General features: G+C 43.8%; 1 protein-coding gene across 3 annotated transcripts; it reads right to left on the bottom strand.

Annotated features, from left to right (window-relative positions):
• Positions 1 to 16,605: 16,605 nt before the first annotated feature.
• Positions 16,606 to 50,856, bottom strand: LOC147894368 (uncharacterized). Of its 3 annotated transcripts, XM_087384738.1 has the most exons (10): positions 50,627 to 50,856; positions 50,220 to 50,282; positions 48,460 to 48,602; positions 26,287 to 27,440; positions 24,857 to 26,184; positions 24,677 to 24,762; positions 24,218 to 24,322; positions 24,034 to 24,110; positions 23,758 to 23,917; positions 16,606 to 17,876 (listed from the first exon to the last, which is right to left on the bottom strand). In XM_087384738.1, exons 1-10 carry the CDS (start codon positions 50,793 to 50,795, stop codon positions 17,793 to 17,795), a joined length of 3,369 nt encoding a protein of 1,122 aa, XP_087240864.1. In that variant the 5' UTR covers positions 50,796 to 50,856; the 3' UTR covers positions 16,606 to 17,792. The 3 variants fall into 3 exon arrangements, with proteins under 3 accessions (XP_087240864.1, XP_087240865.1, XP_087240866.1); XM_087384739.1 differs by lacking the exons at positions 50,220 to 50,282; positions 50,627 to 50,856 and adding an exon at positions 49,819 to 50,140; XM_087384740.1 differs by lacking the exons at positions 48,460 to 48,602; positions 50,220 to 50,282; positions 50,627 to 50,856 and having other exon boundaries at positions 26,287 to 27,060; positions 27,135 to 27,402.
• Positions 50,857 to 72,089: the final 21,233 nt, after the last annotated feature.

Raw genomic sequence — 72,089 nt, 5'->3', positions numbered from 1 at the left:
CATACTCCGGCCCATTTCGCAGATGACGCGCATCTTGCGTTTTGCTACTCCATTTTGCTGTGATGTATGTGGTGGGGTTTCTACCTCTTGATTCCATGACTTTTGCAATAACTTTCAAATTCAGTTGATGTGAACTCTCCACCTCTGTCTGATCTCAACTTCTTCACCTTCCTCCCCGTTTCTTTCTCGACCATTACATGCCATTCCTTGAACCTACTAAAAGCCTCGTCTTTAGTCTTCAGGAAGTATATCCATATCCTTCTATTGTAGTCATCGATCAGCGTCATGAAGTAGTAGGAACCACCCAAAGCTTCCATCTCCATCTTTCCATAGAGGTCCGTGTGAACGAGCTCTAGAGGAGTCTTTGCCCTGCTGGCCTCTTTAGGAAAGGGCTGCCGATGCTGCTTGCCCATCATGCAAGCTTCACATACATCGGGCAGATCTGAAATTTCTGGTAGGTCTGCAATCATTCCACTTTTATACATCTCCTTCAAAGAACTAAGGTTTAGATGACCAAACCTCTCATGCCACAACTTAGTGTTCTTCACATCGGCTCGAGCACTGAAAGCTGAGAGTTTGTAGATGTTGTTGCATCGTGTACCTTTACCAATGACCTTCCTTTGAAGATCCAGAATCTGTGCACCATTCTTATCGAATTGAACTTTGAGGTCTTGATCCGTGATCGCGAAAACGGACAACAAGTTCCTCTTGATATCTGGTACATAAAGAATATTGGACAACTGTTTTACAACTCCATCTGACTTGAGAGCAATCGTACCTTTTCCTTTTGCTTGACATTTTGAATCATTGCCAACTGCTACTAGGATGTCATTCCCTACCGGCTGTAGAGAGGTATACCAATCCTTCCGACTGGTCATGTGGCGTGATGCACCACTGTCAATGATCCACGGTTCATCTGCAGGTACATGAACTACCTCCATGCAAATCTCCTCAATTGCGACGAACAGCTCTACTGGTACTGCCTGTGCGCTATTGCTGGACTCTTTCTTTACTCCGTTCTTCTCATTTGCAATCTTCTTTCGGCACTCATTCTGCTTGTGCCCTGCCTTGTTGCAATAGAAGCACTTGATCTTCTTCTTTCTCTTTTTATCATCAGAAGAAGATGGGTTACCAGAGTCCTTACCCTTACCTTTCTTTGATCTGGTCCAGAAAGCCGAATCTTCTCCAGTCCTCATCTTTTGACGCATCTTCTCCTCCAGAAGCATCACGCTGAAATCCTCAAAGTTGAGGGACGGATTTCTATTCTGCGTTTCAGCACCGTAACAAGACCGTTGTACTTTGGTGGGAGAATCCATATGCACCTTCGTGCTAGATTCTCGTTGGTGATGGTGATGCCAATCGCAGTCATCTGATCACGCAGATTCTTCACCCTGGTGATGAACTTCTCTCCCGCTTCAGACTCAGACAACTTCTCGTTCGTGAGTTGAGTCTCCAGATTCTGAATCCGCGTCTGATTCATGGTCTCGTACTGATTTTTCAAGACCGTCCATGCCTCCTCCGCTGTGGTGACATGTTGAATTAATGCCATGATGGAATCACTAACACCGCAGATAATAGATTACAGCGCATCTGCATTAGTGCATCTGCATTTCTTCTTGTCCATGCGAGAATCTCATCCGTATTTGGTACTATCTGTTGTCCTGCATTAGCTGGATCCGGTCTCACAACCAGCCTCACGTCTACCCCAGTAGCAGTGTCCCAAAGCTCGTATGCGCTTAGGATGGTCTTCATCTTGAACTTCCAGAGTGGATAGCTAGAGCCGTCCAACTTTCCGCTTTCGCCGAACAGTGGGATTCCAGTCTTGCGGGCTAGGCCATCTCTCACAATTTGCTCGCAAACAGAAACACGCTACCAAATCTTCTTGCTAGAGTCTAGGCTCTGATACCATGTAAGAAAACAATACAACATCTGTGCTCAACAGATAACAGGATCTCATACACGAGAGAAAACCAGATAGTATGGAGAATCAAAAATTTGATTACTATAGAACTGACACAATAGATGGCACTGCCTCCCAACCGTGCACTCCTATGAGAGAAGCTTCGAAGAAACAGTAGAGGACGGAGGCTGGATGCTAAGGAATCAGGGTTGTTGTAGCCAGTGATGAAATGGGCTTCACGGGCTTGCTCTTATATAGCCACCAGTCATAGTCAGTTAGGCTCAATTGGGTGTCCGACCCAGTTCGCCCAAAATGGTCGACTGGGGGTCGGTCCCAAAATAGGCCACCGACCATACGATAGAACCGGTGCGCAAAACAGAGCAACTGACCTATGGTTGCCATTCGGCCCAGAGCCCCATCCGGGATCATCTGAGGCTCCAAATGGGCCCCACAACCCAAGAGTGGGCTGCCCCGGGAAATGCTCCATCTACCCTCAGTGTGGTCAGTCAACGGATGCCTTCTCGCACTTGCATGTAGCCTAGTTGGCGGTGTGCCACCTCAATCTGAAGCCGTCCAACCATTAGGCCACACATGGCCCCCATTTGGTGTCCAAACCAGGACCTACCAGATAACCGAGCTACTCAAATGCCTTCTCCTCATATGGGGGGCTTACAAGTAGAGTTAGCTGGTTCCCGCGTAGTTACACGAGAGTGGAGCATTGATATCTAACAAAGCTATCGCTCGGCCCATGAATAGGCCCAAAGATGATGCCTATGCTAGTAATGCCCATTATGATTGTTACTTTGAGGAAGGAAGCTATTCGACATCACAATGCTTCTTAATCTTAGAGCCAGGCCAGCACTCTATTGTGCCCATTGTGTTCGTCGGAGAAATCATGACACATCCCAATGTCATTATCCTAGGGTGATTCCTCAACCCATTTATCAACAAAGGCCACATCTACCATTGCTTGCACTACCCAATCCATCCAATCAGGCGTAATTGGCAATACAAGGAGCCACATCAGCAAGTCAAGGACAATTTAGGGCTCAAAATATTCCTTTGCCCCCGCAACTACTAGGACCTCAACCCACCACCACTACGAATTACTCCCCTGAATCAAGTATTGGTGGAAGAGCTACCTAGTGATTGGGGAGACCCCAAACCTACCTTCAATGGGAATAACTATTCTCAAAATGGTGACAATGCAAATTGGTCTACCATTATAAGTCACTACATTATACAAGATGACCAATATTTTGATGTACCAAACATCACAGACTCCTCAAAAAATGGGATATACAAATGTCCTGGACAAGACATCACCCATTCAGTGCCATACGTGTCAAGGGCCACACCCAGCCAATGAGTGTCCACTCAAGGGAGCAACAAATTAGCCAATCACATGTGCGCTAACATCTATTACACCACCACCATTATGCACACCCAGTGTTGTGGACCATCTTTTTAAGGACTGCTCGATGAGAAGGCCATCTAAGTCCACAAGCCTTAACTTGCATTGAGAGAGGCCAAGTATCATCAGTATCCTTGAATGTAATCATGAGGTTGCAAGCTAAAGACCTTAATAAAGAGCTTCACAAACAAGCCAAAAGGGATAAAGCTAGCACATTGAGGCCTAGAGAGGCAACTGAATCAGCACGAGTAAGCACCAAGGGTGCAACAAAGATTGGGAAGAGACAAAATAAGGTCATCATCCAAGATGGGTCACATGAAGACATGGCCTCCCTAGCAACATCCTCCTCCTCTGGTGGTACCTTTTCAAATGGAAGCATCAACAGGCACCCGCATGAGGCAAATGAGGCAACAATAATAGCTTCAACCCATGTCCAAGCCACAACACCTAAGGGTCACAATGAATATCCCAACCAATGGGTGGGGAAACAAGGTCTCAACGAGGTGCATAAATTGGTACGCAAGTGCCAAGAGGAATGTGACTAGAGGCTCAAGGTAAGCAAGGTGCTGATACAATTCATCCAAGACATAAGCATGAGAGAAACACTCGAGCCTCAAAAGCCTTGCAAATACTTGAAAGGGTAGATGAAGAAGGTGTGCCATGCCCTTCAACAGAGGGATCCACCCTAATGCAGCAGATGTTTGAAGAAGACCCCACCTTGCAACAACAACTAAAGGAGGATGACAATATGTCCTTATATGGCTAAGAAGAGTCGGAATCAATAGGCAGGGAACCTATCAATGGTCCTCGAGACATCGCAAGATTAGCCTCATTCTTGTCCACTGAGGTCAAGATGCCCATCGCGACACTATTATGGGGTAATCCTACTCTATGGAGAGACCTCTTGGATTGGATGAATGGCAAATAGTGACACCCCAATCCAATCCTAAAAATATTGAATCTCCCAATCAAGCTCAAGACCTTCCAAGGGTGCTGGTCAACAAACTGGGCCAATACTTTGAGAGTGATGACATGAATGTAGTGTTACCCATCTCCTTCCGTGATCAGAAAGCTATGGCAATCTTAGATGGAGGAGTAGGTGTTAGCATCATGACAAAATAATGCTCGGAAAAGTGGGGAAGTCTCGCCCGAGGTAGTTAAATTAGCTAATGGAGGCACGGCTCATCCCATAGTACTCAAGGATATTAAAATCAAAACCTTTGGTCTCACATATCGGGTGTGCCTTGTTGTAATGGATTTCCAAAACAACCCTGGGTATGAGGCTATACTAGGGATACCTTTCTTGCATATGGCAGGATTGATCCATGATTGGTGCTCTGACAACATTTATTTAAGGAAATATCAACAAGTCGTGGGGTTGATCTCCAAAAACGGAAGGCTCATGCTATGTCCGAAACTCTATTTGCAGTGGAATCGAATACCACCAATAGGTCTATGCCGGTAAAGCTGCTTAAAAAATACGAGAGAGGACAATTAGAAGAGTCTTGATGAACCTTGGTGTGCTCCTTTACCAAAACTAGAAGACTCACTTGATTGGATGCATACACTGGTAACAATAGATCTACCAACTACTGAGGGCACTCAGACAATGCACCTTGATGATGAGCAATTAACTCCATTACACCTTTTTACACCATAAGAGTGGTACTACCTAATCAAATTGAATTAGGAATTAATAATGCCATTGATCCTAACAAGATAGATATGACCCCATCTCAACTTTGGGTAGAGCTAACATCAACAAGTGCAACATGCTACATACAGGCCATGGCAGCTTGGAGAGCAAGCCACAACCTCATCTCCCGAGAGACATTAAAGCATCTTGTTGTCCAGGTATGCTTTCAAGTATGTGATTCTGAATTTCAGTCCATAGAGGATACCTCTATTAAGTTTATTGGTTCTTTAATGTTGAATGTTTCCTTGGACAATTACATTATGCCTTTCAAGTTTTTTGTAGCTCCTGCAGGTACCTTAATGGAAGCTGCCATTCTTGGTAAAAGCTAGATCCAAGACACTTACAGAGGATTATTTGGTGATGACTCAACCCCAACCAGATGTGCTAAGAACTACCAACCGGCCCAACATTCAAGCACCAACATCAACATCCACTTCCACTTCTCAACCTCAGCAAGCACCTCACCAACAAAGAAAACAAATAAGAAGAGAAACCAAGCAAATATGGGTCCGAAAGGATCTATTGAAGACTCAAGGATACCTTGAGGGTGAATCATATTTTTGTAGTCCAAAGAAACATACGAAGGCACCCCACCTCTAAACATCAAGCCTTACCATTGCGAGCCAACCCCTCATGTAAACAACAAACCTCAACCTCAAAGAAGAAGATAACATCATCCAACAAGGAAGGTGCGGGTTCCCATAAGACTACTCAAGGCCCAAGGATATTACCTTGGCAACTCTTATATATGGGTACCCAAGCCTCGCTAGAGCAATCAACAGCCCATCCATGCTTGCCCTAAGCCTAAATGTACACCATCTCCATCACAAAAGTAGGACCAGAGTCCCAAATCTATCAATACAAAAGCATCAATGAGTGCAGATGCACCAGTAGTAGTCACACAAGAACCTACTCTGCAAAGAGGCCAAGAACAGTGAGAACCTACTTGCAAGGATAAGGGAAAAGCACCAATGCAGGAGGATCATACGCAAAGGAATTCATCTACCTCCTCTCGAGTAGTTACACAAGAACCTATCTCGAAAAGGGAGATAGTAACACAAGACCCTGCTCGACAGCAAGTCTATCAAAAGGCATGTCAATTTATTGCATCATCTTCAAGGAAACTAGCAGTAACACAAGCACCACTTTATTATGATGAGTATCATGGAAGTGGTACATGTGGGAGATCATAATGTTCAATGGTACAACACTGACAACAAGAAACATGCCAACAGTAGATCCACAAGCACCTACTCTTAAAAATGGAGTAGCTCCACAAGAACCTACTGTTGTTGCAATCAAGGATCTCAAAGAACTTTAAGCAACGTTGCTACCAACGGGATGCTCACCAACAAACATCTCCAGTGATGTCTTAGTGACTCTCCTTCCAAGTTATTATCACACTTACATGAGGTTCTGAATAGCTATACAATTCATATTCCTTTAGTGGTCTACAAAATGATGTTCTTGCTAGGTCTGGGTCACAATTGGTTAATATCCCACTGCAGTCACCTTCTGATGTACTCATAGGTGCTAAGGCCATTTAGGTGAATAGGAACTTGATTCCAAGGTCTAGATATCCATAAACAGCAATAAAGTTATAACATGGGGAATTCCTACCTCTCTACTCACATGTGGAATTCCTAGGTGAAAATAGGTAGTCACTCCTCTTCCGGTCCTCAACACGGCACACTCAGAAAATCACAACTACATCATCCCAAGGGCTCCTTAATCGGGAAGATAAGCTACAAACACTATGGAAAGTCAATACACCAATCAGCATCAACAACAAATCTTATTAGCAGAGCCAAAATAGAACAGGGCATTGACTTATGCCTAAGTCATCGTCTTGAATTTGAGTTCACACATAGACCAACAAGTGGTTCTCCACCACAAGTAGCCCTTGAGGATGCACTCAACTCCAGGGTAAAGGTGATTACACCAATACGGGTTTGGATGAGATTCTTGTGACCTTCAAAGCTTTTTTCACATTCCTTTACTAACATCACCGTTAACTATCTAACTTCTACTCATCCTCTTTTCTTTATTTTTCTTTTCTTTTAGTTCTAGCTTACAAGCCTTTCCTAGAATCCCCCTTCTATAAACCTCTTTAGCCGTCATCCTCATTTTAGGGGTTTGTATGGTTGTATTATCAGACTCCTCTCGATTTGATGACTCAGACAAATAAAGCTCCAAATAGTGCCACAATGTTATTGGGCTCAAACACTTCCAAGCAAAGCCCTTAATGAAATATAATCCATAAAATGGATTTTAAAAGAACTTCAATGCAAAGAAGCAAGACAAAAATGTCATGCACAACTCCGAACCTTCAAACATGGCATGTCAAAGGCATAGTCTGATGAGAATCCATTAGAAGTCCCACTCAAATCAAATATGGGACTTAAGAGGAGCATGAGAATGCACTTTACTTACTTTGCTAACACTAATACCACTATTATCTTACATCAATCCCTACTAACACCTTCTTCCTAATAACTTAGCCTTTAGATTTTTCTTTTTCTTTTTCTTTTTCCTTCTTTGAATGGTCACAAAGTACTCAACTCGGCTCACTCAAACCCTAAGGTGCTAGTTCTAGAAGAATCGCTCACCCATACTTCCAGCAATCATTTCGTAACAAGGAGCCACTACATCTCTCTACAGCAATGGACCAAAAGAAGATTCAGCCTAGTGCACAAGATCTTTGCATGATCTTCGTTGACAACACTCCAACAACCATGAATGTTGCACAATCTAGAGGATTGGATTGAGATCAAGAAGGGGGGGCATGCTAACCGATTGGTTAACAATATGCCACTGCTAGTTAGTGATGTGATTTGATGGACAGTGGCAAGTCTGTAGAGCCACGATTGTGTCTTGAAGCTAGATGGGCCCAAGAGGATGGTAAAATAATGAGAAGAGAGAGTGGTATAAAGAGATTACGGTTGGCCCTCCCTTCAAAAGGTGACATGTATAAAAAGCCAAATGGTTGACTTTGGTCTTCATTGTTGTATGCACAAGTTTGGAATACAAGCTCCTTCTTCTCTTCCAAGAGTGTCTTTGCATGTTCTCTTGTTTACTTTGTAGTGCCTTTGTGTTTGCCACTCCATCCCCCTTCACTCTCCTCTTCTCTTCTCCCCTCTCTTATCCCTTCCCCTCTTTCTCTCTTGGAAACCCATTGCAACAATCTGGGAGCCGCGTGACACATGCAGATGGCTTGTGCACATGCACTCACATGCTTTCGCTTAGATACACAGTTGATTGCATGAATATTTGTGCCACACACTTTCATTCCACACTCTCAAAGCATGTGTTAAAATAAGATCTCTCACAATACACACACACACAAGTGTCATACCTGCATACTAACTAATCTAATTATCAATGGTACACCATATCAACATGGATGCAGGTTCAAAAACAATGCCACCACTAAAGAGGATGCAAAGAAAGAGCCCACTGTCTCAGCCAACCATGAGACCTCCAGATTTTGCAACCATCTACCTCCTCTCAACCAAGGCAACCACATGTGTTTGTAGTTCAGAGTGATAGATGAGGATTCTATGCATGACATGGAAACACAAGAAGTACAAAAGCCACCTCAATCACCACCGGCCTACACAACCATTGATGCGGCCCAGTCCTTGGAGCTTCTGTGGCCACCTACATCAACTTATGCTCTTTCCAATGCAGCAATATCTTTCTTAGAGAAAAGGGTCTTGTCAGTTTGTTTGAGCGCCTAAAATCCTTGGAGGACAGTCCTACAATGACCACATACATCAGGGACTTTCTCCATTCTTACCACTCCAGCGATGCACAGGTTGGCAAGTACGATGCCATCACTGTACATCAGAGCCAACTCAATATTATACTCGATAATATAGTAATTCATAGTGCCTTCTCGCTCCCAACTCAAGGTGCAAAATACCCCACAAGGCCTACTGCCATCGATGATAAATTTCTCAAAATATAGCCTCTCCTCGCCAAGGGCACCAAGTTCCATAGGGATGGGATATTACTTTGCACCATCATTAACCCTCGACTCAAGGAAGCAGCAACATTCCTATCCACAATCTTGGGGATTAAGTGTGGCAAGAATTGATCCCTTCACATTTTTTTTGCTAAGTAGGGAGCTAAAGCAAGACTAGATCCAACACTTAGTCATCTTCTTCACAAAGAAACTGGATGGTTCGGCTGGCCAAAAAAGCAAAATTCCACAATTATTGGCTGTAATCATTAGTAAGGAAATAAGAGAAAGAAATGACTCTGCCCTAGTCGACAAAAGCTTTTGAGGATTTGGACATCCCCTTATCACTAGCGTGGGAGCTGTCACCATCGGCAAATGTGGATACCTCGGAAGAAATGCCTATTCTAGAGGTAGGAAATGAGGAATCGCCCCACGAAATGCTGCAGCTCGGCGCACGGTTGCAACCATTACATCTACATCAATAATAATAGCTAGAGCTTGAGGCTACATCGACACTAGCACCACCCATCAACATCATGCCAGTCAATGAGCCACAAGGAGAGCTAATGCCAGATCGGCAATACAACTACTGTACCCAAGTGACTGACTTACCATTGGAACAAACCCCAACAAGTACTACAGAATCATCAAGTAGGCTACATGGGCACCAATTGTATCAATAGTATCGCCAATCCTCATCACCATCTGTCATTCTCCATCATCAAGCCAGCCAAATGCTTCAAATGTCAGAACTATTCACTAGCTTGGCCAAGGAGAAGCATGCCCAAGAATTGGAAAGACAGACTGTAACAGCCATCCAAGACCAATTCCATGACATCGCCATAGAGGTCAAGGCACTTCAGGTGCAAATAAATGAGAAAGAGGTTGAAGAAGTGTGCATGAAGCAAGCTCTCCAAGCTCAAGAGAAGGTAGTGTGGGATGTGACCTCTAACCTCCACCAGAGCCAAATACAATTGACAGCACAACAGTACAAGCTACGGCAATCCTACAGACCTCCTATGACTACTTGACCTCAGTACATGCTCAGCAGATGGAGGAACTGGCACAAGCTCGACTCACTCTAATTCAAAAAGAAGAAGAGCTCCAACATTGCCAAGAAAAGCTTGAAGACATGCAACAATCTTTGGCAACATGCACATTCAGCATTGAAGAGCTTACAAGGGACTAACAAATCTTAAAGGACCAACTTGCCACGGCTAGAGAGGCCAGCACTTCTCAAGCACAAGTCTTGGACCAATGGTCCAATACCCCACTGAAGTCATTTCTCAACAAGTGCAATTCACCTTACAAATGAAAAAGCTTAAGGAGGCATATACATCCATCTACCATAAGTATAAGGAAAAAATGGATGAGATGCAATCCCAAAAGATAGTCATCTCAAAGCTTGAACTCCAATTGCTAGTGCAAAACAATGAGGCAATGGAAGACACCACCAATGAAGTCCCACTACAATGCACAATGGTGGTGTACCAAGAGCTTGTGGCCGCTCTACAAGTGGAAGATCACCTAAAAGCCTAAGTGCTTATCCAATGGAAGCACCTCCAACTCAGAATTATATCCGCTCATCCAAACATCAAATGGGAGCATTCCATAGGGGCAAAAACTCTACGCAAAATTTGCCAAGACTTGTCCGAAGATGAAAAAATAACCTTCTGCCTCTACACATGTCGGGTTTACAGCACACAGGATGGATGCTTTCATCGCATATGTATGCCTCATGGGCAGTCCTCCCCTCATGGTTATTGCTAGTTTGTTATCATTGCTACAAAAGCCATCACTATTATCTACAGGGCATGACATAACCAACATCCCACCCTTGCAGCAATTGATGATCCCATCGCACCAACAAAAAGAAGTGTCGGAGGATGACATGGCCTATCTCACATCTAACTTCCCATATCTAATCACTCTCTATGCCAATCTCATAACCTCACTTACCCTTGCTGCTGCTACCACCCTCTTAGGCATGAGCAAAGAGACGATGAAGGAAGTAGATGTTAGGATGGTAAACCAATAGTGGCATACTTACCAGCCCCTCACACCTAACTTCTTTCCTTCCCTTGCTAATCCTACCCTCCAGGATTACCAAGCTTCTCAAACCATTTGCCCAATTCTTCCCTCCCTCACCTCTGATTCCCCTCCCACAACTAACACTCTTCCATATTTCTCCCCCATGTCCCCAGATTCTCTCCCTACCCCACCATCACCTCCGATACTACTTGTGGTGCCATCAACAAAAAATGACCCAATATTTGATTTTGAATATCAAGATCCAAATAATCTAATTCGCACTCCCATGCCAAATTCCAATGATGGGTATTATTTTGATCTCAGTAACCCCATCAAGGATTTCTAGAGCAAATATCCTGATACGAAAGCTCGAGGTGGATGGACCCTAGACAACTTCCCTACCAACCTTTGTCAGCACCAAATTAGTGAAGCTTGGGTCAGCAAGTTGGATTCCCAACCTGATTGGCCCCGCCCCAATCTCTTTGATGTAATCTTCTTGAAAGAGTACCTGTGCGCACCTCCATGTCTCAGAACCCATCCCAAGTTCTATGCAATTCCATGACGTCACAAATGGGAGGCCAACATACACACTTTGGGTGAGGATCGCACCATTAATTGGATAATAATCGAGCCATACTCTAGTGTAGAATGGAACATCCAAGGCACACTGATCCGAGCACTTCAACAGCATGAGAAAATAATGTGTGACAACATTGACTGCATCCTTCACCAAAGTGCTATCTTCTGCAAAACATTGGAATACATTCTAGAGGTCCTCATCCACATCGATCGCCATTTGCCTACACTCAGTTTCAATCCCAATGAACGGATCGATGCTCAGACTACAAGTAGACTCTATCAAAGAGTCATCTTCTTAGAAGCACACCACATATCTCTGTTCGAACAAATGGTAGATACAGGCTTCCTCGAAACAGAGCAAAAATTGTATGGTGCCAAGGCTTTACAGCAGGATTGCCTGGAACGCCACACGTTCCATAGCCACTGGGTTACGTGCATGGCATCCTAACTCCATAATCACAATAAGCCATAACCTGAGGATGGGTAATAAAATGGATCCGGGGGTATGTTGTCTTTGTGCCAACATGGAGTTAAGTAGCACAGAATGTGTGTGTAGAGTAGCGGCAAAGCTCCACTTGTACTTGCATAAGGCGAGCATAAGGCTAGGAATAATCTCTCTTAGGAATCCTCAACATGCATCTCCTAAATGCGTGTCCCACATGCAACTCCTACATGCAAGTTCTACATACGATTCCTACATGCATGTTCTACATGCAAGTTCTACATATGATTCCTACATGCAGTTTGTACATGCAACATGCAAACTCCTACATGCATGTTCTACATGCAAGTCCTACATGCAACTCCTACATGTAGCTTCTAACTCCTACATGCAACTTCTCGATGCAAGTTCTACATGTAGAAAGAGAATGTCTTACAATTCCTACATGCAGAGAGAGAAGCTCTCCAACTTGTATAAATACCCCATAATGGAATGAAACCCACACTCTTTGGGGCATTGTGTTGAGTTCTACTTTGGTATTCCAAGCAATTGTCTCCAAGTGTCTATGCTTCCTTGCACTCCATGTCCAAAAGCATGTCCTAACCTCACAACTCCTCCTCCCCTCTCCTCCAACCTTGCAATCCCTCCTCTCCCTCTCCTCCTCCCAACTCCTCCCTCCTCCTCCATCCTCTTCCCTTCTCTTCCCTCTCCTCCTCTCTCCTCCTCCTCCTTGCTCCTCCTCCCTTCTCCTCCCTCTCCTCCTCCCTCTCCTCCTCCCTCCTCCTCCTCCCTTCTCCTCTCTCTCCTTCCCCCTTATGCTCTTACATCTTCTTCCTCTCCCACTCCTATGCTCCCCCTAAACCCTTAGTCCCTCAACCCTTGACCTCCATGATCTACGAGGGAGATGAGTTCTCCGCCATTTACTCTACCTTGAACCTTGGATCCTCCTTATAATCCTTAAACCCCTTTTGAACCCTGGAACTCCTTCTGGACCCTGAAGCCTCCTTCTAAACCCTTCAACCCTCAATGAAGGCGAAAGCCTTCATTACCCCTATCATGATTATGCACGTTCCTTTTACACATACATGCACTATGTTTTCTTACCACACTTAAGCCTACATCTCTCATCGGAATACGACCTGAGGTCCTAAGCTACACGTATACTACAAACGACGACATCGATATATCTGTAGGTGACAAAAAGCCTTGGAACCTTGCATCCTAAGAATACCCTGCTCTTCCTACTGCGGAAGCTGTGGGAAAGAGTCGACAGAGGAATTTATCGAGATAATGAAATTTTTTTAGCATGAACAAGGGCCTTTGTAAATTATGGTTTCATGTGGATGTGCACATGTTCAAAAAGACTAGTTATTGCTTCCAACAGGTCTTGTTTGCTTTTGCTCTTTGTTCTTGCAAACTTTGAATTTTTGCTTATTCTGGTTGCACTATTTCCCTTGTTCTCAACAAATTTGATTGCACTTTCCCCCTACTAGGTAAAGTTCATTTGCTAATAACAAAGTGATTTCTATTGTTGAGAGGGAAGCATCAAGCGTGTCAGAGATAAGACCAATATCTAGTATTGAGAAGAAGCTTCTCAAGTATTAACCACTAGAGCAGCAAGTGCGGGAGCAAAATGCAATCATACACAGTGGCAAGTAGCAAGTCACAAAAGAGAAAGTCTTAAGTTGCAAGTTATAATGATAAAGGACATAATTTTGAACAAGAAGAGGGTCACATTTGAAGGATTAACTTTAAATCATTACAATACATATGACAAAGATAAAAACTCGTTGTACCCTAATATAAGAGCGAACTTAACTAACAAAGCTAGTCTCACAATAGTTACATTTCATATTGACAAGGACCTTATCAGCAAGTATGAGATAACTATGTAAGAATTAAAAACTTTTGGATTGCTACTAAGAAGGCTGAATGGAAAAATGGTGACTCATCGTTAACATTCAAAGTAACATGGAGTACAGCTATCACACTACTGCCAATGTGCAAGATCAAGCTAACATTCTTTGAGAATAAAATAGTAGCGAAATTGCTACAAAGCATAGATGCATACCCACCAGTTGGCACAATCACAATTGTGATCTTAGACAATGCTGGGACACACAAAAACAAGAATCCACAAGCTTATTACTTGAAGGAAGAGAGAGAAGAACTAATGCCCCTTTTTTTTGTTTCCCTATGTAGTTGACATTTTATAGTGATCATGAGCATGTCAAAAATGAAATGCTCAATGCATTGAATGATAGCCATCCTACGATATATGTGATAAAAAATGCAGTAACTAGAAAACATACTAGGCAGTAACAAAACAATTGCAATTTGCAAGCTTCTCAATAGCAACTCCAGCGACAACTAACCTAGTCGCCATGCAATAGCTCCAACAAAATTGACCCAGTCACCATGGAGTACCAAATGTGTAAGTAACAATACACTATAGTATTTTGTAGGCACGGATGGATAAATTATAGCTCTAGGAAGCGCTAACAAGTGCATGTTTGCCTACTGTGATGTTCCTTTTATAGGTATGTGGTGAAATGATTCTTGTGCAATCTCCTCGGCCATTTTTCATTACATGCTCAACTTGTAAAACACAAACTAGGTCAGAGAGAATAGGCAAGAATAATTACAACTGCATGCATTGCAAATGACATGTTGGGCATGAGAATGTGAACTATATGACTACAACGATCAAAGTGGCGAATGGTAATGAAGTTTGGGCAAATGTGAAGGGCCCCTTGATGTCTCCCTTGCTTGGGATAAGCACCCGAGTGGATGAATACTTCAAGAAGAATATCAAGGAATGAACATAAACCAGTTGTTGCTAAATGAGTAAACAGTGTTGACTTCGCCAAAGCCTCGTTTCAAAACTAGGTCACAATCCTTAGAGCAATCACAAATGCATCAAATAGAGTAGATATTGGGCAGGATGAATCAATTGACATCGTACTAGATAAACAACAATTTGTCGTGTAAGAAACTACAAATAGTCTCAGTTATCACTTGTTTGATACAATAAAATACTTAGTGGACATAAGCTGGACATCTGAGGAAATTCAATCTACAACCACCTAATAATTTCTCACTTACCTGCATAATAAAGATAAACAAGCGACAGATTTCTAAAAACATATTTGTGTCAAGATTTTTTACACAATTTGCATGATATGCAAACCTGTGACTAGTATCTAGCACGTATGAGCATCTCAAAAACGCGAGGTGGCCTATGAGGGGATCACTTTGCTATTCTATGGACATCATCATACTTGCAAAAGCCAATCTATGTATGGTTGTTGCTAAACAAGAGAATTTGTGTAAGTTATGGTGAAAGCCTAATGCAATGCCCTTGCAATCCTAAATGATGATTTCCCTTCACATGTGCCATGCTTTGAACCACTGTTCAAAATTAGCACAATGATTGAAGCGAGGGCTTTTACAAGAATGACTAATCTACCCAGCATTAAATCTTGAAGAAATGCAAAACAAAGCGCAAGAGACACAATTACATACATCGATTCTTCTAGAATAGAGTAGCTTGAATCAATTGATTCTCTTTTGCATTGACAAACATTTAAAGCATGTTAAGAATTATAGCTATATTCTTGGCAATTTCTTGTCTGACACTATAAAATACTTGGTGGGCTCAAAGTCAACGGCTAGAGCTGCACTATCAATTAAAATTCATAGTTTCCTTGCACAAGAATTGTAAAAAAGCAACAAATTGTCTAAAAACATACTTAGTGCCAGAGTTCCAAAGTAGCTTGAATGGAGTGCAAAACCATGAAGAGTACCTAATGCGTATGAGTCCTCCAATTTCGATCCAAAGATAATAATTCACAAAAGACACAAGAGCCACATGCTCACGTACACTCTTATTTCATTTGTTGCACAACAAAATGAAATCACCTGTTTCCTTTGAATTCCTTAAGAAATCTCTTGCCCCATGCACAATCCATATGAAAAAGAAAAAATCTTAATTTGAACCATTAATATGGATCTATGATTCTTATCCACTATACTTCATGAGAAGCTAAGATTGATGAGAAGCCCAATTTATGACACACTTGCATATACTTGCACCTATTAGGATTGTATCCCGATTTAACATGTATGGCATGTTGTTAAAGACACGAACACTACAATCACTTTCACACAAAGAATGCTCTATACATGTACGCCTTGTCAAAAAATACAAACAAAACCGGTCACCTTCACAAGAATATTCAGGGCTTATACTTAGGGAGACCCCAAATTTGGGACCAAGGAATTAATTGGGAGCATATAGTGAGTTAACCATCCAAACAATCCCACGTGAAAAATGGATTCTTTGACAGATTGTGTTTTTAATAGACTAATTTACACACGTGTTATTTTGAAGACTGGTTTGCCACTTTCCCTTCCAAAAGAATTGCTTTTCTAAGGTATAACTAATAGTATTTGTTTATCACAAATTTATAAATTTTGCCCAGCCCACAATCCACCTAAACCACCAGTGCTTGGTAGGCATAGAGTCAAATCATATGGAAAAAGAAAGATAAAAAGATATATAATTCTTATATGTACTACTAGAAGCCATCTTGCCACCAAGCTTCATGAGAGACCTCACTTTCATGTACACCTTGTCAAAAAGTACAAAGAAAACCAGTCACCTTCACAAGAATATTTGGAAGGCTTATACTTCAGAGATCCCAAATTTGGACCAAGGTTGAAAATCAATTGGGAGTATATAGTGAGTTAACCATCCAAATGATCACAAACATGGTTCTTTGACAGATTGTGTTTGTAAACCACTGGTTTACAAAGAAATTATTTCCAAAGCGACTGTTTGACGCTTTTCCAATAAGGATCTGAAAGGATGTCACTGAAAAATAACTCGTACTGTACTTCAACCAAAGAGGAGTCGGTTGTCCCATTAGAGGTCAATCATATAGCCCATCGACTAGAGATACAGGTGCTGGCATACAGCGTGAGTCGGTTCATACCAATTGTTCACTAAGCAATTTTTTTCTAAGCTGTTTGACCTAAAGAAATTGGCGCTTCCCATTTTAATGTGATGAGGGGATACAAAAAGAACTTAAAATTTCAGCAAAAGTTATACACGAAAAATCTCATCCACAGCTGAGCCTGTAAAGATGAAGACCTCAAATAACCGAATATGACAATATGCCGGCTGGGTCGCATAACATGCTGCTTGATCTTCACAATTGTTCAAATCAGCACAACCCCACTATATGCTCTCATGTGACATTTAGTGTCGTCTGCAAGTACTGTACACCATATTCCAATTTCCAAAAATGGATATAGAAGTGAAACTGCCATAAAAGAAGAGAAAGACTGATGACTCAGGCGGCATTAGCATCTCAACAGCTGACATATGAACCCTTCCTGAAGCCAGTACAAAAGATCAGGATAATGCTGCAGAGTGTCACAGCATCCCAACTGCTGCAGTCATACAACACCCACAGCACCTCAGAGAAGATCAGGACCATGCTGCATAGTATCACATACAATATCCATAACACCTCAGCGCCCTGGAAAAATAGCCCACTCTTATCCAATGTATTGATGAAGGCCCAGGACACATCCATAAAAAGATGTGTTGATGAAAGCCCAGGACGTGTCAATAAAAAGCTCCCATTAGCATACCATCATTAACATCAGCAAAATTGTGTGGGCTTCACTCAACAAAGTCCTCGGTTGTTGTACATTGAACTGCCACCATCAAAATTGACTCGAAAAAAATAATATTGCTTATGTCACAGGTCTGTCCCAGCTTGTTTGTTGAGTACTCAAGTTCCCATAATAAACTTCCCCTGATGTTTCATCCCAAAAGGCCTGTAAAAGCATTCATCAACAGCACAATCATTAACATCCTGCATGCATGGTTAGAAAGACCACACAATTGACTAAAATTGTACGTGAACGAGATGAGAATTTTGTTGTACAGGCAGCACAATCATTCCTAAGGATTTGATGTTAGAGCATGTATATAATGTGAGGTTGTATTCTTAAGAACCTCAGAGGTTAGACAGTGGTAATTACTAATTATTTAGTAGGATTAAAATGGCGCCTAGTTAGCACAGTTAGTAGAGTTGGTACTAACCTGGTGTCCCAAGCAAACTAAGAGTCCATGGTGGACTAGTATAAATTTGGTAAGAATTGGTAAGATGACCACTGGGCTTAGTGGTGGCAGTTGACACATCTGGAAAGCCCAGGCTTAAGTGTCTCAGCCTCGTGGTTTTGTGCAGAAAGGGTACGAAGCCAAAGTTTGCAAGCCCAAGAAAGCTCTGGATGGCCTACGTGGAGCATGGAATGAGAAAATCATTGCATTCTTGGTTGCATGTGAGTTTTGCAACAGTCCAACTTGTTGGATATCGAAGCGTATGTGTAAAGACCCCTTGTGCAAGTGGACCACTTGTCCAAGTAGACTAAGTCTTGACTCTTAGATTAGATTTGATATGGAGTGTGGAAGAGAAGGCTGCCCCAGCCTATAAATGAGGCCCCCCTTGTACTTGCTGATTATCAATCCATCACATCAATTTGTGCCTGAGTCAAGTGTCCCATCATGTGATTCTCCTTGGCGCGCTCTCTCCCACACCATGTTTTCTAACATGGTATCAGAGCTGGTGGATCCTCCCTAGCCTAGTTTCTTCTTGGAAATCTTGGGTTGGTCTTCCTCTTCCTGCTGCGGATCCCCTGGTTTGATTTCGGTGCCATCTTCTGCTTGTGCTGATTAGCTGGAGCTCCTCTTGAGAGCATCAAGCTGCTGCTGCAGCGTTGCTGCGTGTACTCATGCTCATTGCTACCTCTTGTTGGTCATGACTACTCCTGAAGATGTCACCTTCTGCTGCATGCACTCCTGCTCATTGCTACCTCTTGTTGTCACGACTACTCCTGAAGATGCCACCTTCTGCTCCGCTACTATTTGCTGCAGTTGCACGAACCCTTAGCCCTGAGCCATTCTACATCTACTCACCGTTCCTCTTTAGATTGGCCCTGCTGTTGTCTTCTCCCTCCGTCTTTCTAAATCAAGCACCCTTACCATGACCCGTCTGTCCGTTTTCAGTGATACTCACTGGGCTCCATGCTACTCTGTCTGTAGACTGATTGAGCTATTTGACAAGGACCTTGACAAACGGAAAGTTACAGGCAATGGGACTGATTGATGGGGTTTTTCCTTTCACCCAGCTGCTGTTCGCGAGCTGACTCATTTGCTTCTGCCTAGCCATTTCTCCCTAAGGGATTTACTCCAGCGATTGCTAATTGCTACTGAGCACCTTGATACAGCAGCGGCCTGCTCTTGCAACCATTCTGAACTTTGAAGGACGACATCTTGCAAGCACTCCATATCTACTTCTCTGCAAAAGTTTTGGAAACTTATTTTGGAAATCTGATCAACAGAGGCAAATGGCTGGAAGCAACGACTTTTGAGAAGTGCTCACAGAGTTTTTGCTTTAGCAATCTCTTGGGCCACCATTGTTGGTGAGTCTGCTCTTCAATTTCAGCCCCCAATGTCACCATTTCCAGTTGCTTCCTTTGACCTGGTCAGCCCTCGATATCTAGCTACAATGCCCACATTAACTACGCTAAATCTGTCTGCTAGACCTGCGCACTATTTGCTAGACGTTGCAACGATTCTGCTTTAAGGAGCAAGTTCTCGTGATAGTACCGACGTAGAAAGATTTGTCAACATCTTCCTTGACGGAACCTACACCAACATTCTGCGCTTCTCTGTAGTCCTTTTGCTGGATTATATTCCCTCTGTCCATAACAAGTCGTCTGTGTTTTGCCAGAGTTCCTTTTTGCTAAGGTTCTAAGCTCTCTCCCTTGGATGACACATGGCAGCTATATTTTGTCCCGTTCTCACATTCGAAGGTCTCCTTATCTTGCTAAGCTCCAAGACATGTGGCAGTTTTAATACTTGGTCCTTCAAGTCCTTTCTCAAAGGTTCTATAAAGTGAAGTTAGCTATTTAGTTGACTGGTTTGTTGGGCTCTTGATAATCTTGTTGCTATCTGCCCCGAGCTTCTAGATCAGCTGGAGAACCATTCTGTAAGTGATATTTACACCTGCTGCTGACTTCACTCCTCATCTATGATTGAAGTCGCATCCAATGCTGCCCATTCGGCTGCTGAACATGACACTTCAAGTTCACGGCCTTATTATCAGTCTCCACCAATGGAACCTCCCTCTGGTACACACTTAAATCATTGGCAAACAAAGGTACGCCTTGTCCTTATGTAGTACAGTGTGGAAAATCGTCAAGGGAATCAAGACCAAGCCTGAAGGAAATGCAGCTCCAATGATTGCATGGAATGACAAAAATCATCAAGCTCTTGCAATTATTGGTCTAGGTCTTGCAGACAATTATATTCATCATCTCAATCTTGACAGTACAGCTAAAGAGGTATGGGACAATCTGTTTGGAGAAGCTAAAGGGTGTTGGATATCGAAGCCTATGTGTGAAGAGTCCTTGTGCAAGTGGACCACTTGTCCAAGTAGACTAAGTCTTAGATTAGATTTGATATGGTCCTATGTGACCTCACCTATGCGGTGTCAGTGTGTCACTGTGTGGAAGAGAGGGCTGCCCCAGCCTATAAATGAGGCCCTTCATTGTACTTGCTGATTATCAATCCATCACATCAATTTGTGCCTCACTCAAGTGTCCCATCATGTGATCCTCCTTGGCTCTCTCTCTCCCACACCATATACAGAACTGAGAGTACCCTCTTATGGCAGAAAGACAAAAGATGATTATTGGTTATTGCATTGTACATTGATGGCAAGTGCTCATAGGACCACATGAGAAGAACATCTTAGAAGTTGCATGCATCCTTTGGGCCCATACTCAGGTATTCAGTTCACAATGGAGTGATGGCATTGTCATATTGCAGTCAAAGAATATACAAAAACAGCTGGAACACATTCCCTTTCAAGTTGCAAGCCTTATGCCATCCCGATGGAGACATGTGCGGGGCTCAGTCTTCACGATCTAGGGGAGCCTTTTGATCAGATATTGTATCAGCATCTTGTGGGATCCTTAATTTCTTATTCAATACACAGCCACACATTCAGTTGGGGATTTTACTGTTGAGCAAGTTCATGCACAGCCCCTGTAAGCTGTAAAGTGGACATTCCATTATTTACAAGGGACACAACATCTTGGATTGTTATATCCAAGGGGCCGGCATGCCTTTAGTAACTTCAATTGGGATATATGTTATGACACACGGGTGTCCACCACCGCTGGTACCATGGCTTTACAATTGAGCACGACCCACCATCTGCAGCGGTTCCCAGTGACGATTTGTTTCTCGGGGTTCCAAGAAGTACCACCCCATCCTGTCTTCCGTTGAAGGTGCTTCAGAAGTCCCTGCCCACATCAGCCTTGGTTCTCACAGATGATGGGGTTCCCCGACTCGAGTGATCACAGAGTACCCAGAGTCCCAGCCTGAGAAGATAACTTCCCGCGGCCCCGCCTGGGCCAGCAACGGGAGGGTTGATAGGACACACCCTATCAGTCAACTAGATAGCAACAAGAGTCCAGACCCCCTTGGTCGAGCCTTCTAAGGGGGGTGATACCAGAGTGGAGAAGAAAAAGGCAAGCAAAACGGCTGCGAAGAACCGTAGCACATTGCCGACAATAGGTGAGCAGGGTTCCCAACCAACCTCCCCTTCAAGGGGGTCCCCCACACCGGTTCCCCACTAGCTAGCCCCCCCTCACCCCCCCCCCCCACCCATCCACCTTCTAGGGGAATCAGGTGGCTTCCCAAGGGGACCGCTTCCTCTTCCTAGGCCACCCACTTCCACCTTTCACCCCACTCCATCCTGGTCGCTACCTAGATTCCCCCACCCACCAATCCTTCCCTCCCTCCCCTCCCCGCTGCCTCTTGATGCCACCACGACGCAACTGGTGATCACCCTCATCACTTACTCCCCCTCCACCCATAGTCTCTGGATTCCCCCCCCCTCGGCCCCCTCCTACCTTGCCCAGCCTCTTCAATTTTTCAACGCCCCGCTTGCCTAGGTCATCCAGTCAAAGCACAACCTTATTAGCATCACAATAGCCCCTACTCCCCCTGATTCAGGGCACGGCTTCACCGGTGTCTTTCCCATTTTCTCATTCAAAGCCCTGGGGTTATGGAGGCTAGGATCTTGGAACTATCTTTGATGTTCCGAACAACTACCCAATAGCGGATATGTTAGTCCTAATCATGGCGCCCCTCTCGTTCTTTTTAGCTTCAACTTCGCATCCATATGACCTCATGGTGTGGGACCAGATGTTCCATATGATGGAAAAGTGGCTCAAACCACAAGGCAAGGAGCTGTGGATCACCCATACTCACACCGTTTAGGGCCAAAGGAGCAGGTCACACAAATCACGCACTGGTTGTTGAATAAGTGTGCTAGCCGGCCAGGAGGAGAGACCTCGTTCTTGATGCAGTGGTCCTTGAAGGTGGGCATTGAGCAATCACATGCCGCTAACGTGCCATTGCACGGATACGGAAGAAAAAAAATCCATGCTTGTCACATAGGCTTCCACTCATATGTGCCACTCCCCTCCCAATGAGTTAGACTTTAATGAGTTGGAACGTGCACAGTCTACATTATCGGACACGTCAACCGTCGCAATAGTTGATTCTTTGTCATGAGTTAAAACAACGGCCCTAGTGGATCGATTTGTAGACAATCTTATGATTTAGGAGCACATGTTGGGTGGGTCGGAAATCAAGATCCTAAACATCTATGTGCCTTACTTGCCGATAGCCGCGCAGCCTTCTATTTGCACGCGACTCATGCCTATATATGGACTCATGGATTGTTGGCGGAGACTTAACAATCTAGAGTTCGAGGAGGACAAGCAGGGTTCTCAGCCATGCCCTCATCAGAGCATAGCATGTGGAGCAATGTACTTTCGCCCTTAGCAACCAGATCTATGGGGCAAGGCAGAGTTTACAATTTTAGACTCCCCAATAGCCTCTGTTATTCCTTCGATCAGCACCGGCATGATGACTCGCTAGAGACTTCACAAATTCAAGCGTAGAAAGATGATTTGCTAGAGGACCTTCCCTTGAGGCAGAACTAGCATAAGCTAGTAGAGGCTTAGGACTTCGACACCAAATGTTGGCAATAGGGATGAGAGGAGACCACATGTATTAAGAATGCAAGAGTTGTGTTACAAAGAAAGACCAAAATGAGGAATGTGTCCTTTACAAAGAAAGATAACCCTAATACTAACCCTAGCGGGACAAACCTCCTAACTAGAGGAAAGAGCGCCCCAAGGGTGTGTTCACACCACACTACTCATAATCTAACAGTCCCATGACTATTTCTTTTGTAAACAGTTTCATGATATCATACTATTTGCATTTGCATCAATGAATCTAGTTCTCTGATCTCCATTCCAGAAGTTAGTGATGAACGTGAAATAACTCTAAACATAAACATAGTCACAAAAGAGCAGAACCAAGCTCAAGGTGAGCACCATTTCTACATGTCATGAAGATATATCTATGAGCTTGAGGGATTTCTCCCTTTTGCGCAACTGTACTTGTAACAGATGTAAGCTGATAACTCTCACCACTTAAGCTTTTCTGCACATGGTAGAAAGTGAACCGTGGGTCCTTCTACCTCCCTGACCTTTCAATCCTTTTTCTGTTCTTCACTATTGTTAGTTCCACAAAAGAAAAGGGACGAAAACAAATCTGTTGCCATACCTGCCACCCAGTAGGAAGGTCTTTTGAAAGTTCTATCAAGTCAGGTTTTGTATGCTTGGGAGGCTCCTCCCTTTGAGGCTCTACCACTGACAGCGAAGACTCCATGTGTATCTCCCCTTCCTTCCCATCAGTCTTCTTGGCTCGTTTCACCCTCTCCCGCCTGTGAAAGAACAATGAAGCACAAATGTCATTTGTCCCTCTCTCAGAACATATTAGACTTTATAGGATTGAAACAGCTTTACAGGGGCTTATTTTTTCAAGAAGGTTGTGACTCACCAATCTAAAGTTCCCAAAGGCTGAAAATTAGCATTATCTAATGCATCCCCACTAGCAATTTGCTGCCGACGCCATTCCTGAATACAAGGGACAATGTCTATTTTCAGATGTTTAGACTCGAATAAAACTAAGCTTGCTTCAAAATCAAAAGAAGCATATGATTGGGTGGCAAAAAAAAACACACCTCAATCTCTTTTTGCTTCTTTCTTTCCAGAACCTCTATATCGTAAAGAGCCTTGTCATCCTCATCCTCATCACTACCGTGAAGCTCTTCCTTTGCTTGCTTCCACTGCACACAGCAATTGACAGACTATCAATACCAAACTCTGAGATGGCTTACACTGGATCTCCTTAGTTACTGTTACATTTCTGTTGCAAGAAGTAGCAATACCTCATCTAATCAATCTCAACAGCTATCAAAATTGCTTCAGATTCCCAGAGTTCTGATATGGTTCTTTTTCTTATGCATTTCAAGATAGGATTGTGGCATGGTGAATCGATGCCCATGTCAATCCAGAGGTGACAGAGAAGTAGTTGTTGTGCTTGGTTACAAGAGAAAGAACCCAAAAGCTGGCACATCTGCATCTTTGACAGTGATTTCCTACTTCCAAGTTTATGAATAAGGACAAATGGACCATCATACCTTACTGACCAAACTAGAGACTTTCTTGTTTGTCATGAGCATTGGGGCAACAGTAACTGAATGTGTCCGTTTCTTTCCTGTTTTAGCTGCAATAAACCCAATATTAGACCCCCAATAAATAATTCTGTCACATAATACCTGATTTCCAACAATCGTGAATGAAGCTAGCAGAAAACTAACCTTTTGCTAGCTTTTTTGCCTCCAAACTGGTAGCAGTTATACTTGTTTCAGTGGTTGAAGATGCTGCTGGCACAGAAGGTGCAGCTGATGCAGAGGGTACAGCCGGTGCCAGCGGTAAAGACTCTGAGTTTTGCACAGAGTGCCCAGCTGCTACTAATGGCACAGGTGGAGACTGTACAACTGGCAAACCTGGAGCAGGCCAGTCATTAAAAGCTAGACTGGAATCTTGGGGGATGCTGTAAGGTTCCAATCCAACTGTCTTCGTGGCCTGTGTGTTATTAGAATACGACGTCCCAGGAGCCTCCTCCACATATGTGCCATAGAAAGAAGTATCTACTACAGGCTGGTACTCTGGCACAGGCATGTAATCAGGTGCAGCAATATACTCTGAAACATACTCTGGAGCATAATACTCAGCAGGGTTTACTGGGGTAACTGATGGCATATTATAAGGAAGTAAAGAATGAGGCGATTGTGGGGGCAAAGGTGGTGGTTCTTCGGGTGGAGGCGGGGGAATTGTTTCTGCATCGATAGGAGGAGGTGGAGCCCATTCATCTTCTGGTGGTAGAGGAGGAGCCCAAACCTGAGATGTAAGAACAGGAAACAACTGTCCTGACTCTCCTGGAGGTAGCGGATCCAGAGGTGCCAATGTAACTGTACTAATCAAGGATGGAAGAAGATATGGATTTGTCACAGGTAAAGATGCTTCAAATGATGAATGTGACGTACTGGTAGATACGCCTGGCACAGCAGGCTCAGCTTCAGCTTCATCATCAACCTCCATATCTACCTCCATATCTACATCACCTCCACCACACCCACCATCATCATGTACTCCTAAGTTAGTGCTATCCCTTGCAAACTCCTCTTCAGCAACACCTTTTGGCAATCCTGCATAATTTACATGGAATGCATTACGAGAAGTACAAATTTCTCCTTCCTCCACATCGCTACCATTGCCAAAAGTTCCTGCAAGCTGATCTGGCTTCCACGATTCTGCTCCAATGTCCCTTTGTTCATGATATACAGCCCAGTTTGAAGACCAGTCTCTGACATTTTCAAGTTGGGCACCCCCACTAAAAGATGTTTCTTCAAAGGGAGCTGTAGTGTGTCTGTCAAACTGGAGATCTTTTGGATTCTCAAGATGCGCTGCTGCAGAGGATTCTTCAATAGTAAGGACAGATTCAAGTTGTTTCAACTGAGTCTGAATATGAGAAAAGTAGGGCTCTGGTATTATCCCCAGGGATAAAAAGACCTTCCAATCAGAAATTCGTGTTTCTGTTTCTATTGCTAACCGTGTGGATGCCGGAACCTTCCCAAGAGAATCCCTGTGAATATATAGGGAAATGATTAGCACAAACATCAAAATGACCTTTGACATTACTCACAAGGAACCAATAGGAAATTTCCGATATTTCTAAGAAACATACCCAGCCAATATGTTTAGGCGTTGCAGTAGGGCTCTTCCCTGCTCTATGAGGAAAATCCCTCGCTCCTCAACTGTGGGGCCAGTTCTACTCTCCGTTAGGTCCACTGTTTGTTCAGATGGCTTTGTCAACTCTTCAACACATAAGACATCCTTGTCAGTGAGCTCTGTCCCACTGCCTACAGGCCCAGAGGGGTATGGGAACCCATGTTCATGGTTTATTGAGATAACATCTTTACAAATACCACACACCTCACTTTTTATCTTTGCTGTTTTATCTACAAGGTCTTTTATAACATTTTCAGACACTTCCACCTTTTCAACTTTAACACAGCCATCATCCTTTCCTTTGGCAGCATCCTCAAATTCATCTTTGGCTTCCCTTTCAACTTCCTCATTCAAAATACCTTCCTTGGAAATTTCAAATTCGTACTTGACATCTTGCTGAAATGCACCTTCTAAACTTTGTCGGCATTCATCTTCTTTCTCTACAAGTTTCTCACTTGGTGACAATGTTTCTTCTTTACTTAAATGGGCCTGTTGAAGCATTACATCAATTGGCTCAGGCTCTGGATGAACTTTCAGATCATCTCGTTCAGGTTCTAAGGAGGTGCTTGGTCCTTGCTGCTCATCAGATGCAAAGCCTTCCACCACAGCCATGCCTTCATGCACCACCAGGCTTTCATCATTGACTGAACCTGATGGAACCACCTGGTTCTCTGAGAGTTGAGACTCATCATGAGGTTTTGGAATGTTACCTACATCGACATCAGACACCCTGTGAATGTCTTCATTAACAACCCCGGAACTCAGAACTGAAATAGCAGGATCTGTTTCCAATGCAGGCCTTACATCTCCAAAGCAGAGTAAGGTTTCTGAAACATTGATGCTTGCTGTATCCACCTCGCGCAAAACAGGTTTTTCCCAGGTTGTCTCCCCAGTTCTGGTATTCCAATAGTAGTATTCCCCACTATCTTCATGCAGAACAGCTTGCCATTCGTTTAAAGAAGAACCAACTTCCATCCCGATCCCAGAAGTAGAAACACTTTCAGGTCCATGTTCATCCTGACCATCAATGTTCTTGTTTTCTTCAATGATCGTATTGTAAATTTCAGTGGGAATTCCTGTGAGGTCTGAATCCTTTGGAGGACTACCCACCTTAACAACAAAGACAAGTCAGAATTAATACTATCCACAGTAAAAGTATCAATGTTATCAATCTTATCCACACCAGGACCGCTAAGCTCAATGCCCACTCATCAGAACGGGAAGGGGGAAAAGCTGGGGAATGGGAACAGGAGTACAATGCCATGTCATTATGACGTTACCATACACATATACACCATTACAAAGAGAAAGACTGAATTATGAAATTTCACATTTAGGATAGTAACAAATTGTAATTCGCATTTGTTCTACAGATTCAACACTGCAAAGTTTAAACTCCAAATTTTAAACATTTAAACATTCACAAATTGACGAAGCAATTATCATGCTCAAAAGGATAACAGTAAAAACAATCCAAAATTTTAGGATACTTAGAATCGTGATGATAGATAATTATAGATTGCTGAATGGACTATGGCATACCAAAGCCGAGGTAACAATCACAATGGGGTGGGGGTGCATGCTCAAAAGGATAACAGCAAAAACAATCCAAAAATTTATGATACTTAGAATCGTGATGATAGATAATTATAGATTGCTGAATGGACTATGGCATACCAAAGCCGAGGTAACAATCACAATGGGGTGGGGGTGCATGCTCACAAAGGCCAATGGTGGTGGGAGGCATTTTGTGTTACAAAGAATAGCCAAAATGAGGAGAAATGAAACTGAACCTAGCCCAAATATTAACACTAGGGCCGAAACCTTTGAGCTGGAAGTGTCCTAAGGGTGTGTTCACACACAATCTACTCAGCCATATACACAATCTACTGTTGCAGCCTGTAAGCAGCCTTGTGTTTGCCTCTCACTTAACCAAGACATGCATGACTTACCAAGAAAAAACTAATTCCCACAATAGTTCTGACATCTCAAATGCTTTCTGTAAATCAGCTTTATGACATACTTATTATTCCCAGTCAACAGCATGTCATCCACATACACCATAAGAACAAGTAGAACACCATGATCGTCTTTAACATAGAGGGTGCTCTCACTTGGACTGTTTGCTGGCTGTGTAGACATGCATCTTCTCATACCAAGCTCTAGAAACTTGTTTGAGACCATAAAGTGCTTTTCTTAGCTTACACACCTTGGTTTCTTGGCCAGACACAAAAAACCCAATTGGCTGATTCACACAGACTTCCTGCAAATCCTAAGGAGACCGTTTTTATATCCAACTAATGCACATTCCATCTGTAGACTGTGATGACATCCTAGAACTAGGAGCAAAAGTCTTTCAAAATCTATGCCCTTCTCTTGAGCTTAGTCTCTAGCCACGGCCCACAAGTGGCGCCTTGTACTCATCAATGGTACCATCAGACTTTCTATTGACTTTGTATACCAAAGCTGGCTCACCTGCATCATAAAGAGTGCTCATACAGGCCACATCTGCATGCTCCCTAGCATTTCTTGCATCCTATTAAGTAGAGGAGTTGAGCTGCAAAGTATCAATCAGCCAACATGGGACTGTTCTAGCTTGTTCCATGGCTCCTTTCTTTCTTTCCCTCCGGCTAGCCTATCCCGCTCAGCCTCTCCCTCCTGCTAGCCTCTCCCCGCTCAGCCTCTCCTCTCCCCCGCTCAGCCCCCCGCTCTCAGCCCTCGCTCAGCCCCTCAGCCCTCCCGCTCTCAGCCCCCCCGCTCTCAGCCCTCCCGCTCTCAGCCCGCTCTCAGCCCCCTGCTCAGCCCCTCAGCCCTGTCCCGCTCAGCCCCCCGCTCAGCCTCTCCCCGCTCAGCCCTCCCGCTCTCAGCCCCCCGCTCTCAGCCCTCGCTCAGCCCCTCAGCCCTCCCGCTCTCAGCCCCCCCGCTCTCAGCCCCCCGCTCAGCCCTCGCTCAGCCCCCCGCTCTCAGCCCCCCGCTCAGCCCTCCCGCTCTCAGCCCCCCGCTCTCAGCCCTCGCTCAGCCCCCCGCTCTCAGCCCCCCTGCTCTCAGCCCAGCCCTCCCGCTCTCAGCCCCCCCGCTCAGCCCTCGCTCAGCCCCCCCGCTCAGCCCTCCACTACCCTCCCCCCGCTCAGCCCCCCCCCCCCCGGTCTAGCTCTAGCCCCCCCCCGCGCTCTCAGCTAACCGCTCTGCTAACCGCTACCTCCACTACCCCCTCCACTACCCCCCCGCTCAGCCCTCCGCTACCCCCCCGGCTACCCCCCGCTTGGGCCCTGCTGCAGCTAACCGCACCCCCCCCCCTTTTGCTCCCCGCTACTTTTTTTTTTTTTGGGTGGTCTCTTTTCCGTAAGGGGCAACAAAAAAAAAAAAAACTAGCCTCTCCTCCTTCTCCACCTCTTGGCTGCCTCTCCACTTCAGGCTTCCGCACTACCTCTCCACCACCTCGCACTGGACGTGCCTCCCATTATGGGGGGGGGGAACTGCTGCTCCCGCTCCCGGTTGAACATTAACACTACGATCTGCACCTGCATCCCAAGAGAATGGGGGACAAAGCCAAGAAAGACGAAAATAACAACAACAACAAAAAAAAGCAAACGACACAACTGAATTTGGAGGATATGAACACACGTTACAACCGAAGTGGACTCGAGGTAAACAGCAAGGCAAAGTTAGGACCCGCCTCAGCTTCTTCAGCATCTATCTCTACCTCAACCTCAACCTCAACTCCCACTACAGTGTCAGTTTCGTTTTCAACTCCAACCTCAGCTCGCTCTATCTCTATCTCTACTTCGACTTCAGTCCCCGCTTCAGGCCCAGCTCTAGTTCCAATCTCAGCTCCATCTACATCTACGATCAATGACATACTCATGCCCATGGCGCCGGTTGTTGTTCCCTTTCCCTCTTCTCCTGTTACAGCTCTCACACAGATTTTGACACCTACTTCCGAGGTGTCATACACTGTGCCGCATTATGCTTCACTCTCCCCTCACCCTCTCAGTCAGCCCATCCTCCCACACCCCGTTGGGACTGCCTCACCCATTCCACTGTCATCTCCGTTCCTCACTCAGCCATCGTCTAGCTTTCGGACTCAGTCCCACTCTTTCATGCCACAGGCACCACAGTTTCAGCATGGACATGGGTGGACTAACACACTAGAGGCCCGTGAGACCCTACTCACAGAGATACATAATTTTCGTGAGCGTGAGATGGAGCTGGCTCGCTTCGCACGGGAGCAGGTCCGCTTCAACCAGGAGCAGAGCAGCATCATACAGGAGCAGGCTAGGGCCATTCGGGAGCAGGCGGATCTTATTCAGGGACTCAGACAGGATATCATGCAGCTCCGATAGGAGGTCACAGCCATACACACTGTCCCAGGGAGTACCCCAGTGGTCGAGGCACAGATTGCGAGCATGCAATCTTGCTATTGAGGAGACTTCCAGATGGGTTGACGTGGCCAAACGGGAACCCGCAAGGGTCACCGTTTCGGCTACCCTCATGGAGCAGCAGCAGAGAGCCAGTAAGGCTCTCAACATCAGAGTACGCCGGATCCCACGCACTAAGGCTACACCGATGGTAGATGCGACTGCGTTCGTGACCGCTACCCTGGGTGTGGCTGTCATGTGCACGGATTGGTATCTGACGTGTACTAGGTACACAGAACTAGCTCAGGTTAGCCTGGGGAGGCTTAGAGCTAGGCAGGCTTGATTCTCGGGTTGAGTGGCAAGGGTACGAACTATTTATAGGTCTTCGCTATTTTTGGCGCCGGGGCCCGAGTCTATAAAAGAGGCCCAGGGGGTTCAGTTCTCAGTGTGCAGTTGGGAGCAAGTCTCGTTTCCAGGTGCAAGGTCTGATCCTGGATTGTGTCGCGGACGCGCGCCTGCATCTTAGCGTAGCCCAAGGCCCAGTGGCAGATCCACGGCTTCACAGCGCCACCTGGTGGTATGGGACACCACGCTGGTTAGGATCTGATTGGGAGTTCGTGCCAGTAGCTCAGCTCGTGGCTCGGAGGGGACATCTTCTGATTCGGGATCACATCCCGTAGATGTCACGGTTGGGTGGTGAGCAGCCTGCTTAGTTCTAATGTTGTGTGTGGTTATTTTGCAGATCAGGGGTTTCAGGAGTGCTGGGATGTGTCAGTTGGTATCAGAGCCAACTCCTGAGGTAGGAACTTCTGATGCGAGAATTTTGACGGATTTCTCTTCCAGGTATGCCCTAAATTTCGAAATTCCTTGCTGCGTTTTTGCTGGCTACCTGGGATAGAAGGGGTGAAGAGATATCTGGAAAAGGAAGAAGAATAGGAGAGAGAGAAAATCGAGATCTCTGAAGGCCTCTGAGAGAAGTTTAGAGGGTGGAGAAATAGAGCAGAAAAGAAGGAGAGATGGGCAGGAAAAAGACAGCAAGGGAGGCGGGGATGCAGCGCTTAGGAAGGTACGGAGTAGACGGGGCAAGTAGAGGCTTGACAGCCTGCGCAACAGGCTGTCAACAGCCTGCGCAATAGGCTGAGTACAGCCTGCGCAAGAGGCTGAGTACAGCCTGCGCAACAGGCTGCGAACAGCCTGCGCATAGGGCTGCGTGCAGCCTGCGCAGGGGGGGGTTGCTTTTTCCGAAAAAGCACCCCTCCAAAGCTGGTGGGGCTTGGCCTTTTTTGGAAGCCCAGCTTCCAAATAAGGCTGCCCTGCACCCTATATAGGTGGGGGCAGGGTGCTAGCCTACCCACAAGCAGCCTCAAACTTCGAGCCTTCACCTCGAATTCTGTGCGTGCCAGCCAGCCAGCCTCGTCCGTACCCTGCCTGCGTCAGCATCGCCCTGCTTCGTGCAGACCCCTGCATCCGATCCCTGCTTGCGTCAGCCTGCGCAGCCTTCGAAGGCCCTGCAGCAGCCGTACAGCCTGTACGGACTGTTTTCGCCAGCCCCTGTACCTGCTGCTGCATCAATTCGCGACTGCGCCCTGTACCTGACGCACTGTACGGACGCCGTACAGTTACGTCAGCACTGTACGGCCTCCGTCGGCCTTTGTACGGCTTGCGTCAGCAGACCGTACAGTTACTCCAGCAGCACGTGCATCCGGGTTGCGGGTTCGGGGAGGCTCCAGGACTCGTGGTCTTCCGATTCGCCAGATTTCAGCATCTCCTTTCGTCAGCTTCATTCGGGACGGTTTTCTTCTGCTCCATCCTCTTCTGTGCTTCGTTTCAATCAGTTATTTCTCTCCGTTTGTAATCAAAACAGATTTCAGCCATGTCTGATGCTCAAAATCCCGAGTTCACCATGGGAGAGCAGGACTTAGATTACACTCCAGTGGGAGAGGATGATCAGGGTCTCTACGACGACCTGATAACTAAGAAAGCCTTCAGTGAGTTTACGACCGCTCTTGATGGTAAATTTGAGCAGGTCAATGCTAATCAATCGGGGTTGACACAGCAACTCCAGGGGATACAAGCAACTTTGACTCTTCTGGCTAGCACGGTTCAGGCACTCACGCATGTGGATGCCATGGCTTCCGTGCTAGGCCCGAATATCACTCCGGATCCTTTTCCAGGTGACCAAAAATCAAGAACAAAGGAGATAGTTGACACTTGGTTGCACAAGTAGCAAGTACACTTCCAATTCCACCCCTATCCAGATGAGAAAAAGATTCAGCTTGCAGCAGGGTTTATGTCAGGTAAAGCCTTGCTTTGGTGGAAAGAACTCCAGCCTAAGCCAGATACTTGGACAGATTTTGAGGGCATCTTCAGGAAGGAGTTCCTGAAGAAGGAAGATGACTACGATATCGTCGGCAAGCTCAAGGCCCTCGATATGTCAAAATTGAATTTAACTTTTGAAGTTTATCTTCAAAGATTTAGGAATCTGCAAACCAGGGCCACAAAAATGGATCCTGTAACCTTGTTAGGTTTTTTCGTGGATGGTTTGCCAGACTCCTATAAGTTACAGATTAAGAATAACAAGTGCACAACATTGCAGGAGGCCATGACATATGCGCGCATATATGATGATACCATGGCCGGTACCAAGGCAACCACAGTTACCGAAACGAGTGGAAAGAACAAACGCAAGTTCTTTCAGCATGCAACTGGTATTGGGGAGACGAAGTCTATGGACAACGCCTCCAGGAAAAGCTTAACTCCTGCGAAGAATGGTAAGGCCCGTTTCCTTCGCACTCTCAGGCTCAAGAAAGAAGGCCGATGTTTTTATTGCGAGGAGCGGGGCCATACAAAGAATGAGTGTCCTAAGCGGAAGAACCAAAAGTTGGTGCTAGGACCGAAGCTCCAGGCGGGTCCACGTACCGCAGCCAAGGGAGCCAACCAAGTCACGATGACAGGTATTTCAGTAAATGTCAATACCTGCCCCCTTTCATGTAATTGTACCTTTAATACTTCATTGTTTGATTCCCATGATCTTTTTCGAGTTTATGGAGAAGTTAGGGACCAACAGGTTCACATTCTCTTTGATCCGGGCAGCTCTCACAATTTTGTTAATTACAAATTTGTGCAGAAGATGGGGCTGTCCACAGTACCTAGCGACCACACCTATGAGGTGCAGCTTCCAACTGGGAAGCAGTTTTGGGATCGCAAGGTTGAAGCGCTTCCTATCCGGATTCAGGCCTACACGGGAGCTCTCACATGTTATGTTATGCATCTGGAGCATGTAGACTTGTTGATCGGGATAGAGTGGTTTAAAACCCACAATATTCAGATCGGATGGACGGAGCATATGCTTTCTTTTGTAGACAAGGACACCCAATTTTGTATTCAATGTGATAAGATTCCCCCTTCTCAGGGGCCTATTGTATCTGCGATGCAGCTTCGGAATATATTGAACACTTCTCATTATGATGTCTATCAGTGTTTCTTCATTTGTTGTTTCGGTAATTAACAAGAATGAATTAAGTGTGTTTGAACACCGAGAATTGAGAACGTTGTTAGATAATTTTAAGGACGTATTCCCAGCTCAACTGCCGGAAGGTTTACCTCCAGAACGGGCAGTAGATCATCGCATAGACTTAGTCCCAGGGGCTCAACCTATTAGTGTACCACCTTATAGGATGAGCCAGGTAGAGGAGGATGAGTTAGCTATCCAGCTTCAGGATTACCTGAATATGGGCTATATCCGCCCAAGTAAATCACCTTGGGGTGCACCTGTCCTCTTAAGAAAGAAGAAAGATTCTTCCTGGAGAATGTGTATAGATTATAAACGATTAAATAAAGTTACAATTAAGAACCGCTATCCTTTACCTCGTTCTGATGATTTGATAGACCGTTTGGCCGGAGCGAAGTATTTCACTAAGATTGATTTGCGTACGGGTTATCATCAAATCCGTATCTATGCTAAACACATAGATAGGACCGCATTCTGGACTAGGTATGGTCGTTACGAGTTCCTCGTATTACCTTTTGGTTTGACCAATGCTCCTGCTACTTTTCAGCAGATGATGAACGATTTGTTCAGGGATTTTCTGGGCAAATTTGTTGTAGTGTTCTTAGATGATATCTTGGTATATAGTAAAACACTTGAGGATCATATAGGACACCTTCGAGTTGTCTTACTTGTTCTAAGACAGCATAAGCTTTATGCCAAGATGAGTAAATGTGACTTCTTTATGAAGGAGATCATTTACTTAGGACACAAGATTTCTTCTGAAGGTATTAGCATTGATCTGGATCGTATCTAGAAGGTTTTAGAATGGCCTATCCCTCAGACTGTGAAACAACTTCGTTCTTTCCTAGGATTTACGGTATTTCTTCGGAAGTCAGTGCGTGATTATTCACATATCACGGCACCCTTGACCAACATATTGAAAGGTCGTGGACGCAGGTCTACTCAGCCGATCTCTTGGAATGATGCAATGAACAAGGCTTTTGAAACCTTGAAGTTATCTATCAAGGAAGCACCCGTTCTTGCATTACCCGATCCTACCCGGCCTTATGTTTTAGAGGCCGATGCGAGTGATTATGCGATTGGGGCAGCTTTATTCCAAGAGGGCAGACCTGTAGCTTTTGAGAGTAAGAAGCTAGACGACACCCAGTATCGTTGGCCCACACTTGAGAAGGAACTTTATGCTGTAGTGTATGCTCTCAAGGTTTGGAGACACTACTTGTATGGTTCAAAGTTCCTTGTATTGACTAATCACCAGTCAATTAAGTATGTGTGTGATGGATCAGAATTGAGAGGAAGGAAAGCTAGATGGGCAAAGTTAATGCAGGATTTTGATTTCGAAATACGTTATCGTAAGGGTTCGTTGAATAGTGTGGCGGATGCTTTAAGTCTAGTTAAGTTTGTAAATGCTTTGTCATTTACGGAAATATCCTCAGACCTATTTCAATCCTTGAGAGGGCTATACGCAACTGATAGTCATTTCAGTTCTTATTGGCAGAGAGTCCAGGATGGGAGCTCCATGGTTGACCAGGACTCAGGGATTGTGCCACCTAGGATACAGGCGGCAGGAGGTCAGTGGATGATTAGGAACGGCTTGCTGTTCCGGAATGAAAAGATTTGTGTGCCTGATGTTCTGGACCTTAAATCCAAGATTCTCTGGGAGTGTCATGATGCTCCTAGTGCGGGACATCCAGGTATACATAGGACTCTGTCTCTTGTGAAGCATACCTTTTATTGGCCTAAGATGCGTGCATTTATAGAGAACTATGTAGTAGGTTGCCGGGTTTGTCAGGTTACTAAGGCTGAACGCCTTAGAAGCGCGGGCTTATTACAGCCTTTACAGATTCCAGCTAATAAATGGGAAAGTATTTCCATGGATTTTATTACTGGTTTACCTCGAACGCGCAAGGGTCATGACTCTATTTGGGTCATAGTCGACCGTTTGACAAAAATGGCTAGATTCTTACCTACAAGAACAACTATTTCAGCTGTTCAGTTGGCTCACGAGTTTGTGGACCACTTGTTCAAGCTGTATGGTTTGCCATCTGACATAGTCAGTGACAGGGACTCCAAGTTTACAAGTAACTTTTGGACACTTGTTTTTGAGAAGTTAGAAACTACTCTAAGTATGAGTTCCTCGGATCATGCACAATCTGATGGCAGTACAGAAAAGGTCAACCAGTTGGTTGAAGACATGCTTCGGGCATATGTATCTAAGAGACAGTCTTCATGGGAAGATTATCTACCCATGATTGAATTTGCTTACAACAGTGCAAAGCATTCTAGTACAGGTTACAGTCCTTTTATGCTTATGTACGGGTTTCAACCTAGGTCACCAGTTATGGTTGGATTAAAAGGGATTCAAAATGATGCTGCTAAGAATTTCTTGCAAGACATGCAGGAAATGTTGCAGTTTGCCAAGGAGTCTATTAGAAGTGCACAAGATCGGGACAGATTTTATGCTAATAGACATCGTTCACCCAGAGAGTTCTCTGAAGGAACGATGGTATATTTGAGAATTCCTAAGGAATCCAAGAGCCTAAGTACTGGTTTGGTTCCGAAATTATCCCCCAGATACTGTGGCCCATTCAAGGTCATTAAAAGAATTGGACCAGTTGCATATCGACTAGAATTGCCTCCTGATGTTAAAGTACATCCAGTCTTTCATGTCAGTAGACTGAAAGAAGTATTGGGTGCAGATGATCAACTTGTTTCTCCTCATGAGATTATAGAAGTTACAGATTTGACTTTTATTCCTCACGAACCTTAATCTATTCTTGAATTTCGTGAAAGACAGATTCGAAATCGTACTATCACGGAATACAAGATCAAGTGGAAGGATCGTGTTGAGGAGGATGCAACATGGGAGACATTACAAAACCTCCAAAGAACATTTCCGGATTTTTTAGCGAACTCAGGAGTGAGTTCTTAGAGGAGGGGGAGTATGTCATGTGCACGGATTGGTATCTGACGTGTACTAGGTACACAGAACTAGCTCAGGTTAGCCTGGGGAGGCTTAGAGCTAGGCAGGCTTGATTCTCGGGTTGAGTGGCAAGGGTACGAACTATTTATAGGTCTTCGCTATTTTTGGCGCCGGGGCCCGAGTCTATAAAAGAGACCCAGGGGGTTCAGTTCTCAGTGTGCAGTTGGGAGCAAGTCTCGTTTCCAGGTGCAAGGTCTGATCCTGGATTGTGTCGCGGACGCGCGCCTGCATCTTAGCGTAGCCCAAGGCCCAGTGGCAGATCCAGGGCTTCACAGCGCCACCTAGTGGTATGGGACACCAGGCTGGTTAGGATCTGATTGGGAGTTCGTGCCAGTAGCTCAGCTCGTGGCTCGGAGGGGACATCTTCTGATTCGGGATCACATCCCGTAGATGTCACGGTTGGGTGGTGAGCAGCCTGCTTAGTTCTGATGTTGTGTGTGGTTATTTTGCAGATCAGGGGTTTCAGGAGTGCTGGGATGTGTCAGTGGCTGAGCATAGGATAGAGAGGGCATGGCGGGTGGGGAGAGATCCCAACCGAGAGCAACCCCTGATCATACGATTTCATGACACTCAGGCGCGACTTTCAGCTCTACGACGCAGGTTAGTCCTTCAAGATCAACCAGCGATCTCTATGGATGAGGATCTCACACCTCTACAGGTTGAGGAGAGGCGCTCTTTGCTGCAGCAGCGGGATCAGGCCCGAAAGGAGGGGAAGTGGACAGTGGTACGAGAGGGACGACTTCTTACAGGCCCCCGTAAGACACCTACCCCCTCCCCTACATAGGGAAGCGGGGCCTATGAGACTCAGATATCCGAGACCCTGTCCTACACCATTTGGAACTGTAATGGTACCTTATGGTCAGAACCAGGGAACTTCTCGGAATCCTATACAGGCCACGACATAGTCTTCTATACAGAGACACACCAGAGTGTAGAGCGCCCTGTCCCAATAGTCCGCGGATATACATGGGAGTCTGCCTACAGAGATGAGACGAGGGGTACAGGAGGAGTTCGAGGTTCAGGTGGAGTTGCAGTCCTTTTCAGATCCACACTTTGGGGAATCATTTCAGTAGAGCAGAGAGATACACATTCCAGATTTCTTTGGATCCAGATACGACACATGGATAGCCAGGATCTGTTTGTCGCAGTTTGCTACTTCCCCCCGGAGACCTCCCACTTTGCCAGAGATATTCGAGGTGATGATGAGACATCCCCATTTGCTGCCCTTTATCAGTCCATTGTTGACTTTTCTAACCGCGGAGAAGTCCTTCTAGTGGGGGACTTCAACGCGAGGACAAGGACCCGTCAGGTACCACTTCTTGATTTCAGAGATGATTCCACTCTACTGGCAGATGTTGACCTTGAGGAGGCAGGTATGCTACGGGTTTCGGCTGACAGGCGAGGTCCACTTTCATCCTATGGGCAGGCCCTATTAGACCTGGGCAGAATACATGATCTCATTATCTCTAATGGTCTTGACAGATGGCCCGCTTCAGGTGGTTTCACATGCTTTCCACATGGGGGGGGCTCCAGTGTTGTTGATTACATCATGGGATCCCCTGTCTTCACATCTCGCATTACTGACTTCACTGTAGCACCTCTCCCCCCAGGGGCTGATCACACATACCTTTTCTTTCGCATCTCCACCTCCCTTCGCACAGCACCTTCCACCCCACTCAGGGCTTACTCCACCTACCACGATATACGCTTTGATCGGAATCACTCACCTTCTTACTCTGGCCGTCTGTACATACTTCTCACTTATATTGACTTCATACCCCTTTTAGAGGATCGTGCTGCCCTTGTCACCTGCTCACTACACGAGGCTGCCATTCACGCCTTTCCCCACACCACCCGCTCCACCCGCCCACCACCCCCTGGAACCGTACCCTGTAATAGTTGGTACGATGATGAGTGTCAGGCCTTACGCCGTCAACTCAGATTCGAAACCAAAAACAGTCTTCCGAGCACACCAGATACGCTACATGAATACCGTAGACCAGTACGAAGGAAGAAACTAGACTTTGTTCATCGAAACGAGAAGGAGCTACTAAACATTTTGTTTAGTAACAACTCTAAGGACTTCTGGCGGAGATTTCTAGGACGGTCCCCTCCGCCACTCACTAACACCCAAATCTGGTTTGATTATGCACGCATACTTTGACATCCCAAATCAGCCAATCCCTAGCCTCTCACACATGCCTCGTCCCACATCCTGCACCCTCTTCACTAGAGGAGGGGTAAAGGATGTTGTAATGAAACTTCATAATGGCCGAGCGAAAGATCATGAGGGACTATGTACTGAGTTCATTGCATATGGGATTAACCTCCTAGCCCCGATCTTAGCAAAGCTTTTTAATGAAGCGGTTTGTTTGGGATTTCCACACACTTGGACCATTAACACTATCTCTCCCATCCACAAGGCAGAGGATCCCATGAGCCCGAAGAACTACAGGACCATTATGATTGGACATGTCATGTCCAAGATTTATGCATCAGTACTTGACTCCGAGGTTAGCAGACTTGCAGAGTGTCGAGGACTCAGAGTAGCAGGACAGGCCGGATTCCGGCGTGATCATGGAACCATGGACCACATTCTGACGCTCATATGTATCATCGAGGAGGCGAGATCACGGAAGCAGAGGGTTTATTGTTGCTTTGTGGATTTTCGCAAGGCATTTGACACAGTCCCGAGAGCCCGCCTCATACGGCGCCTACAGGACTTGGGTTATGACCAGGAGATCATTTGGGCTGTCATGGCACTTTACGAGAGAGTTTCTGGCAGAGTTCGGGTAGGATCCGGGTGGACAGACGAGATCATGAGTACCATCAGGGTCAAACAAGGGTGTTCTTTGTCGCCTACCTTGTTTGGCCTCTACATTGACGAGCTTGAGACAGTGATGTAGACACAGGGGGGTGTAGGTTGCTCTCTTGCAGGCACGCTGATCCAGATTTTGCTCTATGCAGATGACGTGGCTCTCTTGTCTTCCTCAGCAGAGGGGCTTCAAAGACACCTAGACGCACTACAGTCCTTTTGTGAGTCTCATGATTGGAAGGTCAACCTGGGTAAAACCAAGGTCATGATCTTCAATACATCTCGAGCCATCATGCGTCAGGAGCAATTCACATTTGCGGGGTCATCTGTTGAGATAGTTTCATCATACACTTATCTTGGGGTTATCTTCTCCGGACCGAGCTTCAGTATGAGACCCGCAATGCAAGCACGCTTGAGTAGAGGGTATGCCTCATTGGCCAGGCTAAAGAGGCAGTGCTTCCGCTCACACTTTCAAGATCCACGCACCAAGGGGTTGCTTTTTGACTCCTTGGCTCGCCCAGCGGGGATGTACGGCAGTCCTTGTTGGGGGCTAGACTTGTCAGATACAGAGTGGGCCCTTGTGGAGCCGCTATAGGTTCTCATGCTATCACGGATGATTCGTGGTAAGTCATCCGTTCCTCACCAGATCATTCAAGCTGAGTTTGGGTCACCCCCTTTACAGCTAGATGCTGCATTTCAGGTCATCACATATATGTACCGAGTTAGGGAATATGGGGATTATACCTCGGGGCGTAGCAGGCTACCATGGATAGCTTTATCCTCTTCTATGGCACTTGCAACAGGAGGAGATCAGAGGTGCTGGTAAACACGTACAAAGAGATGGTTTGAGCGACTGGGGCTCCACATGGATAGACTACCTCCCTTCCAGTATAGCATGAATGCTCCGTTCTCTTCCCTCTTATCACACGAGGTCAACCAGGTTATCCGTGAGGATCTACTACAGCTACACACTTTTCGGACCTGGTTGGAACCGAGTGAACTCCCAGTGAAGCTTAGCTTCTACAGAGATCACTTCTTACATATCACAGCGGAGGGTTTCATTGACCCACCAGGATACACACAGATTCACCTACCCCAAGTTGCAACGTCCCACAGCTGCATAATGGACTGTTGTACTGCTAGGACAGAATTTATCTAGTCTGTTGGTTTTGCACAAGATGCACTCATCTCCTATGGCAAGACATGCAGGTATCACTAAGACATATGAAAAGATCAAATAGAGCTTCATCTGGGATGGCATGTGGTGAGATGTGGTTAAATGTGTCACTGAATATTTACCTTGCCAACAGAATAAGGTTGACAGCCAGCTACCCGCAAGTCTCTTGCAGCCATTACCTATTCCTCCAAAAGACAAATGGACTCACATAGCTGTGGAATTCATCACAAGGTTGCCTTCTACAAAGGGGGGATTGGATAGCATTTATGTGGTGGTGGATAGAATGACAAAACAGGCCCACTTCATACCCACTAAGACCCGGTATTCAGCATCACAGGTTGCTTGGTAAGCATCATGGCTCTGCAAAGGAACATGCCAAAAATCTGAATTTCTGCAATTTGTTGCAGATGTCAACTTTTTGTCTGCAAAAAGTAGAAAATTTAACATACAAATATAACTGAAATCGACAAAAGCCCCAAAATTTCACAATCAATTTGAGTGATTTCAACAACAGAAATGACCAAATTTGCAAATTTGTTTTGAAATTGCAGAAGCGCCAAAGACTCAAACTGCCAATGCCCAAATGTGTTGACTGAGAATTCGGAAGCAAATAACAAACAGTATAACACCAAATGAAGCAAATAGTTACGGATGAATCTGTAGGATGAATCTGTACGGACAGATTCAGACAACAGATCTTGTACGACTGCAGAACATTGTATCTACGCAAATTTCGTAAGGCTCTATGGCAGATTTCGCAAAGTTAACAGATGCGAAGGTTTAGGATGGAGAGGATGTGACCGAGCAAGTCTTCCACAATCACAAGAGCAGTGGCTCTGATTGCACGATCTCAAATGGCGTAATATGCAACGCCGAACGGCTCTTTGTTTATATATTTTGTCCAAACCCTAGACAAGACGACTCTTCGTTTATGCATTTTGTCTCAATCTTGGACGAATGGTTGCACCAACCACCAGAAGCCACTCGCACCCTTAATCCATCGCACATTGGGCTGGCTCCCATCTTGACATGTCAAGATGTTTGCTAGGGCTCTGATACCGAATGTTAAAATTTGGGATGAGAGGAGAACGAGTTATGCAAGAGTCATGTTACAAAGATTAGCCAAATTTAGAAATATATTCCCTACAAAGGAAACTAACCCTAGGGCCTAGCTAGAGGGGGAAATGCAACAAAGGTGTGTTCACACCAAACTACTCATAATCTAACAAAGAGAATCCGGAGTCCTTAGGTAAAAATCTACATCTACTGCTAGATCTGGATTTTGGATCAATTCGCATCTCCACCACACTCACTAGCAGATGCTTGCTCCCCTCCCCCCTCGTCATCATCTCCATCAGTCACAAGATCAATTATGGCTATACCATCACAGAGCTGACCCTCCTCTAGCTTTCACCCAATAAATCCTTCACGATTAAACCCCACCATTGACCTTCTCACGCAAGCGCAAGTTTGCATACACAAATACAAGGTCATTGGCCCTTTGTGTCCCAAACACAGTCCTCTTTTTGGCCCTGCAAAGGGTCTTAGGGAAGGAGTGGATTTTGGGGAGGTGGGTTGGGATAGTGAGGGGTTTGTGAGTAGTCGGTCAAGTTGACCGGGTTAATGGGGGACTAAAGTCAGGCCTTAGGTTAATGGTGTAGTTAGGAATGTTTGACCCGATTAATGGGGGAGTATGGTTAGTGGTGGAAGTCCTAAATCTTAGTAAAGTGCGAACTAACCTAAATCTTACTAAATCTATTTTAGCAAGTTGTTTGGTTATGGAGTAGTGTGGAACCTTATGGCAAACACCTGGCACCCATGCTAGCTTCCCCTTGCGGCTTCCATTGCTAGCTTCTCCCGTCTTCCTTCACCTCCACCCTCCACTTTGCATCTTCCCCTAACCTCGCCTGTGTTCCTCCCTTTGCCTCAGTAGCCTCTCTAGCTCCCTTCACATTTGCGTACTTCCCACATTACTCCACAAGCCATGCTTCTCTATAATTACACAGTAGCGGAGGTTGCTTTGAACCGTTGCATCACAGATCTTTCTCGCCTCTCCATCTCAAGCGTTTTAATATTTGTATTAAAGTTGTCTGTCACACCCGCTGCTCTACACACCTCCCTCTTCAATGCAGCTACGAAGAGCCAATCATGTCCAGATTAAGCTTTTACAAGCTGTGGGGTACCACTCTTGCACTGATGGTTGTCTGGCCCAATCAACTCCCCATCTTCCAAACCTAGTATGCCTTCTTCAATTATACTTTGGGAGCGCTAGTCCAGTTCACCTACAGGGAGCTGCAGGTGCCTCACAAAGCTTAGGGAAGGTAGACGGAGGTAGTTGTGAAAAAGGTTGGAAGGTGCCAGCCAGCAATTTTGCGGAGGTTGCGATCATCCTCCCTAATCATTTTCATTTCTCTCTTTCTTGTACATTGTTGTTGCAAGAATACGTTTTGGAGGTTCAGTTTCTCCATCTCTTCTAGTTTTCAATTTTAGCCGGTGCAAAGTACATGGTAAAGGAAGGTTTTCTTCTCCTCTAAAGCTCGGTAGCATTCATACCACGCTCCATCCCTTCGCTCTCACTCCCTCCATCCACAGCTTGCCATCGTACTCCTCTTCTTCTCCTTGCCCTTCCTTGATATCTCCTTCGACAACTCCTAGCTCTCCCAGCTTGCGCTTGGACCCCAAAGTCATGCATAGGAGCCGCCTAGCTGGCTATAAGCATAGTCACATGAAAACCCGTTTCATCCTGTTTGAAACTTCGAAACCCAAAACAGATGAAACGTTTCGAAATAGGACGAAACACTCTCAAAGAAACCTTTGTTTCGCCCAAATCAAAATAAACGTTTTTGCCCCGTTTTTTCTAGAATCCAAGTTGTTTATGTTTTGAATTTCCTTTTAGTATCTTGACTTATATTTCTCTTTGTTCACTCTAACTTAAATATAACATATCTTTTTGTCCCTATAAGGGTATATATTAAGTATCAATTCGAAACCTATCCATTTCGTACGAAAAGCCGAAACGAAACGAAACGAAACTTGTCGAAGCGACGAAACAACGAAACAGACGAAACGTTTCTTGTGACTATGGCTATAAGGCAATCTTTTTCGAAGGAAAGCTCAGCGCCTCCATGAAACACAGCTTTCAATGGTTGAAGGTCACGGCATGCTTCATTGAATCTCCTTTTACTCCTTGCAGTCAAAATATCATCTACTGGCATTCTAACTATGTACTCTCTAGCTGGCTCTCAAAACACGCGAGATTTTTGCATTTGAAGTTTTTATGAACATTTCGTGGGAAACATCGTGTTAAACCCTAATTGCCTCTACTATATAGTGTTAATTGGTCCGCATAACGTAAGCTCCTGCGCAACCTCTTGTTTAGAATTATGGCTCTGTTGAATAGCTTTTCACCTTACCAGAGGATCCGTGAGCATCATACACAAAGACTACCATCCAATTGGATATTGGCTATGCTTGTTCTTACACAGGTTACGACTCATGATTATCCTGGCATTGACAAAAGGCTTCTATAGAAGGCAATAATTCAAAGAACACTTAAAATTCATATGTTCCCCACCGACGACTATTGGCCACATCGAGTGATTGGTTCAGTACATGCAGTGAATTATGTAAGATGAGAAGAGCTTTACACTCTCACATGAAGCGTGACATCATATACCCTGCAGTATCGCAAGCGCAAGGCTTGCATGATCCTGCCTGCTAAAGGAGTTCGCTCAAGTTCTTATCGGAGAGATGGTGGACACTGTTTGCGCTGCAAATTGGACGATGGAGTTTGTAGCTTCCTTGTGAAATCCAACAGAATCAAATGCGATCAGCACGCACAAAAAGTAGAGTACATAAGGGCGTACAATCCATGGTTGTTTCTAATCTTGCATAGCTACATAATTGTTGTCTATATGAGAGTACTCTTACGAAACATTTGTTCGAGTTCAGCCTGCATCTTTACATCAACGTTGTCTATTGCTCTCTCGCTTTTTTCAGCGATTCTTTGTTATACATACCCAAGTATTTGATTAATGAAAATTACGGATATGTAAATCACTAACCTACCTGAAAATAGCAGGGCCTTAGTGGATTCTCCACCTTGTTTATGCTATGTGTCCCAAGCTACACCATATGCACTCACAGACACATAACTCAACATACGGACTCCTTTCTCATTCATAATCCTCGCACCATAAGGCTGCCCCTGCTCTGCATCCTCAGAACCAAACCGTACATATTTCTTCCTATAAAAAGCTAACTCATCCCTCATTTGTCTTCGCTTTGCTTTAGCGGATCAAGCATTGGTCTTCCATATTCTTTCCCATCCTCGCATCGCCTGCTTATTTGCCTCTTCCTTGGCCCTTTAGACTCGGGGTTAAAAACATAAGCTGATGCATGCAAGGGTGAATGATAAGAGTTCCACCGCTCTATTGCCAAGTCAACCACCTCCTACTTTTTAGAAACATCACTCACCAATTCTTTCAATTTTTCAATCATTCTGTCCATCCCCTCATAAACCTTGCCAACACGAGATTATGACACATCCTAGTCTCGCCGTCCCTCCTACTTATTACAACCAACAAGCAGTCGTAGGGCTGTTTTTACCTCTTTGAGATGCTCTAACAAGATGAAGTTGTGTGTCTCGAGGTACTTAACAAATCCTTCTTGCACTTGTCGTGGTGCATATCCCTGGAAAATCAATTATCCCAACCAAGCTCACCTATGTTCTTTAAAAGATAGATCAAGCAAAACGCCATGCATGGACTAATACTGTGCCTCAAAAATGTCCTACTGCCTTGCTAACATTCTCTACACCTGAAATTAATTCAATGACATGCTCATGCCCTCTCTCCACAATTACCTTAATATACGACTATTGCCAATTTATCTGATGTCATTCCAATTTTGGAGTTCTCAATTGCCTTCAACAGTATGGCTTGCCTCTAAAATATGCCAAAATACCTTGAATAGACCAGCTATGGGTATCACTCCATCCATCATCCATCGAGGACACATGATAGCTCTTTCATGCCTCTCTACCACAACCAAAGCCCGCTCTAAGTTAGGTTTCTCCCCATCCAAAATCGTGGTTCTCGGGGCCTCGTACAATTGGAGTGAAAGCAGCAATTACTCTGACCATATCCAAAAAATATAGACTACGGTCATGGTTCAAAGCAATGTCCCCACTAAAAAAGAATATGGCCACTACATCTGCCCTCCTGTTAGGTGCCATGCTGCTGAAAGATACAAAATTCCAACCCTCTTACCAAGGGAATTAAGCATTGGGCACAGGTGGCAAGTGTCAACTCTTTAGCGTCCATTCTGCTTTCATAAACAATAACTCCATGCTCCTATTTAAGTAAACCACCAATGCCCCTTCCACTTGCCCAGCCCCAATAGTAAATGCTTTAACCAATTGTGCATCAATAAATATGCAAAAGGATTTTTCTTCAATAAATCAATTCTTTTGTGATGTTCACCCTACTTTGTTCTTATTTATGATAATTTGAGAAGAACCTTGCAGCCTTTAGCTCATCCAATAAATCATCCATATTGGGAACCAGTTTTTAATGGCAATCTTATTAAGATCCCTATGATCAATGCGAGCCATCGTTCTTTTTGCAAGCAATACAAAGGATGCCAAAGACGATTGGCTATGACTCGTAACATTTTGTCCAAGAGCTCATGTACTTGCCTTGCAACCTCCTCTATTCACCACTTGAGAACCTTATATGAAACTGTGTTCAGGTTTTACAAGAATGGTGTGATCCATTTCCCCTATTGGTGGTATTTCATTGGGCAGGTTTGCAAACAAGTCTGAAGATTCAAGAAGGAGGACAATCATCCCAAATCTCTGCCCTTATCTAGCATACCTTGGATATCTACCTTGAAAGCATACAAGCCCACATCCCTCGAGGTCCCTTGCCAAAGCATACCTTGGATATCCATACAGGCCCACATCCTTCTTGAGGTCCCTTGCCAACCTTTGGGGAGATAAGCCTTCCATTAAAGGAAGCCTTGACCTCATTCAATTGGACTTGCTTCCCTTTATGGCAAAACTTCATGTACAACTGCTCAAAGTTCATAGCAAATTCTCCAACAGATTTCAACCATTAACAACCCAATACGATAGCAATTGGTCCCATGTCTAGTACATGTAGATCATCACAAAAAAGCACAACCTTGACCAATTGATTGACAACACTTGAAACTAATTGTCCCATTAGCAACCTTGAATTTGAGCCTATGTTCCACGCTCATAATTCAAAATCTCACAACATTTTACGGTTGATGAAGTTGTGACTGCTACCAAAATGTACATTGTATACATCTCTCCCACTGATGATGAACCTTATTCTTCAAATTTCTACACCTTTTGAGACCATGAGAGCCTTCTTTGGATGTAGATTTAGATATCCCAATATAGATGCTCATAATTCATATTGACTTCAATGTCTCCTCTACCATAGGCTCAACCATATGTTCCACAATTAACTAGACTTTGGATCTGCACTGGCTCTTTTCAGACATTTTCTCCTTTGTCAAGGCCTGATCCAGCCTGTCAAACTCCAGATCAAAATCATTGTCACTAAACATTCACCCGGATCAAAAGGAAAAGGAGCACAAACTTTTTGTTTATGTTCAACATGCTGAGCTTAAAAAATAGGGCCAGCTTCTGACGTAGAAATGATCGGACTTACCTTCCCTTGAGCAGTTCTTGCCTTGCACAAGTGTCCAGTTCTGATACCCCTCTTTTGTTTCCTTCTTTGCTCAACGAGTGAAGTGAAGAACTGTTTCTTCAAGCTGTCTTTATCAACTTCTTGGAATTGTTGGAGCCTTTGAAAGTATTCCAGCTTGGTAAATGCTCAACCACATCTCTTGCATTACAAAACCCATAACCAGAGAGAGAGATGGTTCATTTCACAAAATAATATCTAGCCCCATATGGAGTGGAGATCATGCCCGGGGAACTAATCCATCGATAATGGAGAAGCAGTTTCCAATTTTTGTAGAAATCTTGGAGTTGGATTTACTGACTGTCATGTTTGGAGATACCAAATGGGATACATTAAATTGGCATGTCTAGTACTTTATGTGTGGTTTTGAAATCAATACATAGTTATGTTGTGACTTCCTTTTCATTGGTCAATCAACCAAGTCCCAATTTTAATTTTGGTAATGCGGGCATACTCATCTTGGATGGCAGCTTTCCAGTTCAAAATTTCTATAGCCTCATTCAAACTCTGGATTCCTACTGTAATCATCCAGAAACTTATAACCACACCTGTTCATCCTGAACGTCCAAAGAGTCTTTGCCAACCCCAATGCTAGCTTTGTCTGTTGCAGCCATTGTCGATACATCTTCTTCATCCAACTCATCATCACTATATTGTCCAAGCAAGGATAGAGGATTCTCATGTACAATTCCTGCACAAGTACAAGACACATCAAACCCAAAACACTATGAGACTTGACTGCATCCCAACCCTCCCTGCTGACCAGCCCATCGACAACTTCATCTCAAAGAAAAATTTTTGCATCCCCAAGTTATGATCCCATCAGTACATTCGTGCGTGCTTGCTGGTAAACAGCTAAACTCATGAACCCAGAGAAGAGATTTAACCAAACAAAAATATAAAAGAAAGGCATGAGGGTAGAAGAGATCAACGATAAAAAATAGAAAAGAAAAAGAAAGGGCGTGGATGCAAGCTGGGGGAGGTGCAAGGGCATAAGCAGAGATCCATGAAGTTAAATGTTATGTTGGTGATACACTTGGAAGACCAAATGGGATCAAAGGAACAGCTATTTAGGAAGGAAATTTTCAATTTTTTTAAATGACATTTGTAATCAATATTATCATCTATCTTTTGTGAAATTCAAAAAAGAGGTCTGAAACTGCATTGCCTTCCCATCTTATTGAGGATTTTAGGATGCCAATTGCTAAGATTCCAGAACCCATATACGTTTGACTGTGTATTACGTTTCCTCAAAAAATTTACAGTTACAGCAGAAATATCTACAAAACAAATATAAAAAGCCTTGGACAAAAATCATACTACAATGGTAGACACTTGTTGATTGTATATTCCTCCAAGGTTAGGGTAAGGTGAACGACACAATGAGTACTTAGAAAATACACCATATGACCTCCAAGGATAGATAGTACTTTGAAATTACAACATATGACCTTCCTCAGTCATGGCACTATTTATTGAAAATTGCCCCTCTAAAATGCTCTACTATATTTTTGAAAATAATAAACATATTTTTTCACGGAAAATATAACAAAAACATCAGAGCTCAGATGCAGCAGAGACTACAAATCACGCTTAATTGCACGTTTACTAATCAATAACAGTATTTACCCACAAACAGCGCATAAGAAAGCTCTCATTCTAGCAAGAAAACATCTGTGGAACACTACTGATACATGCATTCTCAAAAAGTGCCTTATAGGTAACCTCAACAGTCTCATTAAAACAGACATTACAGTACAAAAAAATCACTGACACCACAATTAAAAAATATTTAAATTCTGATATAGCATCTGATCTATTTGAAACACTAAAACTCATGCATCTCCTTATCGAACTACAGGTTCCAGGTGTGTGGCACCGTACGTAAGATGGAGACAGCAGCATACTTTTTTAGTGGCCTGCATTTACCGCAAGTCTTTCCTGCAGAGACTTCCAATGGGAAATTTATTGCAGACAGGCTGATAAGACCCATAAGCTGTTTCTGAGTGCCAGCTTCTTCGACAAAGAATCACATAACCTCTTTCACCTAGCACAGCGAGTGTCACCCCAGGAGGACCGAAGTGACAGAGAATTACAGTTCCCCGCATTGTTGACCGACCAGGGTTGGCCATAGCAGCATCCGAAGAGAAAGTTAACACCTGTGGTTCATGCATATCTCCGAATATGACGGAGGACAGCAAACTACCCAGAGGAGCTGCCACCAAACGACGCTCCTAAAGCGTTATGAGACGTCTCCCCAAAATTTTAGTCATTGTATTCTGGAGGCACTGCGAGAACGTCTCATTACCTTGAGAATTCGCACTTGGTGTAATTTCCTCTCCCAGTGAAGGGCCCAGTGCTTCCCTGTATTCTGTAAAAACACACGACCGTATTCAATTTCTGTCCGTGCTCTCTCTCTCTCTCTCTCTCTCTCTCTCTCTCTCTCTCTCTCTCACACACACACACACACGACACACAAACGCATGCTGATCGCCAGACTGGACAAGTCAAGGAGTTATCTGGCCCCAGGGGCGTGAATCATGCTCTGCTCATCAAAATTATAATTTGGAGATAGAAAATTTCACAACTTTTGATAGAATTGCCTTACAAGCTATAACTAGGCGATATTTTGGATCGGTGTTTCAACGCAGCGATCTAAGCAAGACGTATTGCGGGGAATAATTCCCTACTGAGCATACGAGAGACAAGAATTACCCGGTGTTTCACTGGGAGCGGCAACGTCGTCACTCCAAAGATCGAGCTTGAATCTGCGACCAGAACCTTGCTGCCTTCGATCTCTTCTCTTTCCCATGGGAGCAAGGCGAAAAGATTGAAGAATTTCTTGAAAGAGGAGGACAGGACGAGGGGAAGCTGTGGCCGGCATATGCAGAAGCACAAGCACAAGCACAAGCACAAGCACAAGATGAACAAGAAGAAAAAGAAGAAAATGCAGAATGAGCAGCAGCAGGGGAAACAATAACCAAAACCTAAATCCTCCGTTTGCATTCACAACGCCCAACACGTGCCTAATACAACTCACGTGACTTGCACCTCGGTCTTCGGCTTGCCTCTGTGCAGTGCTTCGGGCACACAGGATACATCTTCTTCTCATACCTCCAAGGAGAGGGGCCCCATGACAGAGTCCTCAAACCTCCACATGCATGCAGGCCGACCTTTACCAAGGAAGTTTTGGCGACTGGGACTATGGAACTACTTGGAGATCCCGGATGCGTCCCTGATGGCCTTGGAGCTGACCATCCTAATCCTCTAGCTCCGGAAGGGGAGCATTAGCGTGGTGGGATCCCATACCCACCCAATTCGCCTCCACAGCGGTGGAGAAGTGGACCCCTGAGCTTTTTGACACGATGATGGAGCACCATGTATATCAAATGATGGACGATTGGTTGGGACCACATGGTATGGATCTCTAGCTGGCTCATGGCCGTTCTGCATACTTTTAGCTGGGCTTAGCCTAGGTCAGGTTTGGCCGTAGATGCGATCTGTTTGCCTTTAGAGGTGGTTTGCTCACAGGTCCACTACTGGATGTTGCAGTAGTGCGTCGACCTCTTTGGTGTAGATGTTTCTTTTATGCAGGGCTCAGAAGGTTGGGATTAAGCGAGTCGCGACATTGGTTCGTGGGCGAATGCATACAGACTATTTGCCCTCGAACCCCCAACAAAGTCGCTTAAATCCGATTTGTCTAGAGTAGACTCCCGAGCCTTGTTCCCTTCAGTCCCTTCCTCATGAGCTTAACGATAGTGAGTTGGAATGTGCATGGGCTCCACGACCGTGCATGCAACCAACCACAGTACTCGATTCTGTGCCAAGAATTGCTAGCAAGCTCTGGTGGGTAGACTAGTGGATCTTCTCTGATTCATGAGCATATGTTCTCAGCAACAGACATAGCACGTCGCCATCGTCTTCTCCCTAAGAGAGGCCCAGAGATTTGGTCCCATAGCAGTTGGCAGGAGTGGTGGGGTATGCATTTTGGTTTCTCAAGCGATGGCCTCGGAGGTTTTTGCACAGGGCGAGCTCATCCCAAGCCATGGAGTTTGGTTGGTGGGCCATCAAGTAGGAGAGGCCCGAACATGTACGCACCTGCTTGCATGCAACACCATCTGGCTTTCTAGAGGCGGCTCACGGATTGCCTCCAAGAGATGGACTGGGGGACTTCAATAGCCTTGAGTTCATGCAGGATAAGCAGGGAGGTGCCTCTTTCGCAAAGATGCCAGCTGAGGAGAGGAGTACGTGGGAGCAATTCATATTTGCGATTAGTGGGAGGGATCCTTAGCAAGAGCTAGAGTTTTCCAGGCTTGCACGCATCTTGAACTTTTTCTTTGGCTAGCGTCGACACTATGGGCTGCTAAAGCCCCTAGATAGATTCTACATTGGTGATTGGTCTCTTCTATGTGGCAGCTCCACAAACATTCTAGCGAGCACCATGGTGTTTGACCACTCACAAGTAGTCCTTCCCTTGGAGCAGCCTCGTTGAGGACTCCCCCAAATGGGGGTCCGTATAGAGATGGGCTCTTACAAGCGGAAGATGTCCATCAGCTACTACTAATGGCAAATTTATGGAGACACCCCGAGGACAATCCTATCGAGGGGTGGGCAACATCGGTGGCCGAGCGAATACAGTGGAGTAGCCAGGAGCTGTAGAGCCAAGCTATGAGATGGAGAGCTACCATTCAAGAGTGAGACCGAGCTTTGCACAAAGACCTTGCATCCATCAAGAGACTCAAAGAGCGGGATCCAAGGTCCTAGTGGCTCAGGGATCGTCAGAAGATTGCACGCTCATAGCTATAGGACTTGGAGATCCGTAGAGCAGAGTTCTCTTACCACTCCTCTTAGGCCCAATGGGTTCAACAGGGGGATGAGTTGACCAGATAGTTCTTCCATACCATAGGACCATAGACAGCAGGGATACAGCTTCAGAGGATTAGGGAATCGCAAGGGCAGATGCACTCGGACCCCTTGAGATGACCATAGCCTTCTATCACCAGCTTTTTCACTCGGAGGAGATCTCACCCATCTCGCTTCTAGCTAGAGAGGCAGTTTGGGAGCAATTCCCCACAGTTGTTTCACAAGGTCTCAATAGGCACCTAGAGACACCCTTCACGGATGAGGAGCTATGGGAGGCCTTACAAGCACTTCCAGCTCAGAAGTGCCCATGGGAGGATGGCTTGACCCCCACCTTTTTTCGTTGTTTTTCGGAGCACATCTCCACCCCATTCCGGTTAGCCTACCAAGATATCTTTGATTCAGGAGCCCTTCCGCATTCTTTGAGCAGGGGTTGGATATGCATGATTCCGAAGGGAGGAGATAGATATGATATTTGCCAGTGAGATTAATTACCCTCCTGGACACAACTTACAAGATCTTGGCCAAGATCTTGAGTCTGCACCTGAAACCCCATCTTTCGGAGATCATCCATGAGAGGGAGACTGGCTTTGTCCAGGAGCGTAGCATCCTAGATAATATCGTCACCTTCTGAGAGGGGAAGCTGATTGGGTCAGGGAGGAGGCGTAGCCTCTCGCTATCCTGCTTCTTGACTTTGAGAAGGCATATGACAGAGTTGAGTGGTCCTTCTTGGAGGGGACTATGAGGAGGAGACTTCCTTTTTAGAGAGATGGATTAGAGGGATTTCAGCACTTTATGCAAGCAGCTCCAGCCACGTGATCATTGGTGGGGGCCACACAGGTCTTTCCGCTTTCCTGCCCAGTGAGACAGGGCTACCCACCACTGGCCCCTTATCTCTTTCCTGCTTAGTGAGACAAGGCTGCCCACCACTGGCCCCTTATCTATTTCCTTTTGTGTCGGAAGCCTTGGGCTATTTTCTGAGCTGACAAGCACTTGGCCTTACAAGGATGAGGCTGCCAATCCGGCAAGAGGAGGAGCTCCTAGAGTTGGAGTTTAGAGATGATATTGCGCTCTATGTTGAAGGATACATAGTTAGCCTAGAGAGGGTTGGAGGTGCATTGTCCATTTATTACAAGGCCTCGCAAGCTCGCATAAACTAGACCAAAGCCATTGGTTTCTTCAGAGGTACAGAGGTGAGTCAGGAGGTCCGAGGTTGGGGAGCATATTTCAACTTTTGATGGATCGCGAATGGAGAGACGGCCAAGTACTTGGGCTATCAAGTAGGCATTGACATCTCGGCAAAGCAATAGACAGAAGCTCTTATACTAGAGCTCCGCCAAGCTCTCACTGGCAGGTCGAGCACTAATGGTGAACCTCCTTGCCACATCCTGGTACATCGCCTCTTGCCAGTGCTTTCACAGAGGCTGCATGGGGCAGCTACGACGCTTAGTTCCTAATTTTCTCTGGTCAAGATTGGATGGCACGCACAACACCAAGGCCAGGGTGGCCTAACAGACAATGATTTTGCCCTAGGCACACTTGGCATTATTGATCTAGAGATGCAGAGGAGAGCCCTCTTGGGCAAGCTGGTAGTGAGAGGCCTTACTCCAGGGGCGAAACCTTGGAAGCTCCTACTCTAGTGAGGGCTTCTAAGGAATATGCCTCACACTGGTGGTCAATGGCCAATGGCAGCAGTCATATAGATGGATCTTCTCTGAGGATCCGCGGACAAAGAAGGGCTCCCCGTTGATGAGGTGTCTCTAAGAGTGTGGCAGAGATTGGTAGGATAACTCATTCAAGCTTGACCATCTTGTAGAGAGGACTTTGTGAGAGAGTCGCCCCTTTGGCATATGGACGCCAGAGATGTAGAGGGATGCATGTTTGGGCAGAGGACTCATATTGTATGGGCACAATGGGACATGGGACCCGGCTAGATCTTTCTTGACATAGAGATGACTTCCTAGAGAGTCAGAGACCCACAGGCAAGCTCTCTCTTACCTCCGTAGAGCAGGCACCAAGATACAATAGATTGAGGAGGCCACAATCTCTTGATGGGAGTGATCACGAAGCCCCTAGACCCCTCATTGCTAGTCAGGATAGTTCTTAGGATAGGGGTACTGCTCTGGATACGCTTCTTTCAGGAGTCTTTTGGCCGATCTCTTTCCTTTTTTTCAAATTCTCTCTAGGCCCCTTTTTTTACACCTTTAAAGTCCACATCGAGTTGTTTAAGTCTGTGTTCAAGCCACTATTTTATTATGACCCTGATAACAAGGGTGGGTAGTTTATGACACCTGTCTTCCTAATCAAAGTTAAGCTGTTCTTACCACGTTTTCTTGTTGGATGGTGGCAGGTATGTAGACTCTCCTCTTTAATAAAAGAGATGCTTATCAGGACTTCACCAAGCTCCAATTTTTTTGCAAAAACATTATTGTCATTTCTTATCAAATCTCTTATATACTTTTTATGCAATTTCATAGGTGCTTTACCTACATACTCAAACTCTTCCTTAATTCTATAATGTTCTCTTTCTATCCTTTACCCTGATTCTTTTGTCTTTTCACTATGCAAAGGGGATTGTTGTCTTGTCTTCCACACACATGTCCTTTCCCCTGCAACTTTGGATGGTTGCACATAGTACACTTAAGTCATTAAGGCCTTTTTTGGCTTCTTGACTCCTTTCTAACTTGTGTCCCATTTTCCTTTCAGAATTTTTCATGGGATGTTTTGCTCCAATCGGAAGCTCTCAACAACCCTCTTCCGGCTCCTTCTCCCTCATCCCAAGCATCTTTGGATGGTTGCACTTATTACATTTACGTCACCATGGCATTGCCTTTTGACTGACTTCATTGCTCGCCGAGCAATTTCTCTTTCTTTTGGTTTTTTTTTTCTTTCTAAGAAGTCTTCCACCCCAAACAATTCCCAGATTAGCCCACTCCATCCCTATTATGGCTATCATATAAACTCTTTTTTCCCCTGGTTACTTGCAAAACCAACAGCTCCCATTGCTCCAAAATCACATGTCTTACTCAAACTCTTACTCTTTTTCCACTACTTATTTGACAATTCTATTACTAGTCCTTTCCATGTAGGCAGTAGGTCATCACACTAGGTGATGACCTACTATCTCACTTAGTGTGTTGTATCCTACTGGGGGAAAGGTGGGTACACACACACACACACAGAGGCTATGTACGCTTACAGGCACAAACACATGCACACATTTACTCACACACACACTCACACACATCCACACACACACACATGCAAATACACACACACACACACATGTCATATACTCGAACATACACAAACACATGCAAATTTATACACACTGACACATACACTCACATGCTTATTATTTGTTTCATGAGCACACGTACACATTATTACCCCTCATACAATACACATATTATTAACATATTATGTTCGTTTGATGCAGCTTACCTAGTGGATATGGTGGTAGCATCTCTTGGTACGGAAGATGCTGCTGTATTCAAACATCAATGTAACTGGCAGCTTCTTTCAATTAACCCCCCCTTTTTTTTGTATGTACCTTTAATTGATCAACCCCAATTGTATATGTTCGGAGCCTTGTCAATTCTTGGAACTACAAGAATTTCTCTATTATGCAATTTTAGTAATGTTAATTATTCCAAGGACTCTATGCTAACACACAATTGGTATAAATATGTGGTATGCTTTTGCCTACTGGAGTAATATGGCTATCGTGCAAAGTTTCGAAGAATAAGGGGGTCTTCACTATGACCATAAATTTCCCTAGTTTACATTTTACTTCTAAACGTGACCGTAGGATTCAAATTGCTCTACCTTTTCAATTTGAGTATGTGATAAGGTTGATGACCTATTGAGCGGTGCCGTTACTAAGTGCAGTACCATTGTCATAAGTGGAGAACCATTCCTATGGGGAGTAACATGGAATGAAGCACTAGAATCCAAAATCCAATCCTGGGAATATGCATCATCTGAAGTTGTGAGCAAGTCTGCAGGTAGACTAGATAGGAAGAAAATGTCATTGTCACTATCATCAGTGACTGCATTAATCTCCTCAATCTTCATTTTTCCTTTGTCCTCCCTTAGACTCTCTTCCTTCTTATTTGCACCCCAATTTGCAATCTTTTTCTTATCCTTTTTCTCTCTTTTTAGCTTGTAGCAATCCTTTTACATGTGGCCCTTCTTGCCACAGTGCTAATACTCAATGTTCCGTGCCCTGGATTTGCTACGAGACTTCCCTCTTTCTTGGGACTTCCCCTTGAACTATGATCTACCCCTTTGCACATTTAAGGTTGCATCTTGCTTGTTGCCATCCATAGAATTCTGTCTAATCTTCTCGGCCAACAAGCTACCCATAAAACTTCAGTACTCCACCAGGGGTAGAGTTATTGACAGCTGTGCGAAAGGTATCCCATGAGGATGGCAATGAACATAAGAGAAATATTGCCTTAGTCTCCACATTAAAATTCATCTTCTGGGCCTCAAGCTGGCTGAAAATAATATTGAATTCATTCAAGTGAGAAGCAATAGAGACCCCTTCCTTCATTTGTAGCTCAAACAACCTCTTCATGAGGTAAACTTTATTCGAGGTAGTTTCCTTCTCATAAGTGGTACATAATTTCTTCCACAAATCTTCCGTAGTCTGCTCATTTACTACTATGAAATAAACTGACTCTGCAAGATGAAGTCTAATAGTAGACTTTGCTAATGCATCTAACTCATTCCAATCATCCTCAAACATATTTGCAGGCTTAGCTTCAATCCCTGCCAAGGGTTTAATTTGCTTCTTTTGAATAAGCACATCCTTTATCTGTTCTTTCCACGAAGAAAAGTTTGTCCCATCAAACTTTTTAATGCTGAAAAACTCCTTTTTAGACATGGAAGAGGATGCCATGATGCAAATGAAACAAAATCCAAAATGCTAGTACTTGCAAGAGAGAAATCGCAAATACTAGGTGCACCCAATATGTTTGCCTTAATGAAGGATAGTGTCACCAAAACTCAAGGCTCAAAGCATCAAAAAATGCATCTGACTCATGTGCATATACTATGCATCCACATGAGCAAATATGGCCCAAAAGAAAATGTCAACCCACAATGACAAAACAATGGCAAATATAATGCCAAAAAAAGCCAAATGCCTCAAGCATAAACACCGTCCATGGGCATAAGCGTCAATAATGTCTCATTTAAGAGATCATAGCACAACCTGTGCATCCACCGCTGCAATATGTCAAATCTGTCCCTCATCATAAAATAGCATCTATGTGCTAAACTTCCATCAATAAAGCATCCCACAAGGCAATCTGGGCCTATCAGCACATTTAATAAGGATCACAATGCATCCAAGTGGCCTATAAATCATCCACTGCAACCCAATGCAAACCACAAATGAGCACACATGGCTCAGACTGCAACTAGAGTGATCTGCATAAGGTATATCGAAGAAATCACGGCCCCATGACAATGAATGCTAGTGAAAATAAAGCCTGGGATGTCTCAAAACATGGGCGTCACTGCATAATCAAACTCAGCAAGACAATCTGCAAATATCTCTCTTCTACCACAACTCCAAAATCTCATCCAAGGATGGAGTAAGAGCCAGTCAACCCTTGCATTTAGTTGCAAAAGTGAACCTTAGGAAACTTAACCTTAGCCAAAATGCCACATGGCAATCAATGAGAAGGTCTTGGAAACTTTGAGAAATTTCCTTCAAAGAGACGACGGAAAAACACAGAGAATCACAACTCCCTTGAATCTTCATGGAATAGCAAGCAACTTTGTAGACATATGTTTCAGGCAGTCCTGAATCCAACGGTACAAACAGTTCTACAAATGGAGGCCCAGATGTTGAGTTTCCACTCACACAAGAAATGACAGAATGAAGATGTTGGAGTAGACAGAGGTTCACTACAGCTTCGAAACTTCACAGAATCGAAAGTAGCTTCACAGGTAGAAGTTTTGGACTGCTCTAAATCCACTGGGAGTGTCTGAACTGCAAATGGTGGCGTGGATATGGAGATCCAACACACAAAATCCGTGCAGGAAATTGAATTTCGTCACTTTTTGCAAGAGTTGTAACTTTTCACTAAAAACTCGGATGATAGAGATGAAAAAATGCAAAATGAGATACTCAAAGTCTTATACAACTTTGCTTTACATCTTAGGATGAGATTCAGCTTCTAGAGAAAGATATCTTCATCATAAGACTCTCAGGTATAAAATAGACTATCTTTTTGCCTCCAAAACCACCTGTTGGCTTGTAAAAAACCACTCAGAGAACTTTCCAAAGGTTCTACAAGGTCTCTGCACATCAGGATGCAGGTAAAGACACCCAATGGAGCTTCTCCTTCCTCCCGCAGAGCTATAGAAGCAGAATTTAGGCTCTAGGCTCACACTCAGGCTCAGCTAGAACACTCGCGCTCTGATACTAGTTGAGAGGTCTCAACAACGGAAGCGGAATGGAAGAAGGTGAGAGGGAGAGCTAGAAGAGAGAGACACAAGTTTTGGTGGGTGGAGAACACCCTAATCTTCTATGTCATCCATATATATATGTGTGTTTGAGTACTGTACATAACTGGGGTTAAGGTACATTGGCCTTTAACCCCCACAATTTACACCCATGCTCAAGGTTCATGAAATTCTTTAATAGTTCTAGTCTCATCTACACAAAAGATCTCAATTTGCCAAAAGATATCCAATAGACTAGCACTGATGTATTAATAGACATAGTACACTATTCTCATAGGACTATTAGGAACCCTTGCTAAGATCCTCCAATACACCCTTATAGAATTACAAAGATGAGAGAATTTCATTAATATAAGAGCCACACATGAGGATAACCCTCCAATACCAACATAGCCAAAATCATAGTTTTTTAGTGGTGAGAATTCCTAGAATTGAAGAGCTCTTACAATGTCCATTAAAGACCAAAATCATAGTTTTTTAGTGGTGAGAATTCCTAGAATTGAAGAGCTCTTACAATGTCCATTAAAGAAGAAGTTACGGCCAACACAAGTCCAATCGTGCAAAAAAAGCTCTCTCATCTTGTTCAAAAAATGGCATGTTGTGTAAAGAATATCCAATATTGGATAGTAATATAGCCAAGGGCATGAGAAGTTTTTACCTTGTAGTGTAGGAATTAACTAAACATTCCCTAATAATATTTCTCATTCAAACTAGGTCCATTCATATAGAGAATCATTAAAAGGATTGCTTATACATCACTAACCTTGGATAGAATTGTAGAGAATCAGCTGCCTACATTATAGGTGGAAACTTAGTGTATTGTGTGGAGCACTTAGGAGCCTTATCATTACAAGGTTTATGGTCAATACAAGTTGGTATGCTGTCCCTTGTCCTCTTGTGTAGTGTCTCCTTCTCGCCCTCCCACATTGAGTTTTTAGCACTTCTCCCTTTTCTAACATGGTATAGAGCCTTCAGACCTTCTCCTCTTTCCCTTCTTGCCATTTGTAGCCCTTTTGAGTACCAATTATCAAGCATTTGATTTAGCTACTTTATAAAGATTGTTTTGGTTTGCAATTACCTGTGGCTTCATCATGGACTTACTTTGTTTGTGCTTATGCTTATTTTGGTTGCTTGTGGGTTCCTACTTTCAATGTTCCAAGTTATATGTTTTGAAAAGAGCACTTTTTTGGTTGGTTTCACATCTCTAGCACCTGTCCATCTTTTGGGACTTCTCAAGAGGCCGATTGTCTTCCCTGTAGCTTGTTTTTTTCCTTTTACAGAGCTTAGTCTTTGTTTTTGAGTTGTTGCAACCATTGTTTATTAATCAAATCCATGTATTGGCCACCTATTTAAAATAGAGCAAAATGCATTGGCATTACCTAGCTTCCTGTCTCAAATTTACTTGCTATTTTTGGTTTACAATACCCAGGTTGGGGGTTGATAAACATATGTTACAGAGGCATCGAGTGCCACTGATGTTGTTTCATTGATTGCTATAAGTTTTTCCTACTGTGTATGTCACTATTTCTTTCAGAAGCAACTTTACTAGCTACTCAAAGTTACTGTTGAAGTTTTCTCAAGGTTATCATGTTTCTGAAAGGTAGCAATATGGGAGTTTTTACTTTCTATTTATAGGCAATGACACTGTTCTCTGGCCCACACTATTTCTTCAAAGATTTTGGCTATAATTGCAAAGATTTTGTCTAATATTAACACGTGGCATTGATTTTTTAACCTTACCTTATGCCTCTTTAATGAATCTTTATTGGGTTGGTCAAACCATATGTACACTAGTTTATTTCAACCCCTTGGGCTTGTTGGCAACTACAAAGGAGCTACTTAATTGTCTGTGTTTTTTTCTTTATTATTCCTTGGGATTCAATGTCCCAAGAGATCTTTAATGGAAAGACTTTCAAGCATGGCAAATACTTGTTAAAACTTCTCTTAATGATCATTGCCATATATTAATGGGAAGACATCCAATCTAGAGAGTGCAAGGATCACTACAAAACCCTTGACATAAGGTGATGTGTCGTTTGCGAACTCAGAATCTAGCAACCCCTCCTCCTACCAAATTGGGAGCCCCACCCCTGTAAGACCCCAGCCTATGAGCACAAGAAATAGCCTGAAGCCTCTACAACAAATGGAAAAAAAAGGGGGGCAAGGGGCATCCTGTTAAATTGAATGGAAGAGAAAGAAAGCCTTTCCTTTATGGCCACTACTAAGCATTTAACTGGATCTACTTGTATAAAGGGCCAAGATTGTTGTTATCCACCTATCCAAGAAACCTAACCATTGCATAAAGGGCCAAGATTGTTGTTATCCACCTATCCACCAAGAAACCTATTCGTTGTAGAGTGCCCTCCAAGAAGGACCACTCCACCCTATCATATGTCTTCTCAAAGTCCAAGAGAAGGATAGCGAGAGGCTATGACTCCTCCTGAGTCTAGTGCCTCCCAAAAGGTGAAAATGTTGTCCAAGATACTGCGTTGCTGGACAAACCCTTTTTGAGTGTCATGGATGATGTCTACAAGATGAGGCCATAGTCATAGGCTCAAGACCTTGGCCAAGATCTTATAGGCTCTATCTAGTAGGGTAATCTTCCTCCATTATCATAATTTAGCTTTGTCTCCCCCCTTTTGGGATTAGATAGATCCACCTTTGACTCAAAGATTGAGGGAGTCAACTCTGTCTCCACCTTTTGGGATGAAACAAAGCCACCCTCAATTCAAAGACCGAGGGAGTAAGCCTGTATCAAAGATCACCTAAAAACTCAGTCAGAGAGGAGAGCAGATGTTCTCCAAAAGCATATGAAGAAAGTCAAAGTCAAAACAGTCCTCTTCATGGAACTTTTGCATAGGGAGGGCCTTGAGGGCCTGTGAGAGCTTAGTGTCTGTGAAAGGCATCTCAAGCTATCTGCTCATGCTATTTGTCACTACTGCTAGGATGTGACCTCAAGCCATCTCTCTAGTAGCAATCATATGGTGGGACGACTCCTCTCCTTGAAATAGGATCCTGTACAACTATGTGGTCATCTCAAGAATCTCATAGGGGTCTGTGTGCATGTGACCATCAACATCTTTCAATCTCTGCAGTTGTCTCCCTACTGACCTAGGTACTATGTCCTGAATGAACTATCTGGTCATGCTATCACCTTGCTGCACCCAAGAAGAATGATAGGAGAACTCCACTTGATGGGTCTCTATGTCTTGGATATCCCGCCATGCATACTCATATCTATCCACCACTAGGCACTATGATCCTAGGTCCTACTCTTTAAGACACTCTGAAGGCCAAGTCTCATCTCAGAGCTCTCTCCCATGCCTACAGGAGATGACAGTGCCAAAAACCATAGGGCTATAACTCTTCACTACTCCCCTAGATCGCCTCTGCTGCCCAGTCGGTTGACTCCAAATCTATGCTAGTGCCTCCTCTAGCTCCTGCTCTTGTAACATGGAGTCAAGAAAGTAGATCCTCTTCTGGTAGAGCCCTCACTAGGGCTACTTAAGCTGCAAAATAACTAGAGAGTGGTCTGACATCATGGTGCCAACTAGAACACAGTGGCTCCTCCCTTATGCATCGCCCAGTCCCCTCCCCCACATAAGATTTGTCCAGCCTCATCTATGAGTCCATCATGATAACCCTGGACAAAGGAGAAACTGAGGCTACCTAGAAGCCCAACAAACTCTACCTGTCCCTACCACAAATTGTGAAGATGAACCACTCCTAGATACTCCTCTCTATTGCCGACCTCTCAAAGAAAGAAGCTCCACCCTGCTTGTCCTCCCCATACTCTAGATTGGTTAAATCACCTCCACCAATCTAGGAGTCTATGTGTGGGAGGATCTCTATCAACCACTTCCAAAAAGTGGGTCGCTATTGCCTACAAGCCAGAGCATAGACATTTAGAATGCCTATCTTGCATCACACACATGAATGCCCATCTAGACTGCCCTACTAGTGATTAGCTCTCCCTGTTCAAAAACAAGAACTGAAGAAAACAACCTTTTAAGCAAGCCCTGTCAAGGAAGGAATGGGCAGACGAGCATGGTCTTCCAAGGGGCCAAGACAAGGGCTAACAACCCTTTTCTTGGATGTCAATAGCTTCATAGGGAACAACTTTGAACAAAAAAACTCCCATAGGAGTGGGCTAACCACATGGCCCTTCTCCACCCATTAGTGGGCTGGGATGGTGCAATAAAGCACAGCCAAGTCATGTTATATAGTGCTAGGCTAGCATAATGCATGCAAGATGGCAAGGCATGGGGCTAAAGGGATACTATGCAAGCTATAAGTAGCGAATTAGATGTAGGAGGGAGATCGAAGCAGCAAATAGTTTGCAACAATGTGCCACAAGCTGCTCATAGCAAGTGCAAACCCCAAGGGGGTAAGGGAGCTAGAAATGAAGGAAGAAGGGTAGAAATAGAAGGAAGGGGGTAGGAAATTTGAGGCAAGATGAGGGGGTGCACCAACTAGAGTGAAGCTCTAGATTTGCCAAACTAGCTTAAACACCCACTAAAACTACCATAGAATAAGCATGGAAATTTTAAATAAGTATAAAGCATGAAATATATTATGATATGGTCATCTAGTTTAGATGCAAGGGATGTGCTAGTGAACAATGGTGAGGATGTAGCACTATATGTCATCTCCAACAAGGGGTAAATGTGCTTGCAGGCACTATGTGCCAAGGAGGAATTACTGATGTGGTAGGTATACATGTGAATGATGACATGGCAATACTAGATGTACTATTGTTGATGTTTGATGTAATAGTGTGGTATGGCTCTTGGCATGCCAAGGCCAATGATGTGGCCTTGTGCCACATGTCACGATGTGTTGTTGTAGATATGTGCTATTGTCCACTAGTCTATCTTGCTATTTGTAGATTATTACTATTTTTTGATGAGCTAAGTGGCTACAATTGTCGTTTTTGTTGCATGAATTTGTTTGCATTATTTAGCTATGCAAATCCATGCTATCTATTCATTAACTTAGTCTATGCTTGTGTTATACTGTGTGTTGCTATAATTGATCCTATCTAAGCTAATGAATGTCCACATTGCTTGTCCCATGTTTTCTATCTATTGTGTTAGGGCCCTTACACACCATGAATTTACTACCTATCCTTATTGCAAGGACCCAATTAAGATTTTTAATTGGGATGCACAGCCACAACCCTTTACATACAATCAAACTTCAAGATAGTCCAAAAGGTGAGTCACTTGCCACCTAGTGCCCATGTTTGGCCTTAGCTTGGGCATCCACTTCTAGCTACCACCATCACACTAGCCAATGAAATATGAGAGATGGGGCAATCAACACCTATAGTGGAATGTTAAGAAACATAACTTAGGTTGCTTGCCTTGTGTGTAAAGCCTATGACGAACCTTTAGCTACCCAAGGTCATTTTGTTCGCCCACAACTTGAGCATGGGATGGGTAGTGTGTAAAGGACCTCAATCACTTGCATGGTCTATTGCATTTGTTGCTTGCTAGTTGTGTGATGTTTGTTATGCTTGATGTGCTGTGTGTTTGATGTGCATACCACATGTTGTGCATCTTGCATCTGCCTAGTCTAGCATGTTGCATTTGTCTAGTCTAGCATGTTGCTTGTGGTCTAGACTTCGCACTATTTTGCATCTATCTAGATAGTTGTGTGATGTGTGTTATGCTTGTTGTGCCGTGTGTTTGATGTGCTTACCACATGTCATGCATCTTGCATCTGGCTAGTCTACATTGGATCTATCTAGTCTAGCATGTTGCTTGTGGTCTAGACTTTGCAGCGTTTTGCATCTATCTAGGTAGTCCTAGGTTGCATGGGTAGGGGAGTAAAGTAGAAGATAGACAAGGAGGCTACTAAGCATTGGGCAGAGCCCAAAGAATTCCAAGGAAGGTCTATGTTGTAGGGGCATGGGCATAGTTGCACAGAGGTCGATGCTGCATAGAGTACCAATGTGCCAATGTGTAGAGGCGGCTGGAGCAATACGGTTCAAAGTAGCTAGGGTAGCTGGCTCAAGGCTAGCTAAGGTAGTCAATAGAATGGCTAAAGGCAATGGCTTAGAAGGTTATGTGGGTAGTAGGGTAGCTGCCCATTGAATTGGCTTGGCAACTAGTGGAGCTAGATTGTAGGAGTCAACAACTCAATGAGGGAATGACTTTGAAGCAGTTATAGGGTTGTGTTGAGGATGGCTCAAGGCAACATCGTTGTAGATGAAGATGTCGCTGACCTCTTATCTCTGTCTACTTCAAAAACCTTCATGACCATTTTTTCACTTTGAGAAAATCTTCAAAAGATCATACATTCCACTTAAAAGCTCCAATAGGAGAGCTTTGTGAACCAAAATGTAGGAGAGAACTAGATCTATAACAATGGCAAGAGGAAGCCTCAACACATGGCAACCTAAGATCTAATCCCATGACAAAATGGGAGAGACGAGAGGAGATAATGGAGATGGAGTAGAGAGGGAATAGCTTGAGAGGGCACCACAAATGACTAATTGTAAACTAGTATTAGTTGGAAATAATAAAAATGTATATAACTTTCCCGAAAACATTTAGATTTAGGGTAAGGACATGGAAACCCTACTATTATTTTAGCACTCTCAAGTGCTAGTGCATATTAACAGTTACATGATGTTAATATTGCTCTTTAATAGGGTGGATTCTGGTGTGTGCATGAGACCTATGCGTAGGGTGACTATGTGGAAGCATCAATGTGGTACATGTTACAAATGAATGAGTGCATGATTTGCAATGTTGCAAGCACTCCATGGGGAGCAATAGGGAGTAAGTCCCATTTCCATATGCTACGTATGTTCATTAACAAGTAGAGTCTCAACCTAAGTAGGACTCAACTGTGTTGTGAGGCAACGTGGGAATGGCAATGAGTAGTTCTACCACTTCCAAAAGCTGGCTCAACCCATAGAAAGGGGAACCTTCATCTTCCTCGTGTTCCAAAACCTCCCAAAATAGTGGTGTGTGAGAGAACATGCATCTCGTAGTCCTCTCTAGAACTCTCTAGAACCCTATTTATACAAGGTCAACCATGGCTCTACTTGGGGATCCACACCATGCATTCATCCATGGTTATCTGTCCTATCCTATCCCCCCCAACCTAAAATTAGGGATTAATATTTATCCTCCCCTTAACTTTGGTATGTCACAAAGAGGTATATCAATTTTGGATAAATCTAGGGCTAAGAGTCCAAGTAGTACTACATTAGTCCACTAAAGCCCATATAAAATAATAGGACAAAACCGATCATCAACATAAGTCCTTATCCCAGGATGTTATGAAGAGGGATTTGGGGAAGAGGGCTATTTTTGAAATAAGGAAAGATAGTAGGATGATGAAGAAAGGAATGAAGAGGGGCAAGGGGAAGGGAAAAGAAGAGAGATAAAGATAGTCTGCACAATTGGAGAGGAAGCAAGAGAGTTGAGTATGGATTAGGATTGTGGGAGAGCTGAGTGTAGATTAGAATTGTAGGAATCACCTCAAAAGGTGAGTAAAAAAGAGTTGATGGTGCACTAACTTTATAAACATATAACATAGTAAGTTCATTGATGTAAGGGGGCTCATTAATGGAAGGGGATTTATAGGCCATTTATGGCCTGATAATCTAATAGAATTATACTATGTGTGACTTTTAAACTTAAAATTACATGTGCACATATAGAAGAGGGGCAAACAATTATGGGAAAAAATAAACAATTTTAAATGTAGGGGTATTTGAAATGTGTGCTTGATTGCACGTGTTCGATGGGTTTTACAAAGTACTGCCTCAGGACAAAGGATGGGAGGTGTGATTATATAGTGTGCTCCATGTATCCTTTAGCCTCTCTAAGCCTAATAAACTCTAGCTAGGTTAGTCCCAACTTATTAAGTTGGTGTGATTTTTGCCTTCATTACAACCATCCCCGCAGAACCTAATTTTGTTCTCAAACTCCATGACTTCCTTCTATAAAATAAACTCAATGATGCATGCCACCTAGGTTAAAAGGAAAAGTGGGATCATCCTTTGCTCCATATTTTGTAGTATCTCCTAGGTCATGTAAGCATTGATCCCACGTAGCATGTTTCTCATCAAGAAGCTCCACAATAACATAGACATTGGTTGTCTCCATGGTAGCTATTTTGCACACCTCTTTGTGCATTGATGTCTAATTCTGCCTCCATCGGGACCATTCATTATTTTTTTAAATATCCATTCCACCTTAAACTATGATGTCCTACCCAAAGGAAAGAAACTTTCGTTACAACTACTCTATTTGGGCACAAATAGCTCCATAAGTATCTATGTCTCCTCGACATTCCCGATAGCTTGATGTAAGGCCTTCAACAATTGGATGTATGGCTATGATTTTTCTCTTCCCATAACAACTATGAGGCCTTCAAAAGCATCCCATCCATAGGACTTTCAAGACGAACACCTCATCTTTGACTAGGTGATTTGAAGAGTCAAAGTGAAATCTATGGAAGGTATCACACATTCTCCTCAATCTGCCTATATCCCCACAATTGAAAGATTTATTTGGGACTTTGAGGGATGCATATGACCCCATATAGGGCTGAAGAGGCCTGAATACCAACTAATCTATGAGACTACCAATGCTATTGTAACAAACTAGGATTTGTAGACCCTTGATTTTAGGCTACCTTACTGACTAGAAGGATGACCAAGATGAAACAAACTTGCTACCTAGATCACAACCCCCGGGCTATCTACAAGTATGTGCCTTAGATGGGATATTCTTTTGGATTACCAACAACTTGAGGTGCTTCAAAATAGGAGTCATGGTGAGTCATGTGCACTCCTACATCCATTCCCCTTCCTACTTAAATCTACTACCCTCCCCTCTACTACCCTTCAGTCTATGACCCCCTTGTTTGCTACGCCTCAGTCTACTAACCCCTTTATTCATTATATAGGAGATTATAGGTGGAATAGTTGGGGTGACACCATTCAGGTTGTCATATGGATGATTCACTGAACACTCACCAAATTTGATGATGAGAATCACACAAGGTAGTTAAATAGAGATACCTTTAGGGAGAACACAACTACAACAAGCATAAACACCATGCAAGCAAGAAAACATATAAGATGATGAGACAAGTAGGAATTGCATGCATCCCATGTAAGATGTGGTGTCCACATAAGGCAAAAAGGCCATGTGTGCCTAGCTTTGGGCTAGAATAGAAGGTCAATAAGAGTAAACATTGATAAGAAAATTCTAAGTAGCCATATTACAGACAATAGGTTGAAAATACATACTAACCCAAAGCAAGAAATTGATATGTCCCAAGAAAATGAGGCTTCTTGTTTGCAAGGGAAGGATTTGTAGTGAAGGGACCTTGTAATGTGACCTCTTAAAGTGTAGAGATGTAGTCTATTAGAGTGGACTAGTTGCACAACATGCAGAACATGGGCTTAGTGGGGAAGCATTGGATTGCTACAAAAATGCAATTTTAGGGTGTCCCCCCACATTATGTCATATTTGTTTAGAACTTCAAAGATTGTGGTAATCTTAAAGATCCAATACATATACAAGAGACAAGAAATACACTCCAACATGGAGTTTCTTGTATTGACTACACCTCAATCAATGTGCCTTGTCTAGGAAAACTTATAGATGCTAAGGTGTGTTCACGTAGGAGATTAATATATGTTGGATCATCAAAGGGCCATGGATTGTCTAGGAAACTTCTCGATGTTTAGGTTTGTCCACTTAAGAGAAACATATGTTCGTTCGTCAAAGGGCCATGGATTGGCTACCACATAGACCCCATTTAAACTACCATGTGAGTACCACATTAAGCTACCACGTGGATATCACATGGTTTTAGGTTGCCATGTGGGTATCTCAATGGTTTTTTTCATCATGGGTAGCATAGTAGGTTGCCACATAGACAGCAATATTATAGAAGTCCTATGCCTCTTTTGATAAGACTTCGATATTACCATACCTTGAATCATTCTTAATATACACATTAATCCAAATACTCCATTAATACTAGTTGGGGTTGAATTTCCATTAAACACAAATTCTACATTCTCCATGCTTCCATAAGCACCATACATTGGGACAAGACAATAAACTGGTTGCAAGCATATATGTTGCTTTGAGGATAATGAACCATTGCACATGGCTAAGAAAAAAAGAGATGATGGCACATGTCTATCTCTACTATCTAACTACAAGTATGATACATATTTTCTCTTACATATCTACCCATATGAATTTGTTAGCTATTGCTCAAATGGAACTCCTTCACCCCAACCTAATGTTGGTGTCAATCCCCTAAGTCTCCTTATTTAAGGGCTTAGGCTATGCAACCTTCTTTCCATCACGAACAAGCTTGATTTGTATGGGTGTGACCCTTATTCTAGGTTTCGACAACCCATGTTGGGGTTAGTACTAGTCCTCGTAGCATTTGGGCCTCAAAAATATCCCATAGCTCTACTCATTTGTAAGGATTTTTCATCCCTTTTCTTGTTCTCTACTAGCATAAGAGGTCCTATTGCCCATGTGGTACTAGGTTTGGCAACCTATAGTGTTGCATACATGATAGTCCTCATTTCCTTTAAATCTGCTCACATGGCAAGCAAATAAACTACCCATGTTGCCCATGTGGAAACCCTCTTTTCCTAAAACTTTCATAGGTGCCTCTTGTGCACACATGTAGCATTGCTTGATGCAATGGATCGTGCTATTGCTTCCTTTGCTTCAACACATAAGAAAGTGCACGAGTGAGGTGCCTCCTCCTAAGTAAGGGTCAAACACATAAAAAAGGTGAGTACTAAGTATGGATGTGCGCCTACGTAGTCCTCTCCATGTATCCCTTTTAGCCCTCTCTAAGCCAACTAACGTTACCCTTGCCAACAAAACCCTAACATCAATAACACGGCCCAACTTGGGCCTCCACTACACAAAACATGAATCAATACTTGGATCAAAAGAAGAACCTTCATCATGTAATATTTTAAAACTAATTTGGTAAAATCATGGTTGCACACCTAATAATGGGCTAGTCATAGGCATTTGCTATTGCATGTTATGAAATCTAGCAACACAAACTTTGCTACATAGACATGATATCCATTTAGTTGGAAAATATTCAATGTAGCCTCTTCCTTTGGATGTCATCGTGTTCATCCGCTGCAATCGATGTCTTAGCTAATGCAATAGTCTTTGCTAGATCATCATATGATTTATGTTCATCAAGTGGGATGGCAACAACAATTGAGAAGCCATGACTCCCCATTAGAACCTTAGACCACATCCTAATACATTAATGTAACTTTTAATATAATATAATATCTATCATGTAACTTGCTATGTACTCTTAAGCAAAGGGATGGAATAGCATCAATATGGTAATTGTGGTGGATAGGAAGATAAAGATGAGTCACTTTCTGGTAGTGGAAAGCTACTTACATTTCTTGTAGTCAATCAATTCATGGAATGTATTTTTGGACAAGTGGCCTCCCTCAAGAGATAGTTAGGGACAAGGCATACGGACTATATTTTAAATGTAAATCAAGATCCAAGTGAGACTACATAGGGGAAACAAAACACAGAATAAAAAATTACACTTTAAAAAACAATAAAAGTAACATTAATAAATGACTCTATTTGAATATCATTGATAAGCAATGATGCAAGTTTTAAAAAAAAGATTTTTAGTTTAAAAACAATTCTACTTCATTGTCATTGAGGTTATTTTGTGACATCACAAGTATGACTCCTTTACTAACATTGTTTTTTATTTATAAACGTCTTGGTTTGCACAAAAATTATAGTTGTTATACTTGCAGGCATAACTTTGCCCTGTATTGGAGGCTTTAAGTTTTCTTTAAGTGGTGATAAGCAAAGAGAAGGAGTCAAAAAGACTATTTGGGGGAACTCACTCTTGACGTTCCTTTATGGATATGCTTGTGGTATTTGAATATGTTTGGTTATGATTGCAAGGCTTTTTAGTGTGCACTATTATGGAAAGAGGGGGAGCCATGGGATAAAAGGGAGAGATAATCATAGGAAAAGGCACTTGGAGACATTTCTTGAGATAAATTAGGTCTTGAAATGATGAAGTATAAAAGGATGGATGCCAAATTTTGACCTAATTTTCACATGATCAAGCCATGCCATTTTTGGCCTTGAAATGATGAGCTATAAAAGGATAGATGCCAATTTTTTGCCTAATTTTTCTTGACAAAATAGCAATAGGTATTCTAGTCAAGCATGGCACCCGATTCCTCCAGTATCACTACTTCCTTGGACAGTGGTTGTCATATCCCATTGAGTAGGTAGAGCTTCTTTTCATTACCACACATGCATATCTTTCACATCCAAAGAAGCAAAATTATTTTTCTTCCACGCCCTTAGGGATGGGTAGGTCAAAGTTAGATACGGCATGCAATGCCTTCACTATCGCTACTTCTTTGAGAGTTTTAATGTCACCTTTAGGCATTCTAGTAGTAGGGAAATGATCCCTTTGAACTTATTGCCCAATATGTCTCCCATCTTGAACATACTTAGATAAGAAAACCAAGGGGTGTATTGATGTCATCTGAGTTAACATTCTAGTCTTGACACACCATCTATTATACTTCATTACTTGATACCAAGTCAATAGTAAGGGTAAGTCATGACCTTTCTAATTAAATGGAATGACTCTCGCTTTAACACTTTGGAATTATGGTTCATTGCAAAAACGGAATGACTAAAGTTTTAACCTCTTGTATTATTGTTCGTTATTTGATACCAAATTAGTAGTAAGGGATAAGTGATAACTAGGGCTTAAAATGTTATGACCTTCCTGATTCTTAACT

Source organism: Dipteris shenzhenensis, chromosome 14, assembly GCF_047967505.1.
Source record: "Dipteris shenzhenensis isolate YYH24624 ecotype China chromosome 14, Dip_SZ_1.0, whole genome shotgun sequence".
Lineage (NCBI taxonomy): Eukaryota > Viridiplantae > Streptophyta > Polypodiopsida > Gleicheniales > Dipteridaceae > Dipteris > Dipteris shenzhenensis.
The sequence above is the reverse complement of the archived record's forward strand: the minus strand, read 5'-3'. Positions and strand labels throughout refer to the sequence as shown.

Excerpts from the sequence above, each read along its gene's own strand:
- LOC147894368 (XM_087384738.1), bottom strand. The coding sequence starts at position 50,795 with ATGCCGGCCACAGCTTCCCCTCGTCCTGTCCTCCTCTTTCAAGAAATT. Across the intron at positions 26,185-26,286 it reads CGCCTAAACATATTGGCTGG|GGATTCTCTTGGGAAGGTTC; the intron begins GTATGTTTCTTA and ends ATATATTCACAG. Across the intron at positions 17,877-23,757 it reads ACCTTCCTACTGGGTGGCAG|GCCTTTTGGGATGAAACATC; the intron begins GTATGGCAACAG and ends ATGCTTTTACAG.